General features: G+C 41.0%; 1 protein-coding gene across 3 annotated transcripts; it reads left to right on the top strand.

The window, feature by feature from the left end:
- Positions 1 to 26157: 26157 nt before the first annotated feature.
- ACSL1 (acyl-CoA synthetase long chain family member 1) lies at positions 26158 to 69466 on the top strand. Of its 3 annotated transcripts, none has more exons than XM_064511039.1 (21): positions 26158 to 26304; positions 36050 to 36277; positions 43173 to 43287; positions 43711 to 43775; positions 45075 to 45176; positions 49371 to 49470; positions 49631 to 49809; positions 52540 to 52572; positions 52748 to 52799; positions 53619 to 53692; positions 55391 to 55597; positions 57807 to 57941; positions 59666 to 59800; positions 60750 to 60845; positions 61767 to 61839; positions 62512 to 62600; positions 66050 to 66166; positions 66761 to 66904; positions 67401 to 67502; positions 67586 to 67657; positions 67868 to 69466. In XM_064511039.1, the coding sequence occupies exons 2-21, from the start codon at positions 36083 to 36085 to the stop codon at positions 68006 to 68008; spliced, it is 2226 nt and encodes a 741-aa protein (XP_064367109.1). In that variant the 5' UTR covers positions 26158 to 26304; positions 36050 to 36082; the 3' UTR covers positions 68009 to 69466. The 3 variants fall into 3 exon arrangements, with proteins under 3 accessions (XP_064367109.1, XP_064367111.1, XP_064367110.1); XM_064511041.1 differs by having other exon boundaries at positions 26159 to 26304; positions 55520 to 55597; XM_064511040.1 differs by having other exon boundaries at positions 26159 to 26304; positions 55391 to 55468.
- Positions 69467 to 71675: the final 2209 nt, after the last annotated feature.

Below are 71675 nucleotides of genomic sequence, written 5' to 3'. Positions count from 1 at the left end.
AAACATACTTGAGCCGTAGTATTTTAGCTGATCAGCAGGCTCCTTTAATTTTTCTGTCATGCGGCCAAGATCTTGCTGTATGAAGATAATCCCCAGTTCAGCTTTACCATCTGAGAGGACTTTTCCTTAGGAAGGAACGCTGAGCTGTAGGAAGAAGAGCACTTGGCCTTAGTGAATCTGGGATTTCTGGAGACTGCTAATGGGTATTACAGAAACATTCTGATTAAAAAACAAACAAACTGACTGACTCTTAACAGGAGTTTAACAACCTGATAATAAGTTGTACATAAAAATGCTGTCTGTGTTTTACATAAATTGCTGTAGGCAGTGGGTAGGGAAGTACCTTCTTCCTTGTAGAGGAATGAAAAAAATAAATCCTTTAAAATACCTGTTTAGTAAACTGTACATTATTACACATCTTAGTTGTAAGCAATAATAATGTATGTCTGTATCTGTGGGAAGAAAAATCATTTGATGGCAAGCTGCATGTAATGAAGTTGCAAAACTGTACTGTAGCTACTTTACTTTCTCATCCAGTCTGTATGTACTGTGAGCCTTTTTCTGGTTAAGGGCACAATCCAGAAACCCTTATTCATAAAAGTGACTGGACTGCAGACAGCAGGATTGCTCCCCTTAAGGTATAGCGTCTGCAAAAACAGACCCTAAAATTGCAAGGGAGCTAAAACAGAAATCAAGTTCCATCATGGCAGATCAGTTTGGTAGTATATTAGCAAAGACAGTTTGAAGTTATTCAAGTCGTACATGTTTTTGGTTTCCTTTGAGTTCAGCTCCCTGTACTACTTCATTAAAAGCTGAGGAGGAGACAGCTTGATGAGTACAGCCTTGCAGGGCTGAATACCTGTTGCGGCCGCCCCTGTGCAGTGTAACAGTTTGGACCAGAACAGTTGCTGCTTCTGTTGTGCTGGGATGATGCTGAGCAGATGCTACATGTTTTTAGTGAAAACAAAAGTTCCCACTTGTGGTGGTGGTGTTGTTTTGATGAGTGGTAGCTGGAGGGGAGCTTATGTCGCTAAAATAAACAATAGTAAAAAGGATTTCAAATTACTTTACACATAACTTTTCTGGATATAGGTATTATCCCCTTCTATAACTACACTCTCCAAAATCTCAGCTTTTGTGTGTGTTTTACTCACTGATTATTTTGCTAGGCTTTTGGTTTTGATTATCAATGCATATTGCTTCCAGGAAACCGTAATAGTTGAACAGTTGCAGTGATCTGGATTACAGATGTCTACATTAGCTTATGTTGACAGCTGCTTTATTATACAAGTTCCTACACAGTGTTTGTCCTTTTAAATAACTGCTTTTGGAGAGACTACTTTGTCTTGAACATGATGGCATTGTTTTCTGCAAAACAGAAGAATTGAAGCGTATTTGCATCCAAAATTCCTCTGGACTAAATCACTACCTATTTTATAATCCTAGAATTATTGTACACTTTCACTAATATCTCTCAGCTGATTTGTACCGAAGTGACCTTGATCAGTGACACTCAGAAGATGTAGCTTTCCCCCCCCCCCCTTTTTTTTCTTTTTCTTTTTTTTGGAAGGGAGGGGGCAGGTCTGGCCATAACTTTGCTACATTCAAAAGAGCATTGCTTGTTTTCTAATGACAGGTTCTCACAGGGCATACTTAACTGTGTGAAATTTCTGTACTTATTTTTTTTACCAGTGTTCTCACTGTGCAGATTTTTATAAACAACACTGAATGTCAGATATCTGAGGAACTGCCAACAGTTGCTTTATTAGTAACCTGCAGGGATTTTTACCATTTCTGAAGGATATGAATTTTCAATTCATTATGTTCTCTTTATTTATTAGACAGCTTGTGTGTGTTTTTAAGTAGTTTTCTGTTCAAAATGAACATGACTCATATTCTGCTTGTGAGAAAGCAGCATCGTATGTATAAATTAAATTTATATTTGCTCACTTTTACTACTTCCTGTGTGACTATATTTGACTTCCTCTCCCTCTTTCCTGCCCACCATCCCCCAATATTTTTCAGGTAAATCTCAAATCTAACAACAGCATCTCACACATTTTTCCCCAAACCCTGTTGTTCCTGTAATGATATCTGCTGTTCTTCTTGTGTCCAGTGTAGTAATGACTCAAGGCTGTTCCAGTGATGGAACAACTGTCTGGTGAACACCAGTGTAAAGAACTGGGGAACCTGCCATGACACGAGTCTGTCCTTCTCTATTTTTAGACAAACCTTGCTAGTAGGAGTCCTTTTATTCTTGCTTTCATATGAACTTTACATGGGTTCCTCTACATCTTTTTGTGGCACAGTGCTGTTTTTAGTCAACTAAATTGATGCTGCTCATTAAACTCTGCCTTCTCAGGTCCTGGTCCTGTAAGTTACTCTTTCTGAAACTTCAGCAGGTCTCCATGCTGGACAAGAGGTTTGTCTGTAGTGAATCAGTGTAGGACTGAGGCTTTATCTTGAAGAGAGAATAATTTGAACAAGTTTTCCACTATATCTCAAAGTTCAAATGAGTTTACATTTACTTGAATTTTTTCAGCACAAGTGATCTCCTCAATTTTACCTGAACAATTCTTTATGAAAGGACAAAAATTAAGTATTACCACTGGAACTCCAGACCAGACACAGATTTCTGTTCACAATTTTGAAGGTAGAATAATTCCCAGAGCTAAGTGCTATTATCTTGAGGGTTTTGTAGGTGCAAGAGGGAGTCTGAGTCTATTTTCATTCTTCCAAATTTGTCCAAAGTTTTCCTCACATCACTGAATTACCATTAACTCTAGTGAGTTGTTCTGGATTTATGCAAGTGTGTCTGATGTATTCTAACACTAGTTGTTATTTTGACAACTTTAAAGAGCCCTGATTGCAGATAATGATCTTCTTGTACAAACAGAAAGCAGAAGAAACAGTCCCTCCTCCCTTCAGATAAACTCTGACCTAATTCAGGCTAATTCTGGGAAGGGCAAGTGCTGCTGAAAGCTCTTAGTGAGCCTCGAGAAGAACAGGACACAGGAGAACTTTGTGTGATAGTTTGGCATAAGTCAAAGCATAGTCATGCATTAGCTCAGTGTTGATGCGACTAGCCACTGAACACTCAGCCTCAGCTTCATGCCTTCAGGTGTTTGATTTTTTTTTTTTTTTTTTCTGTTGGAGAAACATCAGACAGAATACCAGGTTATCACATGATTCCTCTTAAAGAAACAAACAAAAAAAATCCCCAGAGCACAAACTCTTGTCCTACCACTAGGTTTTGCCTGAATGCAGATGTTGTAGACCTTCCCTGGGTAATTAGAAGAGAGAATCTTTCTTTGCTTCTTGTAATCACTGTATGAACAGATTTTTGTGTTCTAGTTCCAGTTACTGTGGCCATCCTGCAAGGTTATGGAGGGCACAAAGGTCTGAATGTCACTTTAGAAATATAAGACCCTATAAATAAATAGGGAAAACCCAAGGATTAAGGTCACGATTTTGCTGTGCACTTGAATGTGAGATATGTTAGCCTTCATGCTGAGTCTACAGTGCTATCAGAGTTGTGGTGTCGCTACACATTCCTAAGGATGTGTGCAAGAAACGAAATTCAGGAGTTTGTCAACCTGTAAGTAACAATGGAGTAAAAAAGTAAATGCTACAGTTGCAACAGGCAGACTATCACAATAGTAGTCTGAATAAAAAATAATCTTAGATATCAAATACATTTTATACAATGAAAAAAGTCAATGCTGACAATTACAAAGAAAACTAGAGCACTGATGTTATTCTGCTTTGACTTGTTTTTATCACTTTTTGGTGTTCTATAAGAAAAATACTTCATACTGGAAGACTTTTTTTTTTTTTTTTTATAAGAGAATATGCAGAGAATAGTATGTTTAAATATCTTAATATGTCATTGAGATCCTAGGGATGTCCAGGAGTGGTACGTGGGAGGTCAGCTCCAGAAAGGACAAGCAAAGCTCAGGAATGACCTTAAATGACCATTCCATAGAAATGTTTCCTCAATGACTGAACTGAGGACAAACAGAAGCAGAGAGGTCATCTGAGTTGCTTGTATGGCCTTGAAGCACTTATGGCTTATTTTAACAAGCTCAGATGGCTGTTCTTATTTTTTAACTAGTATTCAAGAACTGACTTAAGCACTACGAGGAGTCCTGAAAATACCAGCTGCAACAGTCTAGAGCCTGAGAGTGGCACCGGACAGTCAAGCCTGGGGTAGTGATGTTTTGTCAAGACACTGAGTGTGGGCATGGCAAGACTCCTTATTTGTTTGGGTGAAATAAATCATCAGCTCTTCTGAGTGTCACTGGTATGATGCGAGGGACCTTTGCCAAACTGTGTTGATATGGAGTTGTATCTTTTGCCACCTTTCACTGAATTATGTCAGGGAAGTTTTGCAGCATAGATTTGATCTCTTTCATTGGAAATAGAAGTAAAGGTGCCTGGTTTTTCAGGCTTATTCTGTAGCTGGTAGACACGTGAGTAACAGAGAACATGTCCGTACTTACTTTTATCTTGCTACTTTTCACTGAAGCAATGAGTCTTAGGGGCAGGCGTAGACATCTGAACATTTCTTGGTTTTTGTTCATATTCTTGGTAATTATTTGCTACATGGCCAAATCAGTGCACTTCTCTTTGCCTCTCTTTCTCAATATGTGAAATGGAGGTAATGCTGCCCTGTGATTTGAGATGTCTGGGAAATGCCTTTATGAGCTAAATCCCCATGCAGTTTCAGAAACCTAAAGGAGTCAGTATCACTGTGACTTAGTTGGGAGCAGTCCTGGTTTGGTCTGGGTATGTTTCAGCAAAAAACTTGACCTTAGGAGGGCGAGTCTGAAATCGTGACTTTTCTACTAGTGACGGTAACACAGTGAAATACTAGCAAAAATCTGCATTGTTAAAAGAGCTGCACTCATGATGTAATCATAAATGTAAGTGTCTTGTGGTTGTTCCTGTAGTAGTTATAGATCTGAAAGGAAATTAGGAAATGTGGTTGTGAAAGTACTGTTGACCAGAGTGCTAGGAGATGATGGCCCTCTTTTCTGTAGGAAAACAAGTATTGGCTGTTTTCTTTAAAGATTTGAAAGAAGATATATTCTACTTCAAAGGAAGTTCTTGGAAGACTGGCTCAATTATACCAGCTTCTCCTCAGTTACACTCAGACTTGCCCTCTGGGCAGCACTACAAAGTTTGGGCAGTCTGTCTATAGCCCCACCACCTCCACTTTAGTAAGACTGTAAGAGATACTGGAAAGATAGCTATACCTGCCCATAGTATCTGCACTGTGAGGAATTGTCTCTCTGACAGAACTGAGGCTTTTAAGCTCCTATACGATTGCTCTTCTTCCTCTGCGATGTAAAAGGAACAGAGTATATCTGAGTAGCTCCACTTCATACTTACATACAGACTGTACATTTTTTAAACTAACTTGACAGCAAAAACATCAGACAAAATCTTTGCAAAAAAAGGATTTCTCCCTGTGGGGCAAATAGCAGCAGGCTGTTTTATATTGTATTATATTTTAAAAGGTACTTTACGGGCTTTGGTCTAACATTAAATGTTCCTTGAAAACTAAAAATTGAGAGCACTACATTTACTGGAGTTCAGTTAGCAAAGTTCAGTAGACGTCAGTAAGAACGAAGAGAAATTTAGGAAATGAGGGTGGGAAAATAAAGGAAATAAAGTGAGTCTTGAAGAAAATAGTGAGTAAGGGAGATTAACAACAAGCAAGTGAGGATTCGTTAGCTGCTGAAATGTCTGTTTGGTATTAACTTTTCCCTTGCATAATTGCAAGAGCTATCATGCTGGGAGGGTGGTGTCCTCACAAGTACTTGTTTATAGTCCTCCATTCACCATGCACACCCTGCAAAAAATCTGTACCAGAGCTTTTGCTGAGTAGTCACTGGCTGATGTAGCTGGTATGCTCTCAGTTTTTCTTTGGATGGTGCTTGGAGTAGGAAGAAGTCTGCAGAGAATTGATTCTTACTTAAAGGAATGAAATTATAGGTGAAAATTGTCTCAGTTTTGACTGATTGTGATTTTCAGACTTCCACTGATCACACTTGGCTGACTGCACAGCCCCCAGAATGTTTCTTAACATGTCAGACACTTGTGCTGACACAGAATGGGTCAGAGCTTCCTCTTCGCTGTTACTACATCACATGCGTAAGAGGCTGATGATCCATTGCACCATTCAGTGGAAGCTGATGGCTTCTCCTGGGGGCTGCTGCAGATCTGTCTCCAGGAGTTAGTCCCAGAGTTACTCTGGAGCTGTACCAGTATAACAGATCAGAGCTCAGCTTGCCATATCTGTCTTTGGAGAAATGGCGAGACTTTGTTCCTTATCAAGTTTGACTGAATCGCCTTAGGGTGGTATGGGCCAGAGCCTGTCCTTTTATCTCACTGAAGAGGGAGGAGTGGGAGGTGGAATGTCACTGAACGTAGGGCTCCTGTTTAAGAAAACAGAGCACAAATGGGAATTAGGCTCAGGGAAAAAGCTGGAAAGAGAAAGTCGTTCTAATGCTGTGGATTCTCCCCATGATGTCCTCATTGCTCTGACTGAGGCACTCTCAGTGCTTTTAAAACAGAGAAAGACATCTTGCTAGTTTTTCCCTCACTCCCAAAAATGTTTTGTTCAAATTCTGATCTTAAGTGGAAAGGGCATTAGGGATCCTTTTCCTGTTGGTTTTTTTTCCCCCATATATGTTCAGACTGCTGCTTGGAGGGGGGGAAGGGTGATAGGTTGGAAGGTTGTCGTCTTGAAGCTGGGGTGTGCAAAAGGTACTGATGCTGTGCTTGGGAGAAAATTTCAGTATGGCAAGGAAGGTTAGGATATGAACAGAGATGAGATAACTGGAATTTTAAAGGTAGGGCAAGCAAGCAACTTCAGAGTTAGTGCCATGAGGGAGCATAAGTCTTGGAATAAAGAGCAAGGAAGAGGGAATACTTGCAAAGAGAGGATGACTGGAGGAGAGGGCCCTTGGTGTCAAAGTAGAATTTGTGGTTATTGATCCAACATGATTTGGGGGAGTAAGGGAAGGCAAAACCCTCTGCTGACTGACAATCTGCTTGGAAAGCTGCATGCAGGCTCAGCAGCTGGGTGGTTTGTCTCACAATCACTATGGGTCTGAAGGAAAAGCTGGACTATGTATCTGCTACTATTTGACCAGTGTTTAAACTACATAGTTGTATTTGAAACAATCATTAACATCAGTGACCAAGTTTTATAATCTAGATTTGTACAAAGGTCAGGAACTATGCTGTCTTCCAAATTCCTGATTTCTGCATCAGTTGTTATTTTTGTTTCTGTTTCAGAACTGCGGTTAGTGCTTTAAATATATAGCCTATGCACTTGCTGTTCAGGTGTGTCCAAACTTTTCCCACCTCATCGCAGTGCTTAGGAGTCTTTTGCTTCTTACTCTTTCTTCCTCACTGATGGAATTGGAAAGTTTTCTCCCTTCCTCCACCACTTATGTGCAAGTTAGCTGAGCTTATCTGAATGCTTAAAGCCTGGTCAGGGAAGTTCTGTCTCAGGATTGCTGTACCACAGTGTGATCTAGCCACAACTCAGACCCCTGCTTTAGACCATAAGAGCTCTCTCAAACCAAAGGAATCCCTCCTTAAAGGCAGTTCTAGTATTTGGATATCTTTCTTCAGAGGACAGCCTAGGACCCTTTGTTTCTTTGACATTTCATTGAACAAATATGCCAGTGCATTTAAAAGCCTTAACAAATATTATTTTTCTTGGACATTTGCAGGAAGTGTTGATGAATGAACATATGGTTGGAGTACTAGCTATATTAAGCTGTTTCAGTGTGAAGTGCTTATGAGCAATGTGGCTGTAAAGTTAGTGGTGAAGCTATGGAACAAACTTGCAGCCGGAGTAGGTGAATTCAGAACACAGCCTGCTCTGAGCTTCTGTAAAGCATTCCTTTCTGAAGAGATGTCTGCTCTATGAGCAGTTCTTATGCACTAATGTTCATCTTTTTACCCAAAAAAGGGAGGGAATAGCCAGTTTGGAAACAAATTAACCCTAAGCACTTTTCTCCTCCACTGTTTATTAACATATAAAATCCCTGAACTGGCTCCAAAATAGAATTTTTACCCAGAAGTGAGGGTAAGTGCCAAAGATTCAGTGGACTTCTGCCACTCTTGTTATATGCGGAAGATGGCTATGGTCAGTAGTGCAAAAATACGAGAGTGCTGCATTTTGATGTGGTGGATTTAGAGTTGGGGGTGGGGGACTAAATCTCTAATGAAGTCTCCATCATTATGGGCGTCTGTATTAATGAAAAAGGAAGCAAGAGATGCATAATTACTGGACAGTTACAGTTTAAAATGGAAAATAATTTCCAACATATTATTTTTCAGTTACTTTGTAGTTGTGTGGGTTCCCTACTCCACTGTTACTAGACACGACACCTGTGCCTTGTGGGTGTAAGCGGGTCATACAAATGAAGTATTAGAAATCCATATTGAATAAGCTGATAACTCCTACCCCCCTGGATTAGCTTTACTTAAATACCTTCTTTTAACATTTTACTGTAGCTAACATTTTGTTTGGGTAGCTGTGGAGTTTTCCCCTGCTAACTGGGCTAGTCAGGAGCTAAGTGATGGACTACTGTGTACAGAGTCATGTTAACGGGTTGATCATAGCTGCGGTTACTACCTGTAGGGAGTAAGGGCTTGGAGACGTAGTCATGACTGTCTTCACTGCCATGCTCTCCTCTTCTGTTGTGGTCTGGCTAGTTGTGTGTGATGGACTATGTCACAACTCTCAAAACATTGCTCCCCTTTTTTGTTGTGGGTATTCCCTGTAGGTTTCCATGGTTTTGCAGTGCTGTCTTCCCCAAGGGCTAGTGATTGTATGCTTTGCCACTGTTGAAATGACACAATCTGCTGAAAATCAGAATAGCTTTTTCTTTGTCCTTCTCACCCAAGCCCCGTGTTCTTCTTCCTGTATGCATGGGATTTGGTTTTTTGGTTCAGTGATAAGGCCTTCATGATAATGTCCTGGTTTTCATTTTAACCCGTTGGGACCTACCATAAAAAGGAAATCATACATAATTAAGATTGTTGATTGTTTGCTTACATGTAACACTGTCTGAATAGCCCTTCCTATCAATCAGAAGGCATCTGGGGCTGTCTGTCTTCGGGTCTAACTCAGCACGGTACAACTCACTCCTGTCTCACTAGGGGTTTATTACTCATGGTTGTAAAGAGCTTTGATGTTAAAAGGCTCTAGGTATTTATGAGATATGGGTATTGATATTATACTCAGAATTCATAAATCATCTATCTATGAATGCATTGTACTATTTATTTCCTAATGAAAATGCAAATGCATTTCCTGTAAGATGGTAGCATAACTGGCAAGGGAGTAAAAGTGAAATAAGGAAGCTGGCCAGTGGAACTTATGACTCCAGAGGTTGTTGAGCCACACATTGTACAATGTAGGCTGATGCCCGTTTTGGATGTGCAAATTGAATGTGTCCTTCCACAAACAGATTTGTGGAACATAAACCAGCAAAATATAAGTATCAGGATGAGCTAATACTACAGCCTTTCTAGCAAAGTAACAATCAGTTGCTTGGCCTTTTAGCAGGTGATGTGAGCAAGCAGCATGGTATGCTGTATGAAATTTCAGAAATGAAGTTGGTGTGTAACTGAGGCTGGGAAGTGGGCTAGAGATGAATAGCCTTTGACTGCAAAAGGTCAGTGTGATTTCATGTGTCTTTGGAGGCCTCAGGGTGCTTGAACTTTGCTTTGGGCTCAACTCATTATGTAAGGGAGAAGACTGCTGGAAAGAGCAATTATTGATCCTAATTTCTTCCAGAACTTAAAGATTTTGAGAAGTTCAGTCTCTCCTACAAATGTTTGTAAGCTTTTTCAGGAGAAAACTGCATACCCTTTTGAAGGAATTGGGGAGGGGTCAAATGCAATGACATACAGTGTTTGGCATTTGACTGTGCCTTAAGGCATTGCCAGACAGTCAGGGATGCTGCAGAGGCCAAACGATGTTGGAAGAATTTCCTGGAGTTGGGGGCATATCTGCTTTTTCTGTTGTGCAGGAAGGTAGGGGTAACAGTAACTGACTTCTGTCTTATAATGGCAGCAAATGACAATGAACAACCCTCTGCACTAATACAGCAGTGCTGGGTTGGAGCTGAAAGCAAAGGCACGTTGTTCATTCCTCACCTGTTGCTGTTCACTTAGAGATGATCTGCACTCAGTCCTGTATAGCCTGCTAACCAGGCTCTTGGTTCTGCCCTATGGCGGGGGAATACATCTAAATCACAGTCTAGGACACAGGGGCTGGCTAGCAGAGATGTCTGCAGGGCTGTGCTGTTTTCCACTGTGGCAAGGTGATAAATGGCCACTGAAGGCCGCGTTGTGCTACCTTTCTAGCTCTTAGTGACTGTAGAGAGTGAACTGCATTCACTGAGCTTCTCGTGTCATGCTTGTTCTATACAATGATGCTGGATAATCAGCTGTTCAAAGCCATCTGGACTGGTTTATGTAAGTAGGATGTCAGCTCTGGGCTAATCTTGCCACTTATCTGATTGTTTTGTGCCACTGATAGCACTAGCTAAGAGATGTTTCTGTAGCCCTTACTCACTTGGGTAAGTTTTATTTACTTTTATAGGTATACTTCCTTTATTTTACTGCACCTTATCAGGATGCAAATAAGATGCCTGTGGGGCCTGGACAGAAGCTTCTGGAGGGCTTTCCTGGGTCAGAGTTTTGAATGTGGGGATCAGAGGCTTTGTCATGAGAGAGAGATGATTACCGCTAGCTTGCAGAAAGGTCTTTTCTCCCCCCCCCCCCCCCCCCCCCCCCCCATAATCTTGTTTGACCCACCAGCTGCACATAAAAGTCTTCCTTTCTGATTTCTCTTCTGGCTCTCAGCCACACTCCTGAGAGCCAAAGTGAATGTGATTCATAGTCCAGGTGGGATGGTAGCTCTCCAAGGGATTCTGCTGCCCTTTTGCAAAAGGAGTTGGGTATATGGGTAGTTTTAGGTAACCTGGTGATGTTGGTCTCAGAAGTCCTTACTGGCTTGCTATTTTTTCAGTATGGGATTTGGATTATCCTCCAGTGCCTGCGTCAGCTCAAGCCTATTATTGGTTACATAACATATTCCCCTACAGGAGCCTCACTTAAACATTGTTTTGAACTTTCTTCATCTTTGGACTTGGTCCACAATTTACCAATGTATTATGGGAACTATATATATATATATGTAAATTTGATAATATCTAATGCAGTAGAATAAATGCTGATTTCAAGACTGGCCCATAGTCCTGATACGGAAGATCTGGTATTGAGGTAGAGGCGTAACAGAGGAAAGGGCTCCTTCTGGCAAAAGTGGTTACGGTGTGATAATGGCATGCAGAACATCAATGCACAGGCTCTTACTGGAACAAAAAAACAAGGTAGGAAACAATGATTAAGAGGTTAACACAAATCCTTCTCATAAAGTATTGTGTTTACCCTGACAAGATTCTTTTTCTGTCCACAATGCAAAGATTTTGCTGTTGCTATTGACTTTACCTGGAAAGTGCTCAGATACGATAACAAGCAGCCTGATGAAATTTAAGATAGATATACTCTTAGATACTTGATGCTTTAGTTATGATGTTGAAATACTGGTAAGGTGTATAGTCACTATGTACTGTTCTTATTTGTGAACCTGTTCAGTCAGGATAAAATGCTACTAGTTGCATGCTTCTAAGCTGTGCAGAGATCTTTTGGTTAAACATCACTCCTTAATCTTCTTGAATGTTATTTCCACTATGTACTTTCAGATGTTGTACATATAAACGAGAATATTCCCCACTGTGTTGGTTATTTGACAAGCCTTGGATGTTGGTTGAGCATTTTTTTCCTTCCATTCAACCCAAGTATTCTTACTGCTTGTGAAATCTGTAGCAAGTCTAGTATTATTAAATGCATGTAGCTTTCTAAATAAGTCTATTTCAAATGTAGGCACACAAGCTGTGTGTGAATAAAACAAAGAAACATGAAAATCTTCAAGTTGGGATCATGTTGAAAATGAATGTTTCATGACAGCCTTGAAACAGCATATGAGTTCTAAGCTTATTTCTAATACTTGCAGACAGGAAGGAGAATTACTAATCCTGACTTATCTATCACAAGCAAGTGCTTTTCTATGACCTGAAGGACTAAAATAAAATCCATTTGTTTGCTTGTTTTGGAAAAGAATCAATTTTCTGTTTGGAAGGAAGCAGACCAGAAATGTGACTCCTGCGGGAGAAAGGGGAATTTAAGAGGGCTTCAAAAATCCCCCGATTTTCCCCACTGACCTCAGCTTCTCTTCTTTGGCCTTCTTCCCACCTTTAAAGAAAAAAATGGGCCCTAATCTGAGGTTTTATAAAGGAACATTTTCCATTACGCAGAAGCTGGAACACTTTTGTGCCAGAAAATTACTGAAAGAAGGAGCAAATGTGCATTGAGCTGAACAAGAGTGTCTAAGGAAGAAGAACAAATTCTTTTTTTTTTAAAGTAGGGATTTAAGCCTAGATTTGGAGTTGCTGGTTCAATGAGGAAATGTGAAAAAAATTGGAGGAGATCTTCTTTTTACTGTGGTGATAGCAGTGGGTATCTTGTCTCAGATTTCAGTGGAAGTAGGACTGAGACTATCAGACTAACCTGTCTGAGATTCTGAGAGTCTCTGAACATCATAACTTTCTATTGGATTGGGAGTCTTTTGTAAAGAATTTTGATGCAGAGGGCTCTACTTATCTGAAAGATACAAGTAACTTCCTATAAATTTGAAACAATATTTTTGACATTTCACTATGCATTTGTTTTATTTTTATTTCTTGAGGATGATTACATAGTTAATTAGGTAGTTGTGACCTCAAATGAGTCAGAACTGTGAAAACCAAAAAGGTATCTAGAGTTCTGCTTCCCAAAATCTAGACTGCTCTTTTTCTAATTAGAGGCGCTACCGAATTTGATGAGGAGGTCCTTTTATATTTGCATGCTTTGTAAAGAAGTCTCTGCTCCAGAGGACAGTGCTGCTACTCCAGAACTGGCCTGCGTTTGCAATCCCATGTCCTGTGCGCAGTTTGTGTTGGCATCCATTCCAATATTCAGTGCCATCACTGGAAACCTTTCCTTCGACTTAAGCTGATCATAGATCACATAAGTGAAAGAGGAGAGGATCTACCAAAGAAATGGTGTCTGTCTTTGACCCTAAATAGAAAGAGAAGCAAGCAGTGAATGGGCCATGGCTTCAAAGTACTAGAGCGGAAATCCTGGTTCTACAAAACAGTCTATGACCTTAAGCAAGATCATGTATGTGTTGGACCTCCTCCTCTGTGAAATGTGGATAATGGTGGAAATTAGGAAACTATATCCCAGGTTTTACGAATTGAGAATCCCTAATATCCAATGTTGTTAGAAGTTGTGGTGTCGACACCATCAAGCCAGACAAAAAGCAAACTGAACATCCTTTGATTTTTATTCAGTATAGGAGAATGCAGGGCAATCTCTTAAGAAAGATTTCTGAAAAGAATGGAAAATCTATTTTGCTAAAAACTAAAGCAGGAAAATTGCTAGTAGGACATAACCTACTAGGCAGACAGAAATTCAAATGTTAATTACTGTATTTTCTGTTTCACAGCTGACTTGCTTCTATGCATGTGTATATTGTGTGTGTGTGTGCGTGCTTGCGTTTGTAAGGAACATTAGAATATATGGGCTTAATATGGGAGAAACATCTATACTGGCTGTGTCAGTGGAAAAGTTCTGTAACAAGTCTTTGAGAAATATTTTTTATGTCATGGAGAGTTTGGATGCTTGAAGTCAGATTGACAGAGAAACCTGGGTCAAACGAATTTGCAGTGATACTATAAAACTCTGCATAAATCCTTTCTGGATGCTGAAGGAAATCTGTTACTTACTGGAGAACTTGCACTTCAAAGCATATACTCACTCTTAAGTTCTGTGTGAGTTTACCCTTTGTACTATCAGATTTTAGATATAACTAAGAATGTGGAAAACCAGTGCCATCTTACTGTAAGTAAAACCTCACTAAGTAGCAATAGATTTAGGTAGCCCACTATACCTGTTGTGAATTATTTATATCCTAATCTGAATTCTGTTAAAGTTAGTGGAAAGATTTTCATCAACTCCAGTAGAAGTTGGATGAGACTATTGACTAACACCAGTATTGATGTGCATACATTATCACACTAAAGGAATACTGAAAATTGATCCTGACTTACTAGTTACTGTCACGATAATGAGAAGACCATTGCTATAAATGGGCTGTGTTGGGCTTGTTGAGAAAGGTTGAAGATGATCTCCTAATTCCTTTCCTCTTTGTGTTTCCATATTTCATAATTCTTATAAAATTAACTCATCAGAAATTTCTCTGTAGTTAGTGATCCTATGCTATAGTAGGTGATAATGAATTTCAGGGAGCATTTGTTGTCAAGTTTTGTCTGGGTAGATTTTCCTGAAGTTCAGGAAGATGCAGTTTTTACGTCATGTTCTAAAAGGCTGTATAGTGTGGTTGGATGCTGTCAAATTTTTGTTGCATTCTACGCAGGAGTGGGCTGAATTCTCGTGACAGGAAGAACTCTTCCTGCATGGGGCAAAACCATGTCCTCCACTGCTTTCTGCGAATGTGATAGAAATCCTTTCATCCCTGTGAAAGCAAGATCTCTAACTCAGCATAGTTTGTGACTGCTCCAGGGTTTATAGTCTGGGGTTCGATAGGGTTTTTTCTGCACCCAGTGGAGTAGATGTAGTTTAGAAGTGACATTCTACAAGCCTTTTAATAGAAAAAGAGAACATCGAGTATACTAAATGAAAATGAATGAAGTCCTATTTCTAAAAGCTAAACCACACCATTCAACTTTAGCAGCTATCACTGATGATTCATGATTAACCTGTGCTAGATAAGAGGGCTTCCTGCAGGATGTGCCTGGTAACATTACTTTCTTTTCTGCTCCTGTTCAAAGGATGTATACAAAGTGTAGACCATGTATGCTTACCTGCAAGAGTGTGCTGAAGCCAGATCTGCAAAGATAATGTGCCAGTTGAAGGCAGAGTGGAACTGTGCCATTGCAGAGAATTTAATATAACGAGAAAATTACAGAGCAGTCACTATGAGGGGAAAAATGCTGTTCCACTTCCTGGAGAAGTTGCTAGCTCTTGGATTGTTTCCCTTTAGCCATTTTGTTAGCAGCTAATCTCTAAACTGTTAACTAAATGTTACCTCTATTATATTGCCTGTTAAGTAGCTATGTTCTTTTCTGTGAAGAAAGCAGAGGGAATTTTGCATAGGTTCTCTTAAAATGTGAAAGTGTATGCAAGATGCACATTTGCCATTTCCTTTGGTGACGAAAGCAGGAGGAGAAGTAAAAAGATGCAGATCCTTTTACCACATCTGAAATATCCTAAACAACTGGAAAATTTGGGGGTTAGCAGGAAGACGTGTTGGGAAGTAGCCAATACACATCTTTCTCTTACTAAAAGGAGCAGTTATGCAAGATGCAGTTAACTTTATAGGTGTGCAGTTAATGACCTAAACACATAAAACAAGTAAGCAAAAGCTTAGCTGTCTGTGCTTATTAGATAATTTTCAGTTTGCCATAACGCAGTCAAGCCAAACTGATTTTTGCTGTGTTCCTCAGTGATTTGTGCCAAATAATGTATTTCAACTCCAAGTAATTTCAGCTGCAAGTCTATTTTAGTCATGGTATTTTTTTCTAGCTCTCCACACTAATCCCCTTGGTTGTTATTCTCCACAGTCACTTTTGGGCAAATAAAAGTAGAACAAAATATCTACCCCAAATGTGTGGTTTTGAAGTTTGGTCAGCAAATCCTCTTATAATGGAAACTGCAACTTTAACTATGGCTGTCACACAGGTGAGGTAGGAATGTGAATTCAATTTTATGTTCACTCGTCACCTACATGACCAGGCAAATGGGCCGTATTTCACCATGACCTTGGGGGCCAGCATTGCCACCTGTTGCCCTTTTTACACAAAAGCCATGTGTGCCAGCAAGCAAGAGCGAGTACTGACCTCTCAGTAGAGAAGCAAATAGAGCCCAGTAGGGCACTGAAGTGCCCTGGCAGAGCAGTCTGTTTTAGAGTACAAAAAATGTTTGTGATTGACACAAGAACCCTGTTCTTTACATGTTGTCATCTCTGGTAAGAGCACTTGTCTGCTGGCTTTCCAAATGCTGCCTCAGAGGTGTCCACATCCAGAAGCACTGTTACCGTGACCAGATATTTCAGGCAGTGTTGGCTGCTCTTGCAGGGAGCATAGATTGATGCATTTTAAATAGTGATTTTAATCTTATGAGTTCTCTTTAGTCATCCTTATAATACTGATTAACGTAAAGTAACCAATCATGAATGGGGAGGTCAAATAGGAAAAAAATTGTAAAATGTCTATCAATCTTGAAGTAAGATCCTGCTTTTAGTTTAGCTAATCTAAACTTATGTTTGGCTTAATCAAGTTTAAGCTTAAATAATTGTTACTTTAAACTCTAAGTTTTAACTTGAACTGAAAGTCATTTCTTCCTTCACCCACCTTATTGGTCTCTTAATTTCTTATCCCCCAACTCTGTTTCTCTCTTCAGCCAGGAAGTTTATACGTATGCTGCATTTGCCTTGTGAAAAATGTGTCTAAATAGTGACCCAGCTTCTGGCTGGTCATTTATTTTCAGAGGTACTATAAAACTCTGTTGTGAACAGGTTTTAACCATTAAAAACAATGATTTTACTGAGTTGTATGGTGGCATCTAGGGCTTCTAGAATTGGTTGGTGAGTCCTACTTCTGCTTCCTAATTGAGATCATGAAGTTTGGTAGAGGCAAGGGCCGTCATCCTTACTGATTCTTACAATAAAAACCCAGACTTTATTATCACAAAAGTATAAGTATCATAAAATGGAAAAAGACAAATGAATTAATATTAAGCCAGTGCTGCTTCTGATTTGGTTTAAACTTCTTTTGGTGTGGAGCTTGACATGCCCCTACCCCCCAGAAAGTGACATCAGCTTCTTATTGGGAAAACTGATATAACTGGAAATTTGGAAACTCCTTCAAACCGTGTGGGAGAGCAACTGGCAGGGGTGAGTGTGCTCCTGTGGAGGGCAGAGGCTCCTGCGCTGCACCAGAGCTCGCTCCGTGCAGGCTGGGCCATGACTTGGCGTGAGGAGATGCAGAATGGCAGTGACGGCTGAAATGGCCGGCACTATGAAAGTGGAGCATGTGATAAATTGAGGTCTCTGAGCTGGGGAGTTGGGAACTTGGCTGAGAAGGAAGTGTTGTAAGCAGGACAGTGGTGCAGGCCAGGGAAGCTCCAGGCTGGAAGTGCATGGCTTGACCACTCATGCTGTTTGGCAGTGGGGACAGGGAAACTTCATTTCAAGAAACTACTCAGCGCCCCATCTCTGAATCTGGCTTGGGTCCATGCACTATGCCAAATGCCACGTTGTCTGGTGCTTACTGGTAAGGAAACTGTGCCAGTAATTAGTAGTTGTTTTATGCAGGAAACTGGATATGTGCTCAACACATAATTTGATTAATGGTGGTTCATGAGGACATAGACAAGCCAAACAATGCTTATTTTCTGCTTATTAATAATATTTTTACCAAGAAAAGGCATATTTAGCCTATTTGTCATGTCTATTCCCTATGCAGGGGAGTTCTGAATTGGGTGGGTGGGGGGAGGTTGTTATTCAAAAACCAGGCCTATTTGCTTTACTGTGCAGCATAACTCAGTGAATCATACCAGCAGAGTGAGGAGGGTGGATTTGTTTCCACCCATTTCAAGAGGCAATCCATACAGGTAACTTATGATGAAGGGCCTTGGCAAGATGTTCTTTCAGTCCCTGGATATTGGCTTTTATTCCAAATGAAGAAGTAGCTTGCTTACACCCCATGAAACTATTCCACAACAGAGTACATATGTTGGCCATGCTGATCTTATTCACGTTCCCAAGCCTTTCGTTAAAAATATTCTCAAGGCTTATCTTCCCCCGCATTCACCTGTATGTTGGCTCTAATTCTCATTCTTTCTAAACACAAACTTGTAGTGAAGTGTGAGGGAGTGTGTGACCTCAGTTCTTTAGCAAAGAAGGAATATAAGCTAAAACCTGAGTTACTGCAGCTGCCAACCTGAGCATGTTGTGCTTAGTCCTCCCTTCCCACAGTTCTCAAGTGCTGGGACAGGGCAGCCAGTCTTTCTGCAATGTGTTATGGGGGAGCTCAGCGTGGCTGCCTTACTTCACTTGAGAACTGGAAGGAATTTTTCAGAAGTCTGTGCTTGTTCGTGTGTGGAGCTGTGCCGGCTGAGGTGTAGCAACTGAGAATATAATGGGACAAAATGATAAAATTAAGTGTCTTTTTACACGTGCTGGCTTACACAGGTGGCTCCTGTGAGTCTTGTCTCTGTGGTGAAACAATGCAGCTGCTAATCTGCAAGGCCTGCTGTCCTGTCATCTCTCACTGGCATTTGCAGGCTCCCCTTGTTTGGCTTATGGACATACATAGATGAGACATAAGGCCATACTTTCAAAACCTAGTTTTGTTTGCATGCATCATTTAGTTATTGTGACATGTATGTTACTTGATAATGACAGAATTATGCATGTGTTCAAGTATGCATGAATGTTTTCTAAGAAGGGAGGTTTGCTGAAACTTCTTTTAATGTCAAGCACTGACATAAAATGAAAAGCATCAAGATCATTATACAAGCTCTTTTAGAAAGAGCTTGATTCTCATCAGTTCTTTCTCAGTTTGCTTTTTGGATGCTGTGGGCACTAACATTGAATTGAAGGAGTCTAAATGAATCCTTACAGTTGGTGGAATGCACTATTTGGCTGGCAGGTTTGGGGAAGTGAGAACACTTAGCTTTAGAAATCCTTTAGAAGCAGATATTTCTTACGATGACATGAGGCTGGCTTCTGCGCCTGAAATTGTACTTGTGCACCAATGCTCATTGTTGAGTGGAGTTTTAGATATGTGAAGAATGTGAAAACAAGCTGTGCATTTGGAGGTCATTTCTAGCAAGTACTCCCAATATACTGTAGTCTTGCACTATTTTGGGTACTGCTGTTAGTTTTTGTATTAAACATATTCTGGTGAACTGTAAGCTGTACCAAATAAAACAGCTTACTCCTTTTGTCAGTCAGCAAGCGTTATACTCAGGATATGTTCCAGCTGAAGATTAGAGTATTTTATTTCTCGCTACAGATACTTCATTACTCAGTTGGAGTTTAAACATAATACACATTTAACTTCTGAACCTTCTTGCTCTGATTATCTCTGTATAATAGTTTACTGAATGTTCAGTTAAGCATGCTGAACATTATCAATTTACCTATTTCTATGATGCGGATTCTATTCTACTTTGTAGTGCCTGTTCTCAAGTAGACTTTAGCAGTAAAGAATGTAACCTTTTATCTTTTTTGTGTGATGCCATTAACTGACCCTCAGAAAAAATGCACTGAGGAACAGTGACTGGGAAAAGTCAATAAATGAGTGTGCTTGACTTGTTTGTACTACATTGACAAAAATAAACAGCAAAACATCCTTATGTTTGTGTTTTGTATAAATGACTCTCAAATTTGAAAAGCTTCATGCTGATTGTTAATATGAAGCAAGTAGTAGACTTACTTCCCCAATGATCTCTTTGTTTCCCATTGCTGAATATTCACATTTCTTTATGTACAGCATGGAGGAGGAAGGGGGAAAAATGCACCATGTAAACAAAAGTTTGGAGTAGGAAACAGGACTTCTGCCAAATGAACTGGCTTTAGTTAGTACGATTTAATCTGGCGGTTGCTTTTATGCTGTTTTTTCCAGTCCTTTGTCATTATATAGGTACCTTGTCATTTGAGGAAATAACATTCTATCAGCCTGATGTAAGAGAGCTGAATCAGTTATGGACAGGGTCTCTTCTTTTTACTTCTACTGAATATGATTTTAATAAGATTCCTCCATCTCCATATTTTCTGGAATTCAAACTGACACTCTAGTGCTGTGGAAATGGCAATTCTTATGTTCTGAGTGTGAACTAAAAGGGGGCTTTGCCTGTTCATACAACAAAAAGAGAAAAAAACCCTCCAAAACCAACAAAGTAATAATATGTTATACAGATATGTCTGCTATTTTTAGGCTGGCTTTCTATTTTGCTAAGGGTTTTTTCTATTTTTGTATATGGAGAATTTCCTACAAATTTTGTCTTCCTATTCAGGTATCTCATTGTTCAGAAGACCTGCATTTCATGGAACTCATTAAATTCATGACTTCCTAAGCTGAAGAACATTATAATGAATGCGACCATAACATAGTTTAGGCTGGTTCTTTGTGAACCTTTATCCAGAACTCTACCAGTACAGCTCATTTGTGGCATCAGTCTGTTTGAGTACTGGCTAAGTAAATTTGTCTCTCTTAGCTTTGGCTCTTCTGTGGCTCTTACCTTTGGAATGTTTGCTTTTGTGCGTGATATAATGTGTTACTTCTTGAGATAAAAAAGTACCTATATAATGACATAGAACTGGAAAAAATGGCATAAAAACCAGATGAAGTTGTGCTAAATAAACTAGTTCATCTGTTGCAAGCCTACAGTACCTTATTCTAGACTTATTCCTCACACAGAAGTAACCTTCTTTTTTTTAAAAAAAAAAAAAAAAAAAAAGTTACCTTTTTTTTTCCAATTCTAACTGTCATGTAATCTGAGAAACTTACTTCCCAATTCCATATTTTTTCAATGTAGGGCAAGAATACCCAAACTGACCTGTAACCACAAACATGCCATATATTTCTGTAAGAGTGGAGGCCCATTGGTATTGCTGTCAGGGACGAGAGGTCACCAAAAGGCTTTAGTGGTTGTGACCAGCTGCACTGGGGACCCCCACCCATGCACCCTCTGCCCAGTGACCTGGCTGCTTCATTCAGGCTCAGGCCTGGGCACCCAGACCTGGCTGGAGCTGTCACAGGTGCCACTGCACCCAGTCCTTTCTCCTGCTGTCCCACCTTCCTGACTGGTTTTCCTGGATAGAGCCTGGAGCTATGCTGTAAGCAGCTTGTCTCCAGCCCTGTCTCCTGGATGAGCCCTGGACCTGCATCCCAGCCTTGCCTCTAGTCCTGTTTCTAGTGCCATCTCCTGCCGTTCCCCGTTGGGCCCCTTGGATGGACCCTGGCCGTGACCATCACCTTGCCTTGTCCAGGCTGCCTGGCAGCCTTGTCCAGGCTGTCGTCTGCCCTCCCTGCCTCTGTGCTGCGGGACTGCGCCCTGGCAGGGAGGGCATTGCCTCTGCTGGAGTCACCTACAGCTCCTTGCTCATTGTCCTGTATGGAACAGCTTCCCTCTTGCTGCCTCCTGGCAATTGCTGTCAGGACTTATCCCTTTCTTGAGAGTAAAAAACACTTACAAATGCAAAATGGAAATTATTCCATTCAGTCTTCCACTAGAGAGAGGGCTGAAAAGACATAAGTAACTATGTCTGCTCCAAGGATCCAGTAGCTCGTATTTTTTAATTGCACTATACACTAGACATTTTAAAGCGCGTCTTTACAAAACATTTCTTTGTTTTTTTTCTCTTGAGATTCCAAGCAAGTGTAAGCAGATGGAGTTACAGTACAGCAGAAGGCTAGACAGTTTGTTTTGTATAAAAATGATACACTTGGGATGGCTCTCAAAGAGGAGAGACTTCATTCAGTATAGTGACGTGCATGTCTCATAAATCAAAGTGAGAAGAATAAAGCTGAGTGATTGTCTGGCAGGTGCTTAATTTCCTTCAGCAATGATAGTTAATATACATATGATAATTCAATAACAATATTACTGGGAAAAGCAAATACTTGTCTAAAAAATTCTAAAGTATCCACACATTCCTGAAGTGGAAATTGTCTCTGTTGAATCATCTTCCTACTAACAGCATAATTTCCCTGTTAACATAATGGCCCTAGAGAAAAGAAGAGCCCAGAAGAGTTGGTTCACTTTCAAAGATCACCTCTTCCAAGGTCAAGAATGGCTCGTCCCTCATACAAGGGCATCAAGAGGCCTGCGTGGATGAATAAGGAGCTCCTGACTAAACTCAGGCATAAAAAGGAAGTGTACAAGAGGTGGAAGCAGGGACAGGTGACCAGAGAGAAATATGGAGACACTGTCTGAGTGTGCAGGGATGGGGTTAAGAAAGCCAATGCCCATCTGGAGTTGGATCTGGCAAGGGACATGAAGGGCAACATGAAAGATTTCTGCAAATATGTCAGCAGCAAAAGGAAGACAAGGGAAAACTTGGGCTCACTGCTGAACGGGGCAGGGAACCTGATGAAGGGGAAATCATGTCTGACTAACCTGGTAGCTTTCTGTTATGGGATGACTGGCTTGGTGGATGAGGGGGAGCAGTGGATGTTGCTTTTCTTGACTTTAGCAAGGCTTCTGACACTGTCTCTCATGACATCCTCATAGACAAGCTGATGAAGTGCAGGCTAGATAAGTGGTCAGTGAGGGAGATTGAAAACTGGCTGAATTGCCAGGCTCAGAGTATTGTGATCAGCAGCACAAAGTCCAGCTGGAGGCTGGTCGCTAGTGATGTACCCCAGGGATCAATACTGGGGCCAGTACTGTTTAGCATCTTCATTCCTGGATGAAGGGACAGAATGCACCATCAGCAAGTTTTCAGAGGGGAGGAGTGGCTGACAGGCCAGATGGCTGCGCTGCCATTCAGAGGGACCCTGACAGGCTGGAGAAATGGGCGGACAGGAACCTTGTGAAGTTCAACACAGGGAAGTGCCGAGTCCTGCACCTGGGGAGGAATAACATGCTGGGGGGTGACCTGCTGGAAGGCAGCTCTGCAAAGAAGTAGCTGGGGGTCCTGGTGGACAACAAGTTGACCATGAGCTAGCAGTATGCCCTTGGGGCAAAGAAGGCCAATGGTATCCTGGGCTGCGTAAGGGGAAGCATTGCCAGCAGGTTGAGTTGAGGGAGATGATCTGTCCTCTCTACTCAGCCTTGATGAGGCCACAGCTGGAGTGCTGGGTCCAGTACTGGGCTCCCCAGTACAAGAGAGAGATGGACATACTGGAGTGAGGTCAGCAAAGAGCCACAAAGATGATTAAGGGACTGGAGCATGCGCCGTAATGAAGAGAGGCTGAGAGAGCTGGGACTGCTTAGCTTGGAAAACAAAAGGCTTGGGGGGATTTTATTGATGTGTATAAATACCTGATGGGGAGGGGGAGTAAAGAAGATGGAGCTGGACTCTTTTCAGTGGTGCCCAGTGACAGGATGAGAGGCAACGGGCACAAACTGAAACACAGGAAATTCCATCTGAATATAAGAAAAACCTTTTTTACTGGGCAGGTTGTTGAACACTGGAACAGGTTGCCCAGAGAGGTCGTGGAGTCTGCATCCTTGGAGATACTCAAAACCCAACTGGACATGGCCCTGAGGCACCCTGCTCTAGGTGACCCTGCTCTGCCCAGGGGGGTTGGACTAGATGATCTCCAGGGGTCCCTTCCAGTGTCAACAATTCTGTGATTCTGACGTTGTGCATGCAGTGCAGCATCAAGAAGCCAGAATCTGCTTTTGAATCTCTTTACTTACTTATCTATTTTAGTTATCCAATATACTTAATAAGAACAGCTTTCTGTAGGGAAATAGACTTAGAGTGTATATGCCCTGTGTGCAGCTAAAAAGAATTGATGATATGTCTCCATTATAATTAAATATGCATATATAGTTGCTAAAGGGTCCCAGCCCACCTTGATCCACAGGAGCCAGTTTTCTTAACTGCCCTCTGCAAGATAGTATAGCATCATCATTACAGGTTTTGTTTGCTCCATTTACAGCTCCTTCTTCCCTACATTCTATGTGTTTTTCTCAGTAATTTGGTTGAGCCTGGGTCCCCTGTCTCTTCCAATCTGCTGGATAAAGCCAATTCCGGAGAGTAACATGGTCCCTGGATGTATAATCAGGTAAATGCCAAGTAGGAATAGAGAGGTGATACTTGGCATTGGTGAGATGCATATGCAAATATTACTTAGCTGAGAGGTTTGCACTTTCATGTTGATGACAGGATTCACAAAAGGGTGCATCCAAGTGAGACACACACTTTTTAGAAACCCTCCGTCCGATAGGAGACAAGAGAAAGTCATTCCACGGAAGTTTCCCTGGGAAGGGACTAAAAATGTGATTTGTGGCCTTTGGGAACTCAGATGTGGAGAAGAGTCATGATAATGAAGGATTATTTAGCAGCATAAACAAACACATCATGAGTTTTGGTGGTTGGCAGATGGAAGCTAGATGTGCTCAGAAAAGGAATTAAGTCATTGGTGCCCGAGATGGTGTATTTCTACATGACTTGATGTCTTCATCCAAAACCATGGATGAATGCAGAAATCACTTGACAAATTCTGGCTGTGTCTACATCAGCATGAAGTGTGGTGCAATAGGAACAAAATTGACAGAGTGAAACTGTTGCAGAGTAGCTGATGTCCATGTTATCTGTGCTTCCGGGCCTTAATGCAGGCTGGCTTTAGCTGGGCTGTGGACACTGTGTCCCTTAGCAGCTGCAGTGTGTTAGATGCACTCCTGGGTTACATGCTTCCATTTCCTTTTATGAAAAAGGAATCTATTTTGCATTTCTGAGACCCTCCACAATGTGAACCTAAGTGCAGTTCAGTGGGAACTATCAGGAGATTTCACTTCAAAAGCAGCTGCGCTCTTCCGGTGTACAAAAACATAAGTAGTTCCCTGTTTCCTTTGTTAAAAACTGTTTTGTAGGAAGTCCTGAAACCAGTACACTCCAGCAGGATGCGAAGCGTGAGGATAAAATGGTGGTGTCTCTGTAAAATAGAAGTCCCTCTGACAATTAAATTAAATATATATATATGTGCATGCGCATGCGCGTGTGTGTGTGTAAATAAAGTGTATAGTTTTAAACTACCCCCCACTTCAAATAACCCCAAGAATATCCATGAAACACAGGAGACTCAAAACTGTGTAATGCAGAGTGTACAATATGTGGAACTTTGAGATTTGGGTTGATGATTTACAAATTGAATGGGCTAATGAAGTGCACAGCCAAAACAGAACAAACTAAGATAACTATCTGAGGGCAGAGATCATTGAAATAACCCCAAGTTCCTCTGTTTCATCAGAATGCACCTCAAATCTGTGATTCCCTTACAAACAAAATTTAGTGGTGATTAAGAGATGATGCTTTTCCAGTGGATTAAAGGTTCGTCATCCTTGTCGAATGCTTTCAAATTGAAGCATAGATCTTTCCATCACACTTATACCAGATGCGGGTGCCTTTTGCAAAGCTGTAAGAAAAACTTCCCTTACGAGCTGTCATCTCAGACCCATGAGGTGTGAAGAGCTGCACCGTCTAGTGAGCACGCTCTTATTATTATTTGTTTCTGCTTTCTGTGATTTATGTGTCCGCACGCACAGTGCATCCATCAACCTCAGCAGGGTTTTGTACCCGTCGCTGTAGCAGTGTGTGACTGGCAAGGCTGCTCCTCCCAGAGACGGGCAGAAGTGCCCGCCGTTAGCTGTGGTGCTACCTGGCACTGGAGGTAACAGACTGCTGCCAAAACTAAATACTGCATATAATGATTTTCTGCATCCTTCAATATTTCCAAAGCTTAAGAGCAAACAAGTATTAGGAGCAGAAGGCAACTGGTGAGGGTGGTGGTTAGTCAGAAGGATCCACGCAGGCTCTCCAGTGACAGACTACTGGGAAGTGCTGGAGTAGCACCTGGTTACAATATAACGCTTTCCTTAGGGGCTGCGTGCGGTGCCGGTGCCGGTGCCGGTGCAGTGAGGAGGCTCAGCCTGGCACAGCCCGCGGTAGCACCGGTGGCGCCGTGGCTTTCGTCCTCGGGCAGGGCGGCAGCTTGAGGGGCACCGGAGCCGCGCTACGCGGCGGCGCTACGCGTTGTCAGAGGCTACCGAAATTACCGTGGCGCCGGTGCCGTGCCGCCCTTCCCCGCCGCGGCCTCGGGGTGGACGTGAGGGGACGTGGCGGGCGGGCGGCGCCGGGGCCTTCCCAGCGGCCCCCCGGGAACGCGCCGCCGCCGCCGCCGGGGAAGACCCGGGGCGGCCCCGCGGCGCGGGCGGGGCGGGGCGGCGCGGGACGGCGCGGCCGCGCGGGGCCCTAGCGCCGGCGGCGGCGGCGGCGGCGGGGCGGAGGGGGCGGGCTCGGCACACGCACACGCACACGCCGCTCCCGCCGTGCGCCGCTTAAATAGGGCGGCGCCGGCAGCGCGGAGCACAGCGCCTCGCTTGTCGTGGCCGCAGGACGGGGAGGTGAGCGGGGCTCGGGGGTGCCGCCGCCGTGGGGCGGGGGGCGACGCCGCCGACCGGGCCCAGGGGCCTTGTGGGGCTGCGGCGCCCGCGGCTGTGCGGGAGGCGCCGGCCGCAGCGCGCCGGGGCGGGCGGCCTCCGCCGGGGCCGGGGCCGGGGCCGGGGCCGTTCCCGCAGGGCCGGGGCGGCCTGCGCGGCGCGCTGTCAGCTGGGCTCGCGGCGCCGGGCCCCGCCGGGCTGCCCGCTGCGGCGGGGGGCGGCCGGGTGCCGCGGAGCTCGGCCCAGGCGCGTCCGCTGCGGCGCGGCGGTGCTCGCCGTGCGCCCCGAGGCGGGCTTTCCGTGCTGGGCTAATTCGGCTGCGTTTCTGTGGCTCTGTTCTTCCCTCCCTGAAAGGCACAGACAAGCGTCCCTTTGCAGTAAGAATCTTGAGTCAGCTTCGTTTCCAGCGAGCACAAAAAGCTCTTACAAAAGCTAGGTCTGCCGTCCCTGACCTCCTCCAAGTGTTGCTACAGTCTCGCCGCGCGGAGTATTGTTTGCAGCCCGGGCACTGCAGCGCTCCCGTAGCACAGCGCGGCTGAGGGGAGGTGAACAGCCCCAGCCTCGGCGTGTGCTCTGCCCCAGCCGGCACCTTCTCCAGGAGTATAACTTTGTGGTCTGTACTTCTTCTCTTTAAACTGAGAAATGGGGAACAGGGTAGTGAATGCAGTGCAGAATATTAAGCTGAAATGTTAGTATTTAGGTGCTGAACCCTGTCTTGTATATCTCAAAGGGGTTTTTTCTCTTATGTGCAAGTAGAGCACATGCTTGGAGCATGGAGTTCTTGTTTGTTTTTCTGCAATATGTACTCTTAACAGTACAATGTAGCATGAGGCAAAGTGCTCTTAAATGGAAGGTTGAGTGACTTTGGCTTTTCAGGCTTTATTTCTCCTGTTGCATAGGACTTGTAGTGCTGTAGTATAAGGACTTATCCTGGCTCAGCAGTGCTTTTGTTCTGAGGCACGTACATTTCTTTCCTGCTGAACAGGAATTACAACACTTAAAGCCTTCTGAATTTCTGAAGAGCAAGTCTGTGGGCTGTCTGGGGTATTGCAGAAGCACCTTTGGACCTTTCAATCCATCTAAACCCATCTGTCTGTTGGGGTAGAGTCCAAGATATGCTGGTCAGACCCTGTGATAGGAAAGAGTGAAGTCTAAAGTAACTGGAAGCTCCCTGGTTCTAGATCTGTACCTACATAAGAAAGCTGCTCCATGTGTTTATTAGCAAGTTTTTCATCTGTATTGCTCTGCAGAGAGAAGTGCTGTCTCTTTCAGAATATGCTCTCAGATTATACAAGAACTCTTGGATGCAAGAAAGCATGAACTTTACAGAAATACATATATGCATACATATATATTTTCTTCCTTCATCAGCGATAACTGTGTTGGTGTGTTTGTTTGTTTAACATAAAAAGAAGTTTTCTGGACAATGAAATGGAGCTATACTGTTAGTGGCTGATTCTTTGGACTTCAAAGATATCTTGCTTGCTTATATTCAAATATGAAAATATCTGAGAACAGCTAATGGAAAACGTAAAGCTTGTGATTACAAATAGCTGTTGTATATAGTGTACTCAATTCAAGGTCTTGAGCAAATGGCCTTAGTCTGTTCTGAGAACTGCAGCGAATATAGTGAATGTAAAAAGCAGCTTCTAAATTTGGAAGATACTGTTTAACAACTACCAGTCAGCCAACGTGAGGTTGGAAGTAGGTCATCAATTCTTGAGAAGCAAACCCCCAGCAGCCTTTAGCTTCAAGGGCAAGTACAAGGTTGGTATTGGTGAAAAGCAAAACTAGTAATTCAAAAGGGAATGAAAGAAAACTCTCTTTAATAGTTATCTGGGTAAGTAACTCTCCTGTGGATGTGGGTGTGGTGTTTTTTTTGTGTGGGGTGTGTGTGTGTGTGTTTTTGTTATTTTTTGTTTTTTTTTTTTGAGTAAAGCCCCTGTAGCTGACTTTCCTACCTGATCAATCCACTGGAAATCAATACTGCATTTAGATTTTGGAGGAGATAGAGGTGGGTTATATCTTCTGTCTCTCTGGAGTCTGTTGATTGTGAGTGGGGAAAAGTAAACTGTTTCTTCTCTCTTGCCCACCAAGAGAGCAGCGCTTTTGGGCTAAGTGAGAATAGAATACAGTAGGGCTTTTCCTTAGTCTCAGGAATACAGTTGACTGAAACAGGCTCAATAAGGGCTAATAGCACCAAATTTTTTAGATGTGCAGCAGTGAGGGAGAAGGAGCTTCTGGTTGAAGCAGAGACATTGCTTGAGTAAATCATGGACTTTTGATAGGATGAGGAAGACAGTCTTTGCATCACAGATGCCTTCCAAGTAGTACTAACTTACTCTACAAGTCAAAATACACTGAATATTTTTATATGTTAAATATAACTGGTGGTAACTCCACAGAAATCCTCACAAATAGGAGGGGAGGTAACTTGTCCACTGATAAATGGTATTGCATGAGAGTTTACTATTGTCAGGAAAGGAAGCATTGCTGTACGGCGCTGACCTTTAAAGGCAGTAGTATGAAACCTGGCTACAGGTGGAGGAGTTGGCATTTCTGCAGATCTGTCTGATCTAAAGCTAGGACACTTGATATCACAAAGGCTTCTGGTCTCCCTTGCTGCCCTTCATTTTATGTTGGGAGTTCATTCAGCTTCAAATGACAGAATATGATACTAAAACACTCATTTTGATTTCAAGCTCTTAGTAGTACTGATGTCTTGTTCATCACTGTCTGAAAACAGCTTGCATAGTTTTGCAGATTCTGGAGAAAAGTCTTTTTATAGTTGGATTGCTTTTGTTAAAGGCTTTTAGCAGAAGTGCATGACACTGTCCTGTGCAAAAGGCTGTTTGCAGTAGAAGACTCCTGGCTTTTTGTATGAATTAGTTTTTAAATTCAAAACTCTTAAGCTTTTTAGTTTGATAGTGCATGTGCTTTGCTTTAAAAATCTGGCTTCTGCATTTGGATTGTATTAATAGACTAGTGAGAAGGGATTAGTTTCCTAGGAAAGCTGGAAGAAAATGCTTAGTATCACTGACTTGGAAGGAAGTATAGTGATGCCTTAATACCTGAGGTCAAGGAGTTGCTTGGTTTCTCTTACCGTTTCTTGTGGTGCTGGTCACTGTCTGGTGAACCAGTCACTTCTAGTAAGTACTGGCTGATCTATCTGGTGTCCTAGTGTTACAAGTTGTGTATCTTAGTTTTTTTACTTCCTCGTAAGGATTTGGAATGTAAACACTACCCTGTGTGATGCAACCTCACTTAAATGTGCCTGACCCAGTTACCCTTCTGCTAGACTTAAGGTGCCAGAAGTATGGGCAACAAATTAATTCTTGCACAGTCTCAGGTAAGCACTTGAAGCATGTGTTAACTCGATGTGCATACTGGGTTTACTGAATAGTAGCATTTTCCTGGAAGAACTAGAATGAATAAATTATAATCTCTTCAAGCTGTTAATACCACCGGGAAGCTGCTGGCTTGTAGATGATCACCCTACAGAGGTAAATTATGTCTAAACTGTATTTGGATTGAGGGATCTTAACACAGGAATGCCCAAATTGCCCAAGTGCCACAGGAGAACTTGATGACTAAGAACTGTAGGGGTGCAGTTCTAATGGGAATAGTAACTTAGGTTTCAAAATAGATATTTTTAAGCATCTTTTTCTGTCTTTGAAAATGATAAGATTATTTAGTGATCCAGGATGAATATAGGCACAGATCAAAGGAAAGTCTTAAACTGATTATAGTCTTAAGGGTCTTAGTGGGACATATTGATCATCTGTAATATATGGTGTTACCAGTGCACCTAGAGGACTCTTAAGTTAAAAGACTCTTAGGGATACTGAGCTGGCTCTTGTCATGTTGTTCAGCTCCTGAACTTGAATAAACTCCAGTGACTTCATTGGTGCGTGCTTGTATTACTTGTTGGGTGTCATTAAGGGGCAAGAATACAGGTGTTTCATGTGATTGTGAGAGGGTTGCAGCCAAACATCGGAGGACAGGGTTGTGACTTCCCTTGCAGAGGGGCAGAGCCTTGACACATCAGTGTCAGATGTAGCACTCCTTAAAGGCTGCAGCAAGAGTCTTAATTTCTTCAGTTGCATCTTAATAAGGTAAATCGCCATTCGTCAACTGATGGGGATCGAATCTAGCTTGCATCCAGCTTCCCTTCAGTCCCCTGGCTTGTCCCAAATGCAGGAGCAGAAGCTGAACCATCAAAGGCAACCTGAACTGCTGCATGATGCTGGCAGTATTTGCTCTGAGCCTGGCTGTGGAGGTGTTGTGGCAGGGTGGAGGTGGGTGAACAGTGGAGGTTTCCTGGCTGCTGCCTAGGTGTGGGATGGGTTCCTCAGTAACAGGTTTTCAGTTTCTCCCTCTTCACCTTTGCAGGAAAGTGAATCTGGCAATTACTGCTGTATAGGAGGGTTTATAGCTCTGAAACCTGGTTGAGGGGGAGTCTAAGCCACATCAGGTAAAAAGAGAGATTTAGGTTTTTAATTTGGAGGAGGGTGAAGGTAGAGTAGTGGATTAGACCATACCACAATCCAACAATGGAGCTCCTCCTAAATAAAAAGATATTTCCTTTGTTCTGGAAGGGCCTTTGTGGTTGAGGCCAGACCCATGTGTCATATGTGACAACCTTCAGCTGCACTGTGTGAGACATCTGGTTGTAGAGTTAATGTTATGGGAGGCTTAAACTGGGGAATGCCCTTCAGGTCTCGGTTAACCTGTGTTCCTCTGCAGCATTGTGAGGGTGGTTGTGGCTTCCCTTCTGGTTGCAGTTTTGGCTGTGTTGTAGGTAGCTGTAAGACCTCAGTCAAGTTACTTCCTTTATTCTGGGGCAGAGGAGAAAATCCTGGGAGGACTTGCATCCAGTGTATTTAGAGTTGCATGCTTAAGATGCAGTGTTACAACTGCCCATCCCTTCCTTCCCTCAGCTATGCTGTCCTGTTTCCTCCAGGGAGCTAATGGCTATCTGGGCATCAAAACAAGACAGTTGATCTAGCTGAGAATGAGGATCAAAACTATTCCAGGCAAATTGTTCTGTGCTAGATCATCTCCCTAATCTGACTGTGCAACCAGATGAGTGCTGGGCAAGCACAAAATGGGTTGCGGGAACAGGTGTCTAGGATGGGTTGGACTGATTTAAATTTAAGCTGATTATAAATTGCACCATCAGATTAGGATTATGTTTTATTCAGACAAAAGGATTTCTCTTGTCAATAGCCGAAGCTATTTGTTGCACGCTCTCTTTTAGTAAATAAAGAAGGTAGAATATGATGTTGCACTTGCCCTTTTAAAGGATGAGTGGAGAAGGACTTCAGTACTGCAGAGGTCCTTGGGAGCTCTACAGAGTAACCTGCAACAGTAAAAACAACAAACTGTAATGGCTAATGGTTACTAGGATAACATGAAGGTATATAGGTGACTGGTCCCCAATTCCAGCATGTCAAAGTAAAAACATTTAGAGAACTTTAGGGCCCTATTGCTCATGATAAAAGATAGGTAATTTACCTTGTGGCTTTCTTTGGCCTGTAAGGGGCCATAGAAATAATGCATTCTCTCCTTTTATACTATGTGGTGAACTTTCCTGTATTGCAGGCTACCTCAGTGCTGGTCTACTGCTCATCTAAATATAAGGGTGGAGATCAAGAGAAGCCATTGGTTCTCGGGGGTTGTTTTTTTAGCAATAAAGGAGCTGACGGCTGCTCTCCTGTTCTCTTCCCTTACACTCGAACGATGTCTGGCTATGGATAGACAATGGGGAGGCTGCTGCCCTCTGTAAATAGCCCATTGTGCGCTGAGAGGAGGAGCAGCAAAGAATGACTGAGTTTTGCCAACTTGGGTCGTTGCCTTGAGATACTGGCTGTGCTGTGAAGAATGAGTCTTGGGTGTTGCTGGGTTTGTGTGTGTGAAAAGAGAGCTTTCTTTGTCCGAGTGGTGCAGGACTCTAACTGAACTGATATGATGAATTCAAAGGGATACTTTCAAAGGCTGAATACTGGGAACTGCAGTTTCCTTGGATGTGGCCAGGACAGGTAATGATCTCTGAAGTAGTTCTTCTGTCCTGTTGCTCTTTAGAGCCTCTTGTATTTTGAGATTCTCAAATATTGTCCATTCTGTTCCAGGTTTGTTGCTACAGGTAGCAACTTGAGTGTCAAAGACTGGCCTTTCTTATCAGGGATCTGCTTCCTTTGGGTCTCCATTGATGACTTGCAATCAGTTGCTACATACTGTCTCATGCTAGGACCAAGTTTCTCAGTACAGTACTTCCAGTGCAGATCCCATTTGGATAAGGAGTAATTGCAGTACTTAAGTCTGCAAAAAGCATGGTATTACTACCACTTGAGTCAATTAGTCTTGTTAGCCTAGTGCAACTCTGCCTCCTTAAGTGTTAGGTTTCCTGTGGCAAGGTACTTGGTGCTTTTTTCCAAGTGGATGGTTCATGCTGATATGCAGCAAAAGTTAATAGCTTACTGATCACTTTCTTTAGTCTACCAATGGTTGAAATGAAGGGCGTGGAGGGGAAGATCTTAATGAAACCCAAAAATATGGAGGCATGTAGATAGTGATTTGGGAGAGTCTAGGCACGAGTATACTGTCTAAACTGAAAGGTCTCTTATTTCCACTCTTCAGCACCCAGACTAACTTGTGACAGAGGGGAGTGAATTCCGTGAAGTATTGCTAGACTGTTTTGCTCATCTTGGTGAGCAGACCCAGCTGAGTACAGCGCTCCTGAGGAAAGGAACGGAAAGCTAGATCCTAGTCCCCTCAGAGGGTCTCTGTCTCTAGACCTAAAGGCTCTACCTCCTCCCCTTAGTCTTGGGAAAGACCCTGGAAGGTCAGATGTAATTGGAGCATGGGCCAAGCAAATGCGGGGATGGATGGAGAAGGCTGAGAGGCATTGAAACCTCCTGTCTGTTTTGAGGGGATGTTTTGGTTTGGCATGTTTGTAAATGTGACACCGTTCTCCCTGTTGCCTCTGGTTTTGTCTTAAGTACAGAAAATAAGAGTTGATAGGAGTTAGCAGGTAGTGTAAAAGCTAGGAATTGCTTGATCTTGCAGAAAACTTTGTTCTAACCCTGTGTGTTTTGAGGTTTTTTGTGTGTGGATGAGGCAGAAGGTGCAATAAAACATTCTTAAGCAGTTATATCATGGCTTTATTGAAGCTATGTAATGTATTTTACTGTTTATGTTGAAGGAGTCTTAATTTTTGTTATGTTGTTCTACAAAAGCTGTTTAAGAAAATGAAAATAGGTGAGTTTTTTTTCTCTTTACCTAGTCCTAAATCATACCAACTCTTTGATTACGACAGGGCTTTTATTTGAATGAAGTGAACTTACTTATTCTCTTCAGCTGTAGTAGCACAGCAGCCTTTTGAAATAGTAGTTCTCTAATTACGTTGCCTTCCTAAATCATATAATACATATGCAGGACACATCATGACTAATGTAGAAAGGGAATCAAATATCTGTTCTTTAAAAGTCAGAGGTGGTTATTGTGTGGCTTGGAGGAAAGAGCTAAGCTTGCTCTTACCCTCCTCCCCCCATTTCATAATATGATATATACTAGGATACCTAAAACTGGCTTATTAGCTAAGCCTGTTGCTGGAAAGGCTTTTCTTATTCTTGCTTTCCTTCATCTATGTATCTTTAAAACCTGAAGAGATAGGAGCATGATTTTATACCTAAAACACAAGAACATGGTAATCCTCCTATTGAGTCAGTAGTATGGTTTTGTTTGTGGGTTTTCCTTTCCCCCCTCTCCTCCTCCCTGCCAAGGAAAGATGAAAAGATTTCTTCCTAATGCACTTAGAGCTCTTCTTTTACCTTCCCCTGGTTCAGTTCAACTTGTTGCAGATTTTAGATGTAGTCTGCTGTGTGTCGCAGTATGAATGGGTGAAATGAAGGCTTTTTGCTCTAGGTGATGCAGTGCTGTACCCCGAGGCTGTGCTGTAAAAGCAAGGGCAAGGGGGGGAGAGGGAGGCTCCGAGGTGCCCGCAGGCTATGGGCCTTTCAAGGGGTTGGTGGCCCTGGCAGAGGTGGAACCCAGTTCCAGCCTAGCACCACCCACACCCTTGTTTCAGCCTGGTCCTTTCCCCTTCTGCTCCTGTTGTGAAAGCATGGGCCCTTTGGACTATTTCTATGGCTTTTTTGCAGTCTCTAGCAAATCCTTGTCCAAATACTGATTAGACTTTTTATGAACTAGACAACTCTCCTGTTACCCAGTTGAATAACTGATTGCAACAGTGAAGATTTCAACAGCAGATTGTAGGCATGAGACTTTTCTGTAGAAATGTGAAATCTTAACCTGGCATAGTTGGTTTTAAAGCTAATATGCATGTAGCTGCCTGACTGGATTTCGGCGGCCCGCCTCCCTGCTGTCTTCCGGTAGCGTGTCGTTGCGCAGCGCGTTCTAGCTATTTAAACGTGTCTGGCGTTCCTCAGTGCGTGCTGGGTTTTTGTTTGCTTTTTAACTAACTCTATTGTCTGTAGGAAATGGTTTGACCTAAATCTTCTGGAATAAATAACTTGCAGCCCTTCAAGCAAAGGGGATTTAACACAAATAGCCGTTGCTGTTCTTATCCCCCCCTCCCGCCCCCGGAGCCTGTTGTCAGCCTGCCTCCGCGGGTAGGAGGCAGAGCTGGTGACAGGCATCCGCCAGCGCCGCTGCCAGGCGCGAGTTCCCGCGAGGCGCAGGCTGGCGGTCGCCCGTCGGCGCGGTGGGGTGATGCGAGGCGGGCTGCAATTGGCCCGGGGCAGGCTGCCTGCCTGCCGCTCACCTCTAACCTAGTGGGCAGGAGCCGCCGGATTCAGCATGTGACGAACGTCCTGGGAGACCTTGGCTGTGGAGGAAAGCGCCAGCTGAGCTGACTGCAGTGCTTTTTTCCATGGTCCGTTCTTGCTGTGGAATATCCATGTCAGCTAACACGGAGGCACTGGCGAGTTGTAGGCTCCTCTTAGCTCTTCTTCTGTGTGAACGTGACAAATAAAATGTGCTTCCTGTGCTTGTTTATATTGCTGTGGTGCTGCCTTAAACCTCTTCAGATATTGCTTTATTCTGCTTTATGACCAAAGATGAGCTGTTGGTGTCATGCTGGGAGAAATAGGAAGCTAGCTAATATAGTGGTGCAATGGAAAGATGTCAGCTGTGAAGGCAGCTTGCTGCAGTGAGCTTTCTGTGCATGACTGAAGGGCGAGTAGGGAAGACAGAGGTTATTTTATTGCATTTAAGAGATTAAAAATCCTGCTTACTACTGTGCTACTGTAGAACTGGGATATTCTTATGGTGCAATTCTATTACTTTAATGCAAGGAAAGTCATGTCTCCCATAGCCCTCCTCCCCCCTGCCCCTTCCCTCTTTGACACGTACGGTGCAGCTACTCTACAAGTAACTGTTTTACATGTGTCAGATGCTGTTCTTCAAAAAGCGAGGCAAAAGTTCTGTTAAAACGCAGCATCTGTTAAAGCAGTATTTAAAACCTGAAGAAACTGCCTTCTGTCAGCTCCAGCGTTTTTCTAGAGCTGGTAATTAATTATTACTTAATTGCATTATGAATGTCTGAAGGTATTGCCTACTTAGTTTCAGGAAAAAATTATTTTGATAGTGGGAAGCCAGTAGAACAAAGCATGCATAGCTCTCCCACAACAGTGAATCAAAAGGGAATTTCAGATCTCCATGTATAACTTTTCTCTTATGTCAACAGGCTCCAGCATCAGGACGACCACGTTAAACTACAATGCAAGCACATGAATTGTTTAGACATCTGCGAATGCCGGAGCTCGGTGACGTCAGGCAGTATGTGCGCACCCTTCCAACAAACACGCTGATGGGTTTCGGTGCTTTTGCAGCTCTCACTACTTACTGGTATGCAACAAGACCTAAAGCGTTAAAACCACCATGTGATTTAGCAATGCAGTCTGTGGAAGTAGAGGTAAGTGTCACTTGATGCTGTCATTCATTGTATTTTGAAGCTTAGACATTGAGATAGCGTGACCACTGACTTAGTGCTTCTAACCTTGTGGTGTGGTGGTCTCTACACTTCAAGGTGAGCACTTTTCTGAAATCCGGCTTGAACTTGTTTCTTGCCTTTCTGAATTATTTCTCTGCTTTGAGGGTTAAGGGCATTGTGGTGGTAACGAGCATGGGAGAAACAGGCTTTGTTCTGAGAACTGAGCTTCTGATCTGAGCGGTGGGAAACCTGTGAATGTTAAAATACACCCAATGTAGCTTTGACTCCTCAGCCATGTGGTTAGGTGATGACCTATTAAGTTAGGTCTTGGAGCTGCAGTACCTATGCTGGAGTAGGTTGATTAGGCTAGAACTCTTCTGTTACAATATTTAACTTACAGCTGACAGATGGGACTTTGTATCAGGTTACAAGCAAGAAGAGGGTAGTAACTGTGGTGAAATGATTCATGGGAATATATAGTAGTCCTGCCAAGGGATCCCAACCATAGATTAAGCTGAAGTTAAAGCAGCTATCTCCTGAACTCTGGATATCGTAGCTTAGCTTTTGTCTTATGGTTTGTTTGTGTTTTTGTAGAGACAGTGTTGCAGTTGGGTGATAGTATTTTTTTTTTTTTTCTTAATAGTGAAGAGAAGGAAACAGTCTAACTGGGAGAAACGGTTGCTTAGAAGCAAATTTAGGCAAATGATTACCTAGAGTTTCTTGAAAAGCAGTTTTATCAGTTTGCTGCTTTACTACAGAATCAAGATTTTACTGTTGACTTGATTCCTTCAAGAGCGTTTCTGTATTTCTTCAGGATGCATAACATATTTCCTTTCCTGAAGGAAGGAGACAGGTTTGAATAGCTGTGATCTTCAAGAGAGATGCTTATAAGATGTAGGAATGTAAGGGTGACAGCTTCTTTCCCTGTGTCATGGATTAGTTGAATCATGGCTTTTTCTAACTGCTTCTTTGAAGGGGAAGGGATTAGAGGAATCTTGCATTACTGTTGATGATCGCAATAGTTGATTTGTTCTGATATAGTTGCAGCTGAAGTCTCCCATTACCACAGATACTTATGTGGATAAACTACATCTAGTTCTCCTAAATCAATGCAATCGAGCACAAAACCAAGTGATCTTAATGCCACATCAAGAGCAGATGTAACTACAAACTAATGTAAAGAAATGTGGTGTAGAGCAGTCTGAAGCTTGGAGTAGGTGAACTTCTGTGAACTTTGACAAAGCAGACTCCTGTTATAGCCACAAAACAGGCAGTTTCTTTGCAATATTTCATATTATGAAATTGAAGAATAAAGTATTAGCTGGCCGCTTCTTTCAAAAGTTTTTAATACCATTTTTTTCTTACTTAAATGTCTTTCCAGTGTGCTGTATAGTAAGTTCATTGACACTTCTTAGTGTTATAGTGAAAATGTAGCAAGTAATGGTTTGCTATTAGAATTATGCAAAGGAGAGAAACAGATATGTTCTGGCAACTTGGTAATTTCTGAAGTGTCTCTTTTCAAGGAACACATGTAGTGTAAGGACAAGAGACTAGCTCCTGTGTGTTTCAGTGAGCTTTCCCAATTCTGACAGCAGCTATTAAGACAGTGTGTGGAAAAGACTTTCAGAGCAGTGTGTTCTGGTGGCCAGATGAAATTATAGTAAAAGTTTTCCAGCCATAAAGGGTCTTGCTACTTAGTATAGGCTTAAGGGGACTTGGGGGGGTTTTGCATTGGAAGATAGTAAAACAGTGGCTTGTACCTAGCCACAGAACCAGTGACAAACACTTACTTGCTTAAGACTGGAGGCTTTTGGCAGTCTCCAGGCTCCCTGCCCTTACCTCTTCAAGCTAAATTAGCTCATCACTGCTTGATTTTTGTGACTGAAATCATCCTGTAGTAGGAGACTATGCTGAACTACTTAAAGCGTAACTGATCCATATTGCACTAATTAACATCAGCTCTCTTGTCAAAGTAAGATGGGTAGAACAGCACTTTTTTTTTTTCTTGCCTCTTCAGAGAATGCATTTTAATAGAAAGATTTACTAATAATAAAACTCAAATGAAAAGCAGCTGAACATGTTAGTATATCTCAAACTTTGAGGACCTAGATTGAAATGACCAAAATCTGTCTGGCTTGATCATTGGCAGTTGGGAAATACAGCCCCTGACTACAATTTGGTACAGTTAACAATATTATGTTATCAAATCAGAATATGCATATTGAAGTAAACTTAAAGCACGTGCTAAAACTGGTACTTTTATAACAGTAACAAGAGTGTAATATGGTATTTGGGGTTCAGTGTCTCCCTAAATAAACTTGTTTAGGACCTTGCTTTGTGTACTTTCCATTCTCTTATAGACTTATTAAGATGGGATTGTTATTTCCAGAGCAGAAAAATACCAAACACTGATTTCAGATAATGTATTGTTTAATCAGAAAAGATGTTAAAAGGACAGCAGGAGTCAGCAGTGTTTTCCAAAAAGGCTCAGCACAAGGCAATTCCACTTCTCTACTGTTTTGAATCGTAGATCTACCTGTTCATTAATGATTTTAATTTTGAATTCTAAATATGCTTCTGCTTAACTCTGGCAATAAGAGATCTGCAGACTTTTGACTTGCTTGTTTGGCGTTTGACAAAGTCAAATGAAGCCAGTGATTGGAGTAGGATTTCCAAATGATCAGATGAGTCTCGAACTTCTTACAGGAGGAAAAAATATTCTGCGTATTGCTGTTCCCTGTTGCTTCCCATCTTTGGAAAGCTTTGATTTGGCAGGTCGGCACCCATCACTGAGTGAACATAAAGATTGTATGCTGAGCTGGAAGTCGGTTCAGAGAGCTACCGAAAGTATCGGCTTGCTTCTAAAGTAGATGTAACAATTAAAACGTGGAGTACAGTCTTCAAAGAATATATAATACAATCCCATTTCCCTGTAAGAAACACTAATGTCTTCAAAGCTACCGACCTAATCTTTTATGGGGGGGGGGGGGGAATTTTTTTAGAGGCACCAGTGAGAATCTCTACTTGGAATACGCTTGAATCCATTGTCTGTAGGAAGGAAGATAAGATTCATGAAGAGTAATTCTTAATAAGTCTAACTAGTGTGAGACTGTATTGCCAAGAATTGCACTATACTGAATTGTGTGTTATATTATTGTTAGGAATTTTACTGTGTTACAATAATGCTAACAGTAAGGCATTACAGCTGTATCTCTGCAAAGCTCAGGTGCACCCTTAATCGTGTCTGTAACTGCAGGCAGGTGTGGTTCTGTCTGCAGATTGCTCTTCCAGTTGGTGATAGATATTTGAGCAACTTTGGCTATTGATTTTAAGATTGCAAGCTGCATGGCTATCAAATATATATATGTCTTTAAAAATGCAAATACTGCTATTTGGGTCAAGTTTGGCTAGAACGTGTAGAAAGATAGCATATAGATGAACACTAGCATATCTGCATCCTCTTGTGGCATGAGTTTGGATTTGCAACTTTGGTGTTTTTCTGAAGAAAAACATTTGAATATGGAGAGCGCTATTCCACTTATGAAGTAACTTTTAAACCTCCTTATGTTCCTCTGATAATTACTCCAGCTTGTCTTGTCTTTTTCAAGAGTAGCTTGTTAGAGACAAGTGCATGTCTAATGTTAAGTAATCAGTTTCTGTTGTGTGCTTACCTAGGGATTAGATTGCTTAAAATTATTTGGCAGGTCTGAGAATTTTAGTTTATACTTCTTGCTGCTCAGAATATGCATATTAGTAACTTAGGCATTGCTTGCCTTCTCAGGAAAACTGTTTTTCTCAGAAAAACAGAAATTAGCTCTCTTGCCTCTGGGGCATGGTGGAAACAGCCACACACTTGGACAGTACTGCTAATCAGAGGCAGCCTTTATCAACAAGGAGCAAGCCCATGTCTTGAATAGAAGTTCTCATTTGTGTTACATGACATAAATGGGCGTTGATAGACTGGGTAATACAGGACTCTTCCATAGGAAAAAAAAAAAAACCTGGCTCCTTTGGATGCTGCTATTCCAAACCAATGCCAAGACTTGCTGCAAAATGGGTTGGCTGCTTGCAACTCCTTGACATGCCGCAATGGCTGAAGTGCGTGCATGCACACACACACTCCCAGTAACCTAAGCTTGTTCTTGGCATTAATGCAACTTTATTGCCTCGTCCCTCAAAAACACTTTGGTGAAACTTGCAACTGTTTTGAGCACTTGCCTCTGTACTAGGCTTATCTGTTAGTTAGATCCCATTCAAATAGCTTGCATGAAATCAGTCAAGCATTCCAGTTCTGAGACTGAAACATCTGGTGACTGGAGTGACTAGTACTGTAGCAGTTGCTTCTTAGAGAAGTTTGCTGTGAGCAGAACTCTTCCTGCTACGGCGCACACATTCTGGATAAGGACCCTTTGCCCAAACTGTTTAAAATCTTGATGCTCCCCCCGCCCCCAATAGTGAAATATTTGTGCAGTTTAAGTGTGTGAAATCCTTTTGTTCTGAAACAAAATGTAGACCAATACCATAATGTTGCCTAGTAGATGACTTCTGATTGGCAGCATTGGCATGTTTCACAGCATCTCTAGATAATAATGTTGAACTCATGATGGTCTTCACACAAGGAGCTGAGTGTTTTTCAGTGGAAACTTATTACTGAGCTTTGGAAATTGAGTTAGTTTCTTTTTACTTTGGAAAGAAGAGCTAAGTAAGCAGGACCATAAATTGGTTCTGTTTCCCTCTCTTTACTTCAGTAAACTCAGGAGAACTGATTTGGTCTTTTAATAGCCTGCAACAGAGTGGCTGTGTTTTCTTGAAGGACAATGCAGTCAGTCAGTCCTGTATCTGTGTGCTGTCTCTCAGAAGTCTCACCCTCAGATTTAGTGCATGCCTCAGGCCCTGCAAAAACTGCTTTTGTGGTGCTAAGTAATAGGGTATGTAAACAAAATAGTAGTAGTTCAGATGAGAAGAAAACAAGTTTGACTGTTGCCAAAAAATAGCTTGGAATGTGATACTTCACCTGAAATAGGCATTGTAGCATGTTAAACATGGTACTGATGCATGGCATTACAAAGATCATCTGTGACTGGTTGTGAGCTAAATAGCATGACCTTCCTCAGGCTAGCTCCAGAGGTGGGAAAACTAGGCAATCTAGAGGCTGACTTTGGATAAGGTCCCTGAAACAAGTGCATTGAAACAAGCAGCCTTGACCTTCTATTTTTAATTCATTTTTTCCTAGCAGAGACAAGTCTTAGTGATCTGTTTCCTATTTCCTATAGAGTAGATGTTGGTTTCTGTGAGTACAAGCATGCTCTTGAATATTTCTAATGCTGTGAATGTTTAGAGGTAGGCTAGTCATTAACTTGTTCTGAGTCATGTTCTCAGTGTATGTTTCTGCTTACTGTTGAAGGAGTGGCAGACACTGCATTACGCGTATAGAGTTTTACTGAAACAAGTTAGACTTGTTTTGGCATTAAAATGCTTTATCCTTCCACATGATGAGCCATTAATGTGCTAGCTCTGTTATGTAGACATGTGTAACATGACATCTTCTGCGGATAAACCCATGTATATCTGGCTTATATGTTAAGGGACAGCTCTCTGGTCTTGTAAGGTACTTGAAAAACAGTGCTAAGCATAAACCAATAGCCTGGGAAGAGTATATGGTTGCTTATGAATAGGTTTTGTGCAGTTATCTGCAAGCAGTATCAATTACCACCATAGGTTTAGTTAGTCCAAGATCTGGCTATGTGGGAAAAAGCCAGGAGTTGACTCCAACCACTGAATCAAACAGTCTTATGTGATGTTTACAGGGGACCCACTGCTTGACCAGCTATACTCTCCCTGCTAGCAGTATTTTGTAGGCACCTCTGTCATCTGAGCAGAACTAATAAACATGGCCTAATAGTACTTGCATAATTGTAATCTGTGAAACTTTAATTTGTAATAAAATGAGATTATCTAATTGGTTATTACAAAGTAGGCTATATTAAAACCATGAACTCTTACATTCTTGTGGTGACTCCCAGTTACAGCTTATGTAAATGCTAGTCTGCTCAAACATGGTGTCCCTGTGGGTGTTTGGTTGTTTTCTGTGTGTGGTGTTTTGGGGTGTGTGTGTGTGTGTATTTGTATGGTGCGTTTTTTGTTTGCTTTCGGGTTTTTTTGTTTGTTTGTTAAACCCAAGGTGATATTGTCCTGACTCTCTCTAACTAGGTCAGGAGACAACTCTTTTGGGGGGCCGGGGGGTGTGTGTGGAACTTTAAGTGGATTAAACGACTTGATTTTTATCTGATACAGAATATTTTACTACTTAGAACATGTGTTTTGGGATGTTGTTGATTGCCCTTAAAATCAGTCCACTTTTTGAAACCTCAATTTGAAGCAGTTATGTTTTCTAATTTTAATTAGAAAAAGAAAAGTAGATAAGATTTCTGCTCTCATATGTAGAGAGGGTCCTGACTGAGGGTGGAGGCATTTGGAAGACTTCATGAAATTATGCTACATACTGCAATAATGGGTTAAAACACTTAAGTAAAAATCCTGTATCTAGTAAGGAGTGTCCAAGGGCATTATGCAGTCCTCAGGCTTGATCTAGGCCATCATATGTAGCTGTGGACAAGACTTTTGCCTGACAGGTTTTAGAGATGTAAGGAGTTACTCAGCCCTATTTTTTACTGTGTATGTCCTGGGAAACCTTGCAGAGTTTTTCCTCTCCTGTGGTGAAATAAACCAAAGATCCTTACAGCAGAATTTTTTTTTTTTTTTAAGGCCCATAATGTAATATTTCAAAATGTTGGGGTTTTTTTTACATTTATTTCAGTGATTTCCTGTTGATCTTTAAACAACAAATATGTCTGACCTTTCTATTTGTTTTACCTAGGGTAGTGAGCATGCTCGAAGGTCCTGTCTCCTTAACAGCGACGAACCATTGATTTACTACTACGATGATGTGAGAACAGCTTATGATATCTTCCAAAGGGGTGTGCATGTATCAAGTAAGTTTAAAGATGCAACTTTCTACAATATGTTGAGAACTAAAGGTCTGGACTCTTGAAATGCACTTGTGGGATATGTGTTATCTACCTAGCAATAAGATAATGTATTGGGTGTGGGCTTTCTTGAAGTCAAACTTAACTGTGACCTGTTGTGAAGCAGGGCTGTGTGAGTGAAGTCTGTGCTGTACTCCATATTCTAAATCAAACCTGGCTGCCTCTGTGTCCTTCCTCTGCTTCCTTCCTGGTGCTGCCCCTTTCTCCTCCCTTCCTTTCTCTTCCTCCCCCAAATAGTTTGGCTTCTGAAGGTGTCTGCAAAGAATTCGCAGGCTATCAGCTCAACGCTGGCAAGATTGTAATTAGTGTGGTGTCAGGGCAGAGAAAGCAGGCTTTACATCTTGAGTAACTTTTGATTGTCATTTGTAGATAACGGTCCCTGTCTGGGTTTTAGAAAGCCAAACCAGCCATATGAGTGGATCTCCTATAAAGAGGTAAGTAGCCTCTCCAGCTTAGTGCTAGATCTGCTTTTGCTTACTGGGACCATTGATACAACATCCAGTGATATGAGTCTTATTTGTAACTTTTAAAGTAGTATCTTAAGCTGCTTTTACTATGTCAAAGTATTGTAAAAAGATTCTGGTTCCTGTTAGAATACTTTAAAAGAACAGCCTTAAAAAGTGTGCAAATTGAGGAGAAAAAGTGCACTTCTTGTGCTTAGCTTATTCACTGTTACATCTCTGAATGTTTTTGGGGTGTCTCTGTTGATGTGGGTTGCTTAGAACTTGTTCACTGCCTCTGAAGTGCTGCAGCTTTGAAGTGGTATTCAGGGTTGGGGCTTGAACTGCTCCTACTGTAGTTGCTTGTTTCTGAGGACTTTTTCTAGTGTAAAACTCTGTCTACATGTGTTATCTGTGCTTTTTGATTTATCTCCATACTGATGAATGGTAGATGTATAGTGTTCATAGATAGGCTTTTAACTAGTAACCTCTTCATGTTGACTAAAAATAGATCTTTATGCAAATTGTTTTAACAGCTGTGTACTTTCAGATCACTCCTGATAAAGGCATCAACTGACTAAAAACTTGTGTAAACCTTGCCTAGTGCATACAATTAGGGTCATTAAACACCTCTTGTAGGCTGCAGAACTTGCTTTTTCAAAGTGAGTTTGCTGGGCGTTTGTTGGATGCAACCTTTCTGTAAGAAAGCTCTTTTGTAAAAGATACGGATATACGCTATATAGAAAGAGAAACTGGATAATTGCCTTCCAGAACTATTGCTTATAGAACTAACTGGGTTTTTGCCTCTTTATTCTTCCACTTTTTGAAGGGATTTTGCTTGGTATGTCCTAGTTTCTCACAGGCACTGGGAGTTCGGTGCTTTCCTGAAGAATGGTGCAGAAGCATGACATATGTAGCATTTATGATTGTTGGGCAGAAATATAAAGCTGAAACATTGCAGGGTCATTTCTGGGGTTTACCACAAATGCAACAAAACAGCCTTTTCTCTGCTTGTCAGCTTCAAATACAAACTTGCTTTCAAGTCCAGTTAGATTAGGAGTCTCTTCTGCTGTATGTTGAGAGCAAGTGTTGTGTACATAAAATCAGTACAGTGTAATGACATTGCAATGTTAATCGAAGTCATGGAGGACACCAAGTAATCTAGTGAACCTATTTGTAGTGAAGTGTTTTGGTTTTTTTTTTCTTTTGTGTGTGAGACTTAAGGTAAAATAATGTTCAGAGTGGTGTGCACTGATGAACTTGCTCTTAATTTTTTTTATTTGACTTTTTCAGGCTTTAGACAGAGCAGAGTGTGTGGGCTCAGCATTACTTCACCGAGGCTTCAAACCGTCTCAAGTTCAATATATAGGAATTTTTGCACAAAACCGACCCGAGGTAATTTAAGTGAGGGAATTCGTACTAGTGATCTAGCTGCTATTGAAATGGCCCACTTTTCTTTTAAGTACTGCTTTTTGGCTGTGTACTAAGCTTCCCTAGTAAGAAACATGTTTGGGGTTGGGAAAGAGCTGAAGGCCAATGTCATAGGCCCCCAAGCCATCCACATGGCAACTCTAGCTAAGAACCAAAATTGACAATTGACCGAAGTGTCTTATTTCTTTTTCTCTCCCAGAGCTGCATGCAGAGCAGTGAGAGAACCAGGGAATCTAAAACAACATAACTTTTTAAATCTCCCCTTCCCAGTTTATAGAAGAGTCCTGCCTCATAGGAAGCTACTATGGTATTTATTTAATTGACTGTAGTCCACACTTACTTTCTCTTAAAATGCAGCATTGGCATATTTAATGATTGAAACTGGTTGAATGTTCTTGCTTAACAAGCACAAACATGAAGATTCTTTATAATTTCACAGAATCTTTCCTTCCAAATAAGCTTTCATTACACAGGACTAAACTGTGCTGTGATGTATCCAGAGTTTCTAGCTGTGGTGTTAGACTATAGACCAGAACTTTACCAGTTCCTTACAGCTTCTTTGTACTGTCAGACTTGCCAGTTGGGGGTCCTCTTCTGCAGAGGAAACAAGTCCTGGGTACTTCTGATGGGTGTGTATCCAGTAACTAAGGAGTAGTTACCAATAATGTTAAGTTACAAGATGATGTTTAAACACTTCAAAACAAAGAAACACTTGATGGTCAAATACTCAGACAAACAGAAGATGGCTGAAGATGATAGTTCTGTTGCCACCAAAAAGGCCCTAAACGCCACGATTCTAGGAGAGAGAACTGACAGTGAAGGCAAAAATTGAAAACTACTTGAAAGTTAGTAACTAAAAGCCAGAAAAAGACTAAAGAAAGTGGTGTAATTAAGCAACATCATCTGACAAAGCAAAATCATGTTATGAACCTCAGATAACTATGGGGAGGTCTAGGTTGATTAGCTAATGTTTCTCCATCTTAACTCAAGAGTTGTACTTGGTAACTGCTACTTATTAAAAAACAGTATGAGCTATTGAGTAAACATTTCTGTTCTCTGGACTTGCTTATTAAATCTATTTAGTAGGACTGAATTTCTCTAAGCTATGTTTACATGCTTAAGAATTTGAATTGGACCTATGTTCTTTAAACTGGTTCCAATCCAAACCTGTATCTTAATACAGGAGAATGGTTCTTATAGTATACTTTAGCCAAAACTTCCCTCTTGAAAGACCCTAACTGGATTCCATTATCTGGAGCCATTTACAATGTTTACATGGTTAAAAGCTGTATCAGTGTCTCAGTGCTGGACAACAGTTTGGATCTCTGGATCTCTTCTGATTTCAGTTTGTCACTAGCCCTTCCCTGCTGACACTTAAATACAAACCGTGTGACAAGTGGTATGGCCAGTCTCCTCTGCACCCCTTCCCTCCCCCCTCCCCCCTCCAACCTGACACCAAAAAAACCCCCCACTTATCCCTAGCCTGGTACAGATGAAGAAAATGTTTTTCCAGGTTCTTACATCTGCAATAATTTGCTGCTTGGGTTTTCCCTCTGGTGTTCCAGTTCTAGCAGCTACAGTTATTTCTGTCATAAAAAGGCTGGGATGTCTCCAACAAGGAAGCTGCTAAAGGACAAGGCATCACTCTTCTGTTCTCCTGTGCTATGACAACATGAACTAGAATTAAAAAAAAAAAAAAAGAAAAAAGGGGGGGGGGGCCAGATGTTAGTGTTCTGCCAGGCTGAAATGTTGTTCTATAGACCTTTGGGTGCAAACAGAAACTAGTTGTCTGTCTCTTTCCCAAGATTTTTTTTGACCCAGAAGATTTGATCTCTGATTCTTGGGTTAAGTGGACTTTTCTAAAGGAGAGCATCGCAGTGTGGTCTGCTCATGGATCACAGGCATAATGTGCCTGAGTTGTATGGCTCCAGCAGGCTTGGACTTGGATCAGTAACAAGCTGGAATGGCTTGGTTAAGCCAGCAATTTTAAGTCTGGGGTTTTCCCTGTCAAAAATGACTGGATGGGTGTTGTGATGACCCTAACATAATCACTAATCCAGCCAGGAGTTCATGTGTGAAGACTTTTGTGATGTGATTCACATTTGTCCGTTCAGGGGAAAATCCCTAAAGGGGAAAATCCTAGTATGTAACTTGCTTAAGTGTTCATCAAAAAAGATCTTGCCTTTGTAAATAATAATATGACTTTCTCTTTGAGTAACTAGAAAACAGCTGATCCCTTCCACAAGCAAGGAGTTTGTTTTGGATTGAAAACCAGGACAGCTAAGTATAGCTTCTCTTCTCAGAAGATGAGAGCCACTTTAAAGAACAAATCAAAACTTTCAGACTGCTTGTATACTGCTAAATACTTGCTTGGGCTTTGAGAGGGAGAGCTCAAATGTTGAGATTTACTATTTGTTTTTAAATACCGTCTTAACTTTTGGAGTTTGAATGGAAGAAAAATCTCCTGATAGTCCAGAAAATGAAGATGGTGGTTGTATTAAGAATCATGGAGTACAAGTTATCGGAGAATGGGAAGCTCTGCCACTGTGTGCTGCTTCTGACATCTGCTGTAACAGACACCCCATTAGCTACTAGGCTTCAGGCTGCTGAACAGTGATACAGCCACCCCTCTCCTGTGACATGTACAGGTGGATGCTATCTAGGCAAAAATATTCAGTAATCCCTATCATGGCTGATGTAGGTATGCCTGCTTAGACTTACCAGACAGTCTAATTTTTGCATGAAACTGGTTAACTGTTAGTTGTCATTGCACTAGCTTTATAAGAAGTGTTCTTTTGGGGAACGAATGTACAACTTACCTATTGTATAAATGCGTTTTTTTTTTTTTTTTTTTTTTTTTTTTAAATCACCCTTCAGTTTAACTGTCTTGACCAGTACAGAAAAGCTTAGCTTAGGAAACTTGCCCTTAATAAACACTCTAAAACTGACGCTTAGCAACTTTGTTAATGTACCTTCTATACTGGATGATATATGGAATAACCAGCACCACATGTCAGTGGAGTAATTGGCCAGTGCCCTGCAAAAACTGAAAAGTTTGAGTACAGACTGGGGGTGGGGGAGAAAGCCAACACCCTTATTGCTGCAATCCTGGCTGAATCATAAGTTCAGTGAACTTAAAGGTGCGTGGTGTTCTGTTCAGTTAACTGGAACTGCCTAAAGGTACTATGACTGGGAATTTTTGCCTTTCTTCAAGGGGAAAATTTGAACTGTTCCAGTTTCACTGGCCTTTTTGTGTGTTCAGAGTCTCCCACTTCTGGAGTCACATGCATGCCTCTGTTTTTTTATGTAGCTAGTTGTGTACAGACCTTTATAAATAACTACTGTACAGAAAAAAATTGCATGACTATCTTACCTTAACAGTGCTTTGGATAAAATCAGGCTTGCATCATCAGCTTGCATTACACATCTCTTATGTTGGAGTACCACATTTTTTAGCAGGCAGATCCTTTTAACGCAGCTTGCAGGGATGGATGTCTTCTGCTTTTTTTCATAGAAGTGGTGCACATAGAACTGCATCTTCAGATTAGACCCCTCTAAAGGGGAAAGGTTAGTGGTGACAGATACTGAACAGCATTCTGGTCTGGCTTTCCAAAGAACTCTGGTGGCTCCTATGCTAACTGCATATGTTGCATGTCTGGCCATCAAATGAGAGGCAGCTATGTAGAGCTAAGAACAGAGTGTGTATAGAAACTTGATGTATGTCAGGACATGAGCAGATCCTTCACTAGTTCATACTGTGGTAATATAGAATATCCAAGGTTTTGAAGCCTTGCCTGATAATCTGAAAACATGAAACAGTATCAAAGTACTCAATATCTTTCTGTTGACAGGTTAGTTAACTGGTTTAAAAAGTACTTACATAGTTTGTGTTAGGGACAGAGCTGAGTTTTTATTGGACTCAGTAGGACTCAAATTGGACTACTTATAGCTACTTTTTTTTCTTCCTCCCATAGATTAAAAAAAACTTAGTAGGTCTTCATAGTAAACAAATTATATACATATATGCACACTTTACACTTGTCCAAATGAGCTCTGCCATAATAGCTTCCTCATCAGAATCCTAATAAGAATTATTCTTGGAGGTGTGCTTTCTTCAGTAAACACATAGTGACTTGCATCTCTTCTCTTCCTGTGCAGTGGGTCATCATCGAACAGGGATGCTATGCATTCTCCTTGGTGGTGGTGCCACTCTATGATACACTGGGAACTGAAGCAATCACTTACATTGTGAACAAAGGTAGGATGTTTTCAGTGGCTTAGCAACTGCATGTATGATGGCAGAGCTGACAGAGGATAGAACTGTAGCCTTCCTCGGAAGAGTCTGCTAGTACCAGTTCCTGAAGCATGGATCTAGTCTAAACTCAAATTGTCATATTAATATTGTTCTCCTTAATCAGCTGACTTGTCATTGGTTTTCTGTGACAAACCTGACAAGGCCAAGCTTCTGCTAACCAGTGTGGAAAAGGGGGAAACTCCAGTCCTCAACACCATTGTTATCATGGAGCCTTTTGGCATAGATCTTGTGGAACGTGGCAAAAAGTGTGGGGTGGAAATCTTCAGCATGACAGAAATTGAGGTAAGTAGACTTAACCTGCTTTACTGCTTTCATCTCCTTTACTTGTGGACAAATTTACTGGACAGGTTTCAGGACTCTGAGCAAAACATGGTGGATTAGTTTCAGAATACTTAAATCTCAAGATGTAGTTACGCATCCTTTTTAAAAAGATATTTTTAAAGAAGGAAAACAACTTTCTAGTGGCATTTCAGAGTGCACAAAATGTAAAACCATGTTTGCCAAGTTAATGATACAAAAGCTTGTTAATGTAGTTCAGAGAGAACATCGGGTCTGAATGTTGACTTGCCTGTGTGAAGCAGTAAGAACTGATAATTACGCATTGCTAGTAATACTTCAGAAATACTGATTTCAATAAGAATCTGGGTAGGTTTTGGTTTTGTAGTAAAAAATGTTATCTTGCCCCATGCACTGAATCTACAAAATGTCTTTTGGGGGAGGAGGAGAATATTAGTCAATCTTTCCAAGATTAACCTGTGGCAATTTAAGGGAATGTGACTTCCAGGTTTTAGAAGCAGAAACTGTCTTGCCTAGCTACTTTGTATTCAAGGGCTTATGGTTGTGTTTGTGGCAGTCTTGTCGGCATAGATCTTTCGTCGCAGTTTCATTATTGGAGAAATCTGTCCTAGGTGTAAGCTGCATGAAGTACACTTTTATTGTGAAATTACAAGACAGGGTTTAGCCTGATTCCAGCTTGTTCTGATCAAGAGCTGGCTCTACTGAGACTTTAGCATTTCTAAATAATCATGCTTGAATTCTGCAGGTGCCTCAGTAACTGGCATAAATTGCTAAATTTCATTGAACTTCTTTACTGAACTTGTTCTCACAGCAGTTTTCTGTGTTAATGGAGCCACCTTCTGGTAAAGAGAGAAAATTGTCAGCATTTCTTTTAAAAGGCAGTTAATTTTATCTTAGCCTGCCTCCGCAAGACTGCCAGACTGAAGTGGAACTAGAGAAATTATGCAGAATAAGTGACTTGTACGTGCTATACTAGACTGGGAAAAGGGTTGGATTAAAGTTTGGAAAAAGATTGGCCAAAACTGCAAGAAAAGGTTGGTATGCTAAAACTGGCTTCTCTCTTCATGTTAAACACTTTTTTGGAGCAGAAAGATGCCTTCCTCTTTCAGAAACGAGCTGTAGTTCTGACTTAACTATACTACTGTAACTCCAAACTTCGTGTTTGGATGCGCACAGTAATAGTAGTTCCAAGAGCCCCTTGTCTAAATCTCAAACAGGTCAGGCAAAAAAGTTTAAATATTTATAACAGTTTCAGTGAGCAGGAGTAAATTCTTGTCACCTCTTTTCAAAGGCTAGAGACTTCCAGTTGCTCCCAAAAAGCACCTCTGAGCTGTTTAGGAGCTTAGATTAGAATGACTATTCTAGCTTTAAGTACTTGTTTTCTGGATTTCTGGCTCGAACTCTTTATTCATCTGTGCTTTATAGGTTATTTGACCTGTCCTTCTGGGCATCTCCCAGATGCCATAAGCTTGTTTTCTGACGCCTAATATCTGTATGTGTGGTATAGTAACTTAGCTGTGTAGCTGTGAATAAATGCCTGTTAAACAGGAAGAGATGTTGACGTTCTCCCGTAGGAGATCAACAGAAGTGGGTAGAGGTCTTGGCTGTATATTCAGTAAACAGTGAATCTTACTTAAAACAAGCTGTAGAGAAGTGCTGAGCTTCTAGTGGCACCTGGAATGCAGATGCTGCTGTTTTGACAGACAGCGGTGTTGCCATATCAACAGACTTTTGTGCAATGGCACAGTGTCAAAAAGGCAAACTTTTAGGCGTGGGAATGTGAACTGTTTTTCCTGATACTTCCTCCCTGCCTAGAACATCTTTGTGATGTACCTCTTAAGGCAGCCAAACTAAAGTAAGGCTAGGGCTAGTAAATGAATGTATAATTGTCTTGTATACTTAGAATGTAAAGCCAGTGATGAAGTGATGTATTTGCCCTCAAAGGGTGCTTCCAAACCTATACTTAACAAAAGGTCCATCTTGCGTAAGTTCTAAACTAGCATTGTTTCAAATACTGAATAGGCATGAAAATAAGTTTAGACTTAAGCTCAGTATTCATGAGCTTAAAAGTTAAGCTTTCAAATCTTTCTTCTTAATCATAATGTCCTCTACTGGTAAAAGGATATATTTGGTGCCTGTTCCCCTCTGCCTGAAGAGCTGTGGCATCCTTAATGGTCTGCCCTAAATAATGGTAAAGAAGGAGAAAGAAGGAAAGGAGGTTTGGGGGAAGGGAATTTTATACTCTCTACTCCTCAGTGCAAAATGAGTACAGGCCACCAATGACCCTTCACCAGAAGCTTCAATCTTCTTCTTCACAAGCAGTGATGTACATGTGAGGTGCCTACTAAGATGAGTATTGCTTCATCTATTCAAGGGCTGTCAGTGGCATGTGTCTTCTACATGCTATGGCTTGTCATGACACTGTTTAACCTTGAACTTCTCTTCTATAAATGCTTTAGTTGGAAAAAACAATGAAAATGTATACGTGTGTTAGATTAGTTATCACTTCTGTATTTGTAGAACATACTAGTTTGTTCTTTTGCATCTTTAAAAATTTGCTTTAAAGCCTTCCCAATACTCCTTATGCTTAAAATGTCTTGATAGTAAATGACCAAACACTGTAATGTTTTTTAACAACTTGTCTGGTAAACTTAAAGCAAAAGGCAGTGCTTTCATGTCTCAACCATCTCTCTTCCCTCCTTCCCCCTTCTGTAGGAGCTGGGAAGAGCAAACAGGCAAAAACCTATGGTAAGTATGAAATTAGTTTGATCAGTTTAATCTGAGTTGGGTAGCATTCTGTAGATCAAACTAGCAAATTTACCTGTCTCCCATAGCTCAAGGTAACACTAGTATTTCAGAATTTTATCTGGAAAAATCTTTCCTTGCTCTCTTAACCATGCTAATACTTTCTTAACTTTCATAGCCTCCAAAGCCGGAAGATCTAGCAGTCGTCTGTTTCACCAGTGGAACGACAGGTACACCTCATTACATTATGCAGAATTTATTATCCTGTATGTGCAAAGCTATTTCAGAAGCATTCCTACCTTTTTTTTTTTTTTCTCAAGACCCCCCCCTGCTGCTGCATCTTTTTGGCAAGTAGTAGCTGGGGAAGTTTTATGGTAAGGCTCCCTTTGATTTTTCCCATTGATCAATACAGAGTTGCAATGTCTTGGAAGGGAGGAGGTTACATTTTTGGGCTCAGAAATAGGTACTGAAACTGTATTTCCATTACAATAAGGGTTCTGGATTGTATTTCAGTCTTTCAGTTCTTTAGTAATCTTTTTTTACTGTAGTAGCAGAATCTGTTTTTTAGCTCTTATGCACTATGCAGCTTACTGTAGGACCAAAAGAGAAAGACAAGTGTCTGGATGAGAATCAAATTTCAGGTGTGTGACAGGATCCAACACTGGGGAGAGTGTTCAGAAGAGCACAACATTAGTTACATCTTTAAAACAAAGTTAAGTAAAGAAAATTGTCTGAGTTCAATAGATAGATCTTCACAGAAGTATTGAATTTTGGATAACAAAAGTTTATCCAAGAGATATGATAGCTTCTTAAGGACTTGGTCTCAAATAATATGAGGACTTCAACACACCCACACCTTAACTGTTACAAGCAATTGTGCAAATGTTTTAGCCCATTCTCTGTCTTTGTTTAATACACAAAGAAGGGTGGTATTATCTAAGAAGGGACTTGCTGATTGGCTAAGTGCTCTTCGTTTAGTCTTACCTCTGCTTGATAACTTCAAGGATCTAAAAATCTCACTGTTTGATCCTGGTGTGCTTCTTTCTCAGGAAACCCCAAAGGAGCTATGATCACTCATCAAAATATAGTCAGCAATGCTTCAGCTTTTGTGAAAGCTACAGAGGTAAACTGCAAGGTTAACATCGTATAATATCAATAATATCGTAACATATATAATTCAACATGAAGGGAAGCATCTTAGGAGTAAAAACAACATTGAAATCTTGCTAACTTTGGTTTTGACACAGTAAGATCCAAGTGAAAAAGAAACTTGACAGCAAATCAGGTACTTTGTATTAGTTCTGAAGTCAGCATTTATCTGAGGCCCTTTTCTTTTGCTTTGGAGGATATGTGAGAAGTTGCATAGTAACTTGTTAAATTTGGCAGATGTGGGGTTTTGTTTCATTTTTGAGGCCTTCACATGCAAGAGTGGGTAAAGCTCTAAACTCTGGATTGGATTAGATTTGATTGCATAGATCTCACTATGGTTTCTTCTCAAGATGGAGAACTCTCCTAGTCTCTCTTGAATGTAACTCATTCTGGACCAGAAATGAAATAGCTGTGCAGTAGCACAGTACTGCATTCAGATCAAAGTGGATCTATGGGCTGTTTTTTGGGGTGCTCTTGTTTGCTTTTGCCCAAGCCAATATTACTGCATAACAATCATTGGTCTGGAATAACTTGAGAACTTGTAATACAGTAGTGCACTGGGCCGTGTGCACATGCCCAAAGCTGGGCAGTGAGGTAACATTCAGACCATTCCTCTAGTTGAGCAGTATGGAAAAGGTCTAGAATAAAGTAATTCCACTGCTACTGAAGTCTACTTTGCTTAGCCAAAAATAGTGCCTTGGCTTCAGCTATGAGTGTTGCATGCTGCTGCCTTGATGGGGAACTATGGGCAGAGCATTGCTTGCTCCCCCTGTCCCAAGGTGTAGCCTCTCCACTTAGGTGTAGTAGTCTGGGAGTAGAGAGCGAAAAGCAGGGTCTCATTCTGCCATGTCGAGGATTTGGTCTGATGTTACAGACGTTCTCATGGGAATATGCATTGTGTTCTGCCATAGTCATAGTGTTTGTCAGCAATGCAAGCTCTATATCAGAGTCTACATAGAGACGGATGTTCTGCATTAAGAATGGGGGGGAGGTATTATGTGTATTAACCCCTGAAATACTTGAAGTACTTGCATGAATGTGTGAGAAGCATAACTTCATGTATTCATACTTAGTACAGTCTTCTAGTTTACAGTAGGCTATTGAAGTTCATTCACAGGCTAGCTATGAAGGCAATTCTAAGATAAACAAAACCAGATGCAGTTAAAAATACAACCATACTTGTTTTGCCAAGTACTCTGCATATGGAATCAAATTAAGCAACTGATCTTGGGGTGAGATTGCATAAGATGCTCTTGCTATAAATCTTACAGTATAACTTTTACAGCAAACTGGACAAATGAACTTTCTGACCTAGGATGACCTGGACTGTAATATTGTACTCCTAAAGCATACTACTATAATTCTCTTTTTGCAATGTCTATAACAGAATTTTCTGTGGCTTCTCAAATTGTTTCTATTCATAATCATACAAATGGTAAGTTGCAATAAGCTGAATGATTACTGCACTCAGCTCTAACAAGATTACAATTTCTGTAAAGTCTGTTTACAGCAGTGACTTCTAATGCATGTAATAGTTTTAACGAAAGAAAAACAATGTGGTTTCATTACAGACAAAACTGAAGAGCTGAGATGTCTGATTACACGTTACTGTGTTTAACAATAATTAAACTTAATTCTCATTAATTCTCTTTTGCTGAACACTCACTTTCAGAAAGCATTCATACCTTCCTCTGAAGACATTCTGATATCATTCCTGCCCTTGGCTCATATGTTTGAGAGAATTGTTGAGGTAGGCATCAGTTTGTTCTACAGAACTATTGAAATTTATTTTTTCTTGCAGAATGCATGTCTCTTGAATCCCAGTGATACACACTATTCCTTTTTGCCTCTTGCACATATGTTTGAAAGGTTGGTTGAGGTAAGGTTCAGGAAAAAAAAATCTTATGAACAGTGAGTACTAGACAACTTGTTTTCTACATAAACATAAACCTTAACCTTAGAGCTAGAGTTAATAAACTGGTTTACTAGAATGTGACAAAATCCCTCAGCACACTTAAACTGCCTAGAAATTCCCCAATAGAACCAGTGCAATATTAAAAATTGTCTTATTATTCTTATACAATAAACTTTACTATCTGCAGACTATTGTGGCATCCTGCTCACCTACACAAAACTAATTTTAAGATAGTTAAACTTACCATTGTTTCCAAAACACTTCAATAAAAAAGATTTTGTTTCAATGGAGTAGGGCTTTTTGTCTTTTTTTTTTCTTTCTTTCTTTTCCTTTCCTTTCCTTTCCTTTCCTTTTCCTGTGGTGGTGTTCTCCCCCCCAAAAAATGGCCTGTAATGGCATTAAATGCTAAACTTTGAAGTCTCTTGGGTAGTCTTACCATTTGGCAAAACTTGGGGCTCCATTTTGGAGGATGAGAAACCTCAGGGCTGTCTTAGTAATGGCAGGTCTTAATAACAGACTTTGAGCCCATAATTAAGTGATACACACTACTGAAATCACGTGTGTGTATGCTGCAGATGGATATATTCCAATTGTTGAAAAAGAAAACTGCCTCTATGCAAGTATGCAAAGGCATGCAGAGCCAGAAGTTGAGTCCTGCGATTTCAGTATGAAATCCTGTGCTTTCTACTGAACGGGTTAGGTCAATGTGTGCCTGTGTATTTTTATTTACATGCACACACATGTACACATTTGTTATGAAGACTGGGAATAGGTACAGCTTGACTGAGGTATACAGTTGCCCTTAGACTTTTCAGCACTGTTTTTCCTGGCATAACTGGTGTCCAGGTTACTTCAGTGTCTGTTTTATTGATTTCCGTCTTGCATCAGAAGGTGCAAGCTCTGGTTTAGGTAACAGCTCTGCTCTTGGTTACGCAGTAGAAACAGGAAGGAAACTTGTGCTCTAGAAAAACAATGAGGAGCATAGGGTTTGGATGCCAGTATTCCTTTGTTTGTGGTCTCTACGAAAGAGGTATATCTCCCTAAGGTGGTTAAGCAAAAACCTTTCAGTCTCTAGGAAGGAGAATGGATTCTTTACTGTTGGGGATAGGTATGAACACAGAGTCTGTGAGGAAACTGTCTTTAAAGCCTGTCCCCTGCTAATGTTGCAAAGCTGGTGGTCTCTGATCTCTGCTTCCTGAGGAAGCTAGAGGGTCAAAGAAAATGACAGGCCGTGCGCATTCCCACCAGGCAAAGACTGTTGCTGTTCACTCCGTTTAGACTAATGCATTTGTTCCTTTTTAGTAGATGGTGACAAAGCATGGGTGGAGAGGAAAAGTGAGTCTTTAGCAAGTCTCATATGTGGAAAGCATAACAATGGATGGCAGGAAATGAAGGAAGAGGTGTTATGGGGGAAGGGGAAAAAATAAAATGGGTAGGTATAGAGAAACACAAAAAGAGTAGGGATGTTATTAAAAAGAAAAAAAAAACTAAGAAAATAGAAAGAAAAATCCTGGGTATATAGATACTGGGATGAGGGAAGATCCCAGAAAGAATATGGAACACTGCAGGATTAAGCCTTCCTTCTTTGGGTGTAGGTCTGAAGTGATGCAGAAATAAGCATTGGCTCTTTTTGCTAGAATCTCCCAAAGAGCGTCTTGATCACCTAACAGCAAATCCTTTGCTTATGTCAATCCTGTTGTGAAACAGGAAGGAAAACTGAAATGTAGGAATTAAAAAACAAATATTACACAGCAGAAATTCCTGCTGGACCGATACATAGCATATGTTGACTTAAATGCTGAATTTCTTGGTGTATATACCAGGGAACAAAGTTCTGGTATTTTAATAAGCTTGTTGAAGTTTTGTTTTTCAATCTTTGCTACCTCTGGGTCCCTGGCATGGCCTTATTTGGCTAGCTGCCTTTTCAGATAGAGGCTTTTGTACAGTATCTTGTTCTATCAAAGTCCTTGGCCTGTGTATGACAGGCATGTCTTGCTACTTGAGATTTCCTGTCCCATTCTGTAGTCTGTGATTGCTGTAGGACTTGTCCAGAGGCTGTGAGGATTTAAGGTGAACTCCACACAGTCCACCCCATATAGGCCTGTCATACACAGATATAGCTAGAAGAAATTACACATACAGCTTTCACAGGCATTTTCCTTATTTCTAACAGTGTGTGATTCTATGCCATGGAGCTCGGATAGGGTTCTTTCAAGGAGATATCAGACTACTTATGGATGACCTAAAAACACTGCAGCCAACTGTATTTCCTGTGGTACCAAGACTGTTGAACAGAATGTTTGACAAGGTAAGTCTAAAGGTGTGAGTCTAGAAGTAGGCAGGGTTTTAAGAGATCTTTCTGAAGTCTATGCTGACATGGTAGAAGTAATGTGCTCTGGGATGTTTAACTGGCATGCTAAAAAATTGCTGTCTCCTTTTCTAAACAGGACTGAAAGTATAGGAAGTAGTATTTGGTTGTATTAAAGCACTTCCAGGCAGCAAATACTAGTGTAGTCTCCTGACTAGGAGACCTGGGTTTTGTCCAGTTTTACTAATGACTTAAACAGCTTGCTCAGAGCAAAACTTTAAGTCCAGTCTACAACATGAACATGGTGCTTAGTGTTCACATGCCACGTTTTTAGCATTTGACTCATGGAGTGGAATTTGCAAATCCAGATCAAGTGTTTGCCTATGGCTGCGTGGACATGTCCGAACTTCCTACACAAGAGCCAGCATATCCAGCAGGCAGACATAAACCAGGCCATCAGGAGTACTGGGGAGAGGGTGTGTCAGCAGCCCCATTTTCAGCTGTACTTGCTGTTTGCCTGTTACCCTGAGCTGGATCACTTGAGGTGGGAATTCAGAATTTGATTCTCTTTTTTGGAGTTAGGATTTTAAATTATCCTCTTATACGGATGACTGACTAATCTTAGGACATGGCCAGAGGAGTTGGAGGATACCACTAGTATTCTTTTGGTTGCTAAAGAAATGGCAGATCTATCCTATGCCATCTTAGCCAGGAGAGTGTTCTAAGTGTGAGGCCAGAGGCAAGGATCAGGCAAGGACCTTGCCTGTTGGAAAAGTACTTTGAAACAGCAAGTAGTATAATGCTTGTTCTGTTTGGCCCTGGAACGAATAGCATGACTGATCCATTTGGAGGGGACAAAATCCTGAGACCTGCCTGTTGATCTGTAGGGCTTAAAACTTACAGAATGCCTGGGCAGAATGATGGGTATTGGAGCCGTAGAAACGGAGCCAAAATTTGGGACTGTCTTCTCCGTTCCCCATGTCCTCTTGCTTGTCGTCTCTGGTGCCGTGAGACTTTCACACTTTTATGGCACAGGTTCAATCCAACCCAGCCTTGCAGTAAGCTGGCACGTGAAGCTCAGAAGTAGGAAATTGAGGTGGAGACCCCAGTAACGCTGAGGAGAGCTGTTGGGTCTGTCTTAAAGTGAATATGCTAATCTGTGGTCCATCTTTCAGTCCGCTCTGGCTTTCTGGGAGCAACTATAAGGAGCCTTTCAAAAGTGACCTGAAAAGCAAGTCTGTCTACGCTAGACAGATCTGTATTTGAGATTTCTGAAGGGATCTGCATCTCCTTGGGAAACCCTGATGTGTTTTGGGGGGGTGGTTTTTTTAACTGTGTGTCTATTACTTTTCATATTATGGTGGCATATGCTTTGGAAGATTATGCTGAACTCAAATTTAAATCAAACTGGGATAGCAAAACAATCAAACATCTGCTTTCATTTTAATGAAGAAACAATACACCAAAAAAGCAATACATACAGCTGGATAGAAGTGAGAACTAGTTAAGCACCGATTTTGGTGGACAGATTTTGAACTGAAGTGAAGAGGCCAAAATCCAAATCTGCAAGCATTTCCTTCAGAATTAAGCAGCTTACCAGTAAAGATTATCTAGCTTACCTGTGTTTCACCGTTAAGAGTCTTTATGCATGCTTATGCATGCTACTGTAAGAAAAGGGGAATGGTAGTCTGAGTCTTCTAATGCAAGATCATTTTTCTTAATAGATTTTTGGACAGGCAAATACATCACTGAAGAGATGGATGCTGGATTTTGCTTCGAAGAGGAAAGAAGCAGAACTCAGAAGTGGTATAATAAGAAATAACAGTTTCTGGGATAAATTCATCTTCCACAAAATACAGGTATGCTTAAAAGTCTCTGTGCTTACCTACTAAGACTCTTTGTGTTACAGATATTGAAAGAGGGATAACTTTATTTGGTAATGATTATTCTGGGAACAGATGTCCAAATATTCTTACTTTACGGTACAAAACAGCAGAGGGACATGTAATTTTAATAGTGAAAGTGTGAAGCATCACCATATAGATCCTCTCTGCTTAGTAGTTTATAGGCATCAGTTTGCAGTAGCTGAATTTGATATAAGTGGTTATATGGCATGCGCTTGCATCCCTATGCTTAAAGACTGCCTGGCTATTCAGAATAAAACTCAAAGCAGTCTTGTCTTTTGTTTCCACCTTCATCTTTCAGTTTCCTTTGTTTTAATAATCTGTTAATTGTAACAGGGAAGTTATTTTGAAACAGTCTGGTTCTTCCCTCTTTTACCCCTTTGAGGGGCCTTTCTGAAAAAGGAAAGCTAAATGTTAGTGCCACTTGTTGCCCCTACAGCCTCCCTGCTGTTAGTAAATTGTAAGTAGGCCTGGTATTATGCATGATGTTCACTTGCTATAGCCCTAACCTTGGTTGTACAACATACCCCTGTGGCTGATTTTATAGCATTCAGGATGTATGAGAAGGAGGTACAAGATAGGTTTACAGTGTGACTGCTCTAAATACAAATCTGTTGCTGTAGGGCTATGAGTTACGCTCTTTAGACTTCTGGCTCAGTCTATAATGCAGTAACACCACAGGTAGCATTTGCAGATACTGCATATTTGAGATATGATTTCTTTCAGCTGCTATGAGGGTAAAACCCTCCAAGAAAGACAACTTGCTATAGGACACTTAAACTCTAACCTCTAATGTTTTTGGGTGGCACTTGTAGGTGAGTAGTGGCTGAGGGTAGGAGGCAAGACTCTGGAAACCTCTCTCTAAAATGCTTTTGGTGTCCACAGTATCTTGTGTCTGTTGTAGGCAAGTTTGGGAGGAAAGGTAAGGCTGATGATCACAGGAGCAGCACCTGTATCTGCAAGTGTACTGACCTTCCTAAGAACAGCTCTTGGCTGTCAGGTGAGTTTCCTGGCTTTAATCTAAAACATAGAGGTTCTAGTACCTGATTCAAGCTTTGTTAAAGGCATTTCTAGCACTCTGATCATGCGGATAACTATTTTTAGTGTTCTTTTTGGAGGCTATGCAAGTGCATATTTACAAACTGAATTCCTTCACAGAGTTCATCTCTTAATCCCCTGAGGCTTCTGTACTCACCCCAAAGTCTTTATGATACTGAAGTAACCAACTAAACTGTCTTAAGGGAAAGAATTCTGGGGCCACTGTAAACTTCAGTGTTCTTGCATAAACTGTATTTATTCTTACCAAAGAGCCTCTTTGAAGTATATGCTTTTTGAGGTAAAAATCTCAAATCTTTGAACAGGATGGAACAAATATGTTGTAATAAACATCAAGAATTGGAAACATTAAAACACTCTTTGTAACTTTAAAATATATGGGGCTGCTATGATTTCAAATTTTTCACTTCTGTGCTGTTGTAGCAGTGAGTTTTACGTGTAAAGGGGAAGCCTGTCCTGTATACAATAACCACAGAGCTGTGATGGGATATAGGGATTCTATTCCTGTCTTCGACAAACCTATTTCTGCTAGTGCTTATGTTCTCCTATTCTTAAAGTTTTCTTCTTGTTGAACTCTCCCTGTTGGTTTCTATTTTGGTCTGTGCAGGTGTCGTATACAGTGTGTGAATTAGAGTGAAATGTTAACTAAATATCAGAACTGAAGTTGGAATGGTAGCACTTGAAATTGTGTATTTAAATAAGACTTTCTGTAATATGGTGGTATTTCTTTTTTTAAAAAGATGCTGAGAATTATGCTAAGTTCAAATTTAAACCTGATTAGAAAAAAAGTAAAATAATAATTCTGTTTTAACAAAGAAATTGAAAAAGCAAGACATTTAAATAAGCTTTTGGCTTCACTTTCTAGTTCTATGAAGGTTATGGACAGACTGAGTGTACAGCTGGATGCTCGCTGTCACTGCCTGGTGACTGGACAGCAGGTATGGTGTCTAATGGTCTGCATGTCTGTGGAACTTCAGGATGCTGATCACATCATTTAGTGTTCCTTATACCTGTCATAAAGCATAACATAGTGTTTTTCCTTGGGGAAGTAATAAAAAGCTTAGAAGAGATCTCTTGATGTCTCTACCTCTGAATAGCTAGGAGTGTTAATGCAAATTTTTAATGGACTTTGTCCTTGTAAGTTGAAATGGATGTAGGAGAGAAGAGGTGGTCGTAGTACCAAGCTGATGTGATTCTTGGAGAATGAGGATCTGCTGTGTATAAATATAGCTTTGGAAACTTAAATGGCACTTTCTGGTGTCAGAGCAGTCTACACTTCTCATGGCTGTTAAACTTCTAGCTCCTTACCTGAAATAATCCTAATATTTGAAGTTATATTGAGTTTTTTGCTACTGAAGTATGGTGATAGAGGGAGGATCATAACAGTAAAAAGAGCCTGAATACATGGTTCAGAAGTCAAATTCTCAGATATCCCTAGAACATTATCACGTATTTCAGTACTAAGAAATCAAAACTACTGTATTTTTATAATATATTATTAGGAATTGGTATTCCTTCTTTTGGATAACTTAAATATGTAGACAGCTTATTGGTATAGGGACCTGGCCAAAAACTCATTGAGGCTACTGAATTGTTTTCCTGTTTAATAGGTCATGTTGGAGCACCTATGCCATGTAATATCATAAAGCTTGTAGATGTAGAAGAAATGAATTACTTGGCTGTCAAAGGAGAGGGTGAGGTGAGTGATTTCTAAAGGTCAATACAAGCTGCTTAAATCTTGCAAGCTTTTCTCTTTTAGTCCATGAAATAACAACTTACTGTCAGTGTTCAGTAAAATTGGCCTGCAGCCAACAATCCGTGACTCCTGTCTTGCATGTAGGCAATTCACGGAAGCAAAGCGGACAGATGATTACAAACTTGATTTGAAAACTTAGCAGTATATTGCTCTAATGATTAAACTTTTATGTTTGGGGGGGGGAGAAATTGCTGGAGTGGCTTATAGAAACACACGATTAGAAAGAATCCCTCTATCTAACTGTGTCTTCAGCTCTGTGCAGTGTACCACATCATATACTCTATTTACCTAAATCTAAACCTTTCCATCTTCCAGAAGTTAGTGTTTTGGAAGGGAAGAAAAAGTTTACTATGGGATAACAAGTTGCTGTGCATCAGCAGTTGTGTGATGAACATGCACTGTTGCACACGGTGGTTGGAACCCTCAATTCAGCAGAGAAGCTAGCTGTGCCCTACTGCCTGTGTCCTTCGGTAAACACTAGCAGCCCTCCCCTCCCACCTCCCTAGGTGCTATGGAACAGCTGATGCACTAGCTTGCTATCCAGCTTGTGAGGTGTCAGCATGCATCCTGGGGTAAGGGGAGGTACCTTAAAATAGCTGAACCAGTGCTAGGACAAACAGAGAAACTGCCAAGAAGGTTGCCATTCACTTATGGCAACTGCCTGAATATGTTTCCGCACAAAAAATGCCATATGCTCTTAGTTTTTAAATATTTTGTCCAAGTATAGCTATAAATCACTTTGTGTATAGACTTTGAACAGACTTCCATTTATGGTTGTTTCAGGCTCTGAAAGCAAAGTAATTGTGGTGTCTTTCATAGGCTTTTGAGAGCCCTTTGAATGATAAATAGAAAGTGCCTTAAGCAAGTAACTAATTTGTGACTGCAAACAATGTACAAAACAACGTAGAATGCTTTTTTTTTTTTTGGGGGGGGGGGGGGAGGAAGGGATGTCATGATTTGTTTGAGACCAGAGATGTGGTGGTGCCGCTGCTGCGTGGTGCATTTCCCCCCCCCCCCCAAAAAAAAAAAAAAAAAAAGAAAACACTGGGCTTTATTCAAGTCCCAGAACTACTTAAGGATCTAGTAAGGAATGGAGGTGGGAGGCTAGCTGCAAGTGAAGAAGAATGTCTAGATTCCTCCCAGTCTTGCGTATGACCCCATCTTTAGTCTTCATCAGTGTTTTTGCTACATTTTAAACATGCTTTTTAAGTTTGGTCTGCTAGAGGAACTGAATATATATAATATATATATATATATATATCACTATAATGAGTAGTAGTTAAGTAATTTAAAAACAAAAAAAAATTTTAAGGTTTCCTTACACTTACTGTGAAAGCTTGCTGAATTAGGAGTTACTTTGGATTTGAATAAATACAAGAATCCCCTAAAACTATCAGGTTCCATATCTTGGTCACACACACTTAACTTTACAGTGCAAACTTCTCTGGGTCTGACAAATACAAGTATGTTAATTTACTTCACAGCACTGAAGCCCATAGCTGTAAACTGGCTCTCATTATCCTTTGCCTAAAATAAATCTGCCTCCTCCTCTGTCTGCTCGTCAGCTTTTATCCTCAGCTGGATTCAACATGTTCAAGAAGGATACATTTGTAGGTAGAATTCCACATGAAGATGAGGTGTTAGTGCCAGTTAGCAGGATAAGGATAAATGGTTTGCTCTCCCTATTGGGAAGAGCTGTCACCTACTGGCATCCTGTGACTACAGAAGCTATGAAAAAAATTAAAACATTGGATCAGCCATCCTTTGATTTGACTGGGACAGCTAGAGCTCTCCTTTGCCCATTCCTTTCCAGATAAGGTGTTTTATAGCAGAAATGACTATTAGTTCATAAAGCATGACTTTGCCTTTATAACTAGCTTGGTACTGTCTCTACAAGGGCACCATAATCCTCACTAATATTCTGATCTCCCTTGTATTGATTACATCTCTTGGTACTGAACAGTTAATTAGAACACAAAACCCATGTCTGTATTTTTATGCCTAGGTAAGCAGTGAAAATACTTACGATGAGTTTCTCAAGAGCTGGTCCCTTTGAATACTAGTATTTTTTTCTAGTCTCAGAACTGATAATAGTGTTTAAAGATTCTTTAGTTAGTTCTTTGCTCATTTTATAACTGCACTAATCTCCTAGACTAATAATTGGCTTAGTATTTTATCAGTCCTTATCAATATTTATTATCCATTTGGCTGAAACTTAACTGCATTTTCTATCTCATTCTTCCAGACTTACTGTAGAGTCTTGGTAGTATTGCTCAGGCAGTGTTTATTACCTGTTAAGCAAGCATGCTAAACCACTCTCAAACTGGTGCAGCTGTTAGAAATCTCTTGGTTTTGAGTGCTCTTGTGCAGAACTTCCAGAATTTTCAGGCATATGATCCTTGACAGCTGTGTCAGATCTCCACGGTTTGCTTCCATCTTGTTTATCTTGCTTACGTCTGTGCCCTGGTTTCCAGCAGGTATTCTGTTGTCTTGCTGGTCCGTAAATAACAAACAAGAAACCCTCAAAAAAGAAACAACTTGACAACTTCAAGCATTATACTGAGAAGAAAATACTTAGATCTGGGACCATTTCTAGATTCTTCAGACTCTACTCTATGTTCCTGACTGGTTGCTTTACTTTCACATTCTCTTATTTTGTTGACGGACACTTAACTACTTGTTTTAACTTAGCTTGTCAGGTCTGACCTGACTCTCTTGCAACCCTTTGACCTCTGCACCTTTGACTTTCTGGTTGTTGGTGGGCCTTTTCTCATTCCTTGTAAGCACGTTATCTGATTCTTTTAATCTCCCTGCATCTAGCTAAATCTAGAAAAGTTGTTCTTAAAGTTTTTTTACTTGGGATACAAATCCTGACAATTTTCAATTTAAAGAAAGTAAGTGTGTGTGTGTGTCTTTTAATGGAGAAGTGCTCTAAGCCCAAAGGGATTAACTATACTATTTTACCTTTGGATAACAAACAAGTGATTGCTTGATTTATAGCTCTTTCATAGCTAGCTTTCCAGCAATGCCCCTGCTGCTTACCAAAGCCAAATCAAAAATGTTCCCTATGAGAGGTAGTATTTCTAGATACCAGCAGAATTTCTTGAGATATTAATGGCTTGATAAATGCAGATTATTCAAATAGCAGTGGGAACACTGCTACTAGACTGAAAGATGCTTCCATTTGCTTTTTATTATATTTTATTATACTAATGAAAATGTTAAGTCTCAAACATATGAACAAAAGTTGCTGTATTAATGCATAAACTGCATTTTTGTCTTTCTGGTGATCAAATGAGGGATATTGAGATCTGTTGGAGAAAGCATTCCTTGCAAATAGTGATCATGAACTTCCCTTCATAGTAGCATAAACTAACAAAGTGTTGTTTCAGGTGTGTGTGAAAGGGCCAAATGTATTTCATGGTTATTTGAAAGATCCAGAAAAAACAGCAGAAGCTCTGGACAAAGATGGCTGGCTCCATACAGGAGATATTGGGAAATGGTTACCTGTAAGTTAACTCGAGTAGCTGAAATTATTTCTGTAGTTGTTACTGCTAATTTAACAAGTGAAGTTACCTATTTGGTATTAAACATAACTAACTGGGGCAAGGGACAAACCAGTTTGAGGAGGGCAGTACTTAAAACTGGTACTGTTGTATATGAAACAATGTGAAAGATCCAAGGCAGTTTATTCATACAAGTTAGATTACATAATACAGTAAAATACTGCTAGAGCCAGAGCCCTGTAAAACTGATGTGAGAAGAAAACAGGCACTAGACACATCCAACTCTGCACCCACCTAACCCAAACTAGGGAGAGCCTCAGAATAGGTACTGCTAATGCGCGCGCCCCCCCCCCCCCCCCCCCCATACAGATTTAAGTTACTATTAAGCCAGAACTCGAGCAGTAGCACTTCTGGTCTGTGGAAGACAACTTGCAAATGTTGCACAGTAGTATCTGAAGTAGAAATACATAAAAGCAAACCCTTGATCATATGTTTTAATTTTGATGTGTTACCTGATCTACCATGGAGTGCTTAAGCTGTATAGACTGGTTAGCATGTGAAGTGCCTCTTCTGAGTAGAAATTATTTCTGTCAACAGAATGGTACACTGAAGATCATTGACCGGAAAAAACACATATTTAAATTAGCCCAGGGAGAGTACATAGCACCAGAAAAAATAGAAAACGTGTATCTGAGAAGTGAACCGCTTGCTCAGGTGTTTGTCCATGGAGAGAGCCTGCAGGTAAGCATTCTTCAGGTAATTTTTAAAATGAGTGCAAGAGGAGACGGCAGAAAAGCCTTCCTTTCCTGCCTTCCCCCACCCTGAACTTTCATGGGATTGAAATCTTAGAATTTTTTACTGTTGTACACTTTGGCTCTGAATCCAGTTTGGACACCATGAGTTACGTTTCTGGATTTGGTTTCAGACTGAGCAATGGAGCTAGATTAATTTAGTTTTGAGTATTAATGACAATATGTAAATTGCTAACAGCATGCAGGGGAAACTTGAATAACACTGTTCACATTTTTCTAGGTGTAAATTGAAACATAGGTCTTAACAAGTGTAAGTCGTAAACACAAGCTTTTGAATTGAACTTTCGTTTTTAAGCAGTAGAAAGCTGCTGATTTTACAGCAGGGTAAGAACAGTCTTTGAAGTGACTGTAAAAAGTGGGCATGAACCCAAGTTGATTTTTAAAAATAAATAAAATAATGAACTTGACAAAATACTTCTTTTTAGGCCTTCTTAATAGCTATTGTGGTACCTGATCCAGAGACTTTGCGCAATTGGGCCAAGAAAAGGGGATTTGAAGGCTCATATGAAGAGCTATGCAAAAACAAGGTGGGTCATATATAACTAGTTAGCTAGCTATTCTGCATCAACTTTTTCAAGATAAACAATGTGTTATCTTCCTGTATCCACAGGACCTCAAAAAACTTATTCTGGAAGACATGGTGAGGATTGGGAAAGAATCTGGTTTGAAGTCATTTGAACAGGTGAGATGTTTAGAGAATAAAGTGTTCTGTTCTTATTAGCATTTCAAAATGATATAATAATATCCAGATCTTCCAAAACTGGTTTTAATTAGCATATGGGAAGCTTTTGCACGATGGGCTTTGTTATGATGTCTGAGCATTTCCTACCCCCCCCCCCCGCCTTGTCTTTTGAAAAGGATATAGCTTGGCTACTAACTCTTTGTTTTCCAGGTCAAAGACATTGCCATGCATGCAGAAATGTTTTCTATTGAAAATGGCCTGCTGACACCAACACTGAAGGCAAAGAGACCAGAACTACGAAAATATTTCAAGTTGCAGATAGATGAACTCTATGCTAATGCCAAAATGTAACTGAGAATGGATCGAGGCAAGTGGCACACACCTGATGTCTACTGTTGACCTTCATATCTGTAATTTGACTACAGCAAACATAAGGAAGGAAACTGTGCAATCATTAACTTGTACAATAATGGGTACTTGCCATAGGAACATTGAAGAAATGGAACACTGCCTTACTGTCAAGTTGTGTTGCATATTGTTTTTATGGTGACCTACAATTTCCAAAAAGAGCCTTAACTATAAATGGTAACTATGTGTAAGTTATTTAAGATTTACTTGGCCAAAAATGGGATGCTCCTTAACCAAGGAGCTAAGGTTTTTTCTTTTTCTTATTACCAGCATGTTTGCTGTCTGCAGTGTATGTTGCAGTTGTCAACTCCAAAAGGATTTGGTAGGTTTGAAAATGCCTCTAAGTATCTTGCATCCTGGGAAGGCTTAGTTAATCTGTAAAAACCACAGTTATATAGCTGGTATCACATCTTGCATTAGCCCTATTACTAACTGGGGCAAGGTATCCGAGTGACTTTCTCCCTTCTGTGTCCCTAGCCAGGAGTTTTGAGGCTTACTTTTGTAAGGTAGAAGTCAGAACTTCACTCAAAGGAGACTGGTTCATGTAAGTTCTCCAGAGTAAGTCTGCATTTGGTTTTCCTGCACTAGGAGTGTGGATGCAGTTAATTAAACAATGCAGCCTTTGCTACATTAACACAGTTTGAGAGATGCCAGCCCTGTAACTGAACAGATCCGAACTCTGTCAAGAAAACTAGAGATCTAAAAAATAAAACCATTCAAGAGGCTGGGCTATGCTAACAGTCAGGTAAACATGCACCTGTTTTAGTCACTTGTTCCCTTGCAATGAACATATATTTAAATTGCATTATTTTAAATGTGCCAGGTCCTCTATAAGCAGAATAGGTTCTGACATAACCTGAGGTTTTCTGTGCTTAATGAGCCACTGAGTATTCTTCACTGAAATAGGTCAGGTAGGATGTTTCTGCCTACTGCTTTGCAGGAATTGGAAGTAGTCAAAAATGCCAACAGAATTGTGTGTTGGTGCAGGATAGCTATTTGTTCAAGGATAAAAACTAAATTCCCAGATAAAATACAAAATTACTAGTCTACTTTTGTTTGAGAATCAGCAGAAATAAGCCTTATTACAGCATAAGTCTATCTTTAACAGAGTTGGTTTTGCATTAGCATTCATTGCTGTTTTTTGAAGACATGGATATATGTAATATACAAGCACAACAAGGTTTGCACTAAGATTTGTGTGTGATTGTAATGCACTACCCTGTAGCGTAATTTCATACATGTGTGCAATTAAGGTACACAAATCCAAGTCAACTGTTAGAGCAGTAGTTTTACATTGGAATTAAAATGTTTGCTTAGTGTTGGCTATTTCTATGTTTTATAAAACCAAAACAATTTTAAAAACCAATGAAGGAAACCAAAATAAATATTTCTGCATTTCAACTTGGTGATGTGTGTGTTTATCGAGGAAAGATGCTGCTGGCTAACAACCTGAGGTGTAACTCTGGTTGTTGGTAACTCTGACAAGCTGTAAAACTCCACTACTACAAGCATACTAGTTAATACAGGATACATGCTGGTGGTTGACACTTCACATTTGCAAGGTAATTTTCTGCTTTGATCTGATATTTATGTGTAAATTAATTCTTAGACAATATCTGTAAGAAAGGGAGGTTATCATATGTAGCCTGCTTCATCAATATTCTTTTAAAAAATATATATATATTCAGTACCATTTTTGACAACTTAAGTGGTCATAAGCAACTTTTTTTGAGTGAAAGCTGTAGTCTTTTCAAACTCTTAAGCTGCTTTTGGGTTCTTACAACCCAGTTGTCTCCCCCCCACCCCCCAGTGCTGTGCATCTGGCTTTCGACTTTGGGTATGGAATGAAAAACTGCATAGGCGAATTTATCTGACCATGGTAGATGAAGCATCATGATGAAACACCATGATGATGGTTATAGCAGCCTTGATATTACTGTAAAATAAACACTTCTGCTCCTAGCCAGAATACACATTGTCCTTTTGAGTAATTTTGTATGTTCCTTCATCTTAGTAATTTGCTACCGAAGGAACCTGAAAGCAAATTTTTGCCAGTCTTATTCAATTTTATAATCAAAGATGCATGTATGCTGCTTGGAAAGACAGCTCCACTTCAGTCTAAGTGGCTCCAGCTCTTAAGATCATTCCTTCAAAATGGCTAAGTGATACTTAACACATCTCATTCCATCAAAGAAAAGCCTTTGTTTGTCTTGGTCATCTTGGCTGCAAAGCATTCTGAAGGAGCCATTTATCACTGCAAAATTGGACTGCAGAGTCTGTTTTCCTAAACAGGAAGTTGGAGACAAGCAGTGGTGTAGCTCAACAACAGTATTTTGGAGTCATAGTTTAGAAAGTTAGCTACTGCTTGATGAGTACTCATTAGGTCCCATGGAGTTGTGCCTCTAAGCTATAGCTGACACCTGTGTGTCCTCTTCCATCCTTAGCAAGTGTTCACATGCTCAGTACACGGTGCCCGCAGCTGCCTCTCCCAAGAAGTATGCAATGCCTAGCCAACTACCTTTATTTTTAGAATATGACCTAATCATTTTGCAACAACTTGACCACATGCTTTCCTATTTCAGCCCTCCAGTGCAGCTGCCTGAACTACACACTGAAACCAAGCTTAGGAGCAGTGCCACATCTAGAGAGCTTCCCGAGCTAAACAACCCCCACAGCGGTCAGCTAGGGGTTGCAGGAGGGCAAGGGAGCAGTCCTGTTGTCCAAAAAGCGGATTCGTTGCCCGGTGTGCAATAAGCCAATAATTACACACTCAGGAGAGACATTTGTTTGTTTATTTCAGAGCTGCGCAAGCCTGGGTGCTCGGTGGTTTCCCACAAATCGAGCACACACCCCCAATTTTTCAAGTAGCATTTATACACACAAATTGCCAGATTTGCGACTTTCCCTTTTACACTGATTGGTTAGTGATTTCTTCATTCGCTGGGTCCCACCCCTGCTTCTCAAAGTCCTGATCAATTAACACTGCCCCAGCTAGGTCAGTAGATGTTATCTCCCAAGGTCCTGAGGAAGAGGACATAATCCAGACCCCTTAATTAACACTGTTTCAACAGTGAGAGGAGGCTTTGCTTCCCAAGGTCCTGGCGCCCAAACAGGCCTTATTTCACAGCCTTGACATCCTCCCTTTCGGAGAGTGGGGCACAGGAATGCAGACTGCTTGTAACTCCCTTATCTTTCCAGCCTGCACCAGCTCTGGGGCCCTTTCTTACCGAACTAGGAGCACGGCCTAAGGCTTCAGCAAATTTAGCTACTCATGCTAAGCAAGTGTGCGGCTACTCATGTTAAGCAAATTCTATCTAAGATAGAAGTTATCCAAATCTACCTACTTCAAACATTCTTTCTGAGCTTCTCAGTTGTCTTGTAACAGTCCCAGCCAGCAGAGCTGTTGTTACCACTGTTAAAATGTGTTTGCTGCCTAAATGAGCTTTATGCCACCTTTGATCACAGCAATAATGTTAGACTCATTTAAATTAGACTGGGCCAAGCAATACACTGTTTCAGGAAAATGGAACTGCTGTCCCTAAAAGGAGCAACCAAGCGTAATTAGAGTAACTGCAGGGGAGGCCTCCGCGGCCGCAGGCGTGCTGGTGGG

Source organism: Dromaius novaehollandiae, chromosome 4 (genome assembly GCF_036370855.1).
Source record: "Dromaius novaehollandiae isolate bDroNov1 chromosome 4, bDroNov1.hap1, whole genome shotgun sequence".
In the NCBI taxonomy this organism is placed as follows: domain Eukaryota; kingdom Metazoa; phylum Chordata; class Aves; order Casuariiformes; family Dromaiidae; genus Dromaius; species Dromaius novaehollandiae.
This window is presented reverse-complemented; position numbering and strand designations above follow the sequence as displayed.

Excerpts from the sequence above, each read along its gene's own strand:
- ACSL1 (XM_064511039.1), top strand. The coding sequence starts at position 36,083 with ATGCAAGCACATGAATTGTTTAGACATCTGCGAATGCCGGAGCTCGGT. Across the intron at positions 49,471-49,630 it reads CACTTACATTGTGAACAAAG|CTGACTTGTCATTGGTTTTC; the intron begins GTAGGATGTTTT and ends CTCCTTAATCAG. Across the intron at positions 66,167-66,760 it reads ATATTGGGAAATGGTTACCT|AATGGTACACTGAAGATCAT; the intron begins GTAAGTTAACTC and ends TTCTGTCAACAG.